This window comes from Magnolia sinica, chromosome 16 (assembly GCF_029962835.1).
Source record: "Magnolia sinica isolate HGM2019 chromosome 16, MsV1, whole genome shotgun sequence".
Classification (NCBI taxonomy): Eukaryota; Viridiplantae; Streptophyta; class Magnoliopsida; order Magnoliales; family Magnoliaceae; genus Magnolia; species Magnolia sinica.
The window spans coordinates 19,675,839-19,747,927 of NC_080588.1; the positions used below are offsets into that span (position 1 = coordinate 19,675,839).

General features: G+C 39.4%; 1 protein-coding gene and 1 long non-coding RNA gene across 3 annotated transcripts in view; both read left to right on the forward strand.

The window, feature by feature from the left end:
- Positions 1 to 275, forward strand: part of LOC131229603 (uncharacterized) — a 1,720-nt gene extending 1,445 nt beyond the window's left edge. For both annotated transcript variants that reach the window (XR_009163471.1, XR_009163470.1), the window contains exon 3: positions 65 to 275. This is a non-coding gene — a long non-coding RNA (uncharacterized LOC131229603). The remainder of the gene's footprint in view (positions 1 to 64) is intronic.
- A 10,950-nt stretch (positions 276 to 11,225) lies between these two features.
- On the forward strand, positions 11,226 to 28,601 carry LOC131228613 (uncharacterized). The gene is made up of 2 exons (XM_058224388.1): positions 11,226 to 11,803; positions 28,150 to 28,601. Exons 1-2 carry the CDS (start codon positions 11,241 to 11,243, stop codon positions 28,382 to 28,384), a joined length of 798 nt encoding a protein of 265 aa, XP_058080371.1. The 5' UTR covers positions 11,226 to 11,240; the 3' UTR covers positions 28,385 to 28,601.
- The last annotated feature ends 43,488 nt before the right edge of the window (positions 28,602 to 72,089 follow it).

The following is a 72,089-nucleotide window of genomic DNA, read 5'->3' on the forward strand; positions in this document are numbered from 1 at the left end:
ATTCAATCTTTATATCATTCCATTTGCATGCGCTTGTTGATGTCATTGTCAAATGTATTTGTAGGCGACATATGTTGTTGTAATGCAGACCGTCACAACATCAAACAGATCTGCATATGAATCTCTTCTAAAAGTTTATAGAGAGACTGATCTAAGCCAAGAGAAAGTGCTATTCTAAGTATGTCAAGACCTATATGAATTTTAAGGAAATTGATTCGGTCCATTTTACTTCTGGGCAATAATCTCTCTTATCATTCTTTGTAGGTTCACTGGCATCTTGTCCCGATCCAGATATCGTCCTCGAAGCTCTGAACTTTTTGTCGTCCTCTGAGGTATGTCAGTTTATTTTCTCATTGAGCCATAGCCCATAAGCATTCTCCCAGTATATAGCCTTATTCTAAGAGTACAATAATTGCTAGTTATTTGTTTGGCATCCTTGCAACTCATTCATTACTTTGTGTTTTAGGATGCATTGCTCAACAAACTTCTTGATGATGACTACTTATCAGAAGAAGAAAGGTTAGTATTAGATTGGTACCCTTCCAAATGTTATTTAAAGTGGCCTTTATAAAGCATTTTTAGAAGCTTTGGTTTTAGATTTGTATTATGTCCCTATATATTATATTATATTTTAGGTTTTTCATGGTAGTTTGAAATATTGGGTTTTCCAATTTCCTTGGACCAAACTGGAGTTTTCCAATCCTAATTTATTTGAGTGGAGGTCGCGGCAAAAAAACAAAAAACCAAGGAGTGGAGGTCGCGGAAAAAAATCAAAAAACCAAGAAGCTCTCTCTCTCTCTCTCTCTCTCTCTCTCTCTCTACTTGGACCAAACTGGAGTTTTCCAATCCTAATTTATTTGAGTGGAGGTCGCGGCAAAAAAACAAAAAACCAAGGAGTGGAGGTCGCAGCAAAAAAACAAAAAACCAAGAAGCTCTCTCTCTCTCTCTCTCTCTCTCTCTCTCTCTCTCTCTCTAATATTTCCGTAATAACTGCTACTGACTGCAAACGTAACTGTTGGAGATGTCATTACATTTGGTAGTTTGGAAGTACCCCAGTCTACATTTGGTGGAATATGCCAGTGGGTGATTTTTCATTGTGGACTAATTTGCATATGGGGCAGTGGCAAAGAAGGAAACCTGAGTGGGCAGGTTACTGGGGTTAATGCTTTTCTGCCTACTGAACAAAACTTCGTTCGTTCCAAGTAAACAAACAAACATTATTTCGGCAGAAAAGCACTCATTTTCCATGACCCGTAAAGTTACAATGAGAAGATGACAGTCTGAAAGTAACCATCTGATTGTTCCTTAGAATTTGGACCACTTGATATCTTACACTAACCATCCATTTGATTGCCATCTAAAGCGGACTCTTCTGCTAAAGCTGCTGAAATGGTATGGTACTGAATGCTGGCCATTTCATTGCTTGGTTCCATGAAAGTCCCGTGAATACTATGATGCACAGAGAGGCATGTACTATGTACCTCATTATGAAACTACCAGCTGGTTTTTTAGTAGTTTGCACAGCTTTTTGGCTTGTTATTTTGTACTTTTTCTTCCTTTTTTGGGTTCTGTGACCAGTAATTTGATTATATCAGTACATCTGGTTTCTAAATCAGAATAAATGCTAATTCATCAATGCTATGTTGTTTTGTGGCAGATATGAAGCTAAACTACTCAGATCAATACCAATCTTCACGCCAACAAATACTACAAGTATCATTGCCCGAATTACTTTCTAATACTGAAATCTAAACAAGCAAAGTATCTTTGTTGACTAGAAAGAAAAAGAACTTTTTAATACTTTAATCTCTTAAATACAAAGATTCAGTGAATCGATTGACGGAACATTCAAATAAACATTTCCATTTCATATTTTATGTTTTCATTTCTTTTCTTACATTGAAATTTTATTAATATCTTCGATAAAATTCACATTAATTTTCGATTAAAATGATAAGAATGAAGTAGCTAAAAATACAAATTAGAGAAATTAAACAAATATAAAAAGGCATTAACATACAAATATATCAAACAATGAGGTTGAAATTATAGATGTTATTTGGAATCATTAAATTTTCAGCATGAATACAAAATGAAGCAATGAATGTAACTAAATAGAGTATTGGAATACGAAATTTAAGAATTTTTTATCCAAAAATTATGAATGAATGATTAGAGAGGATTTTGAAATGGAGCAAAGACATGGAAATGAGACGAGAGCCTTCTCATTCAGTCAATCACATGAGGCATGACTACAACTAACCAAACACCACCTAAGGGAGAACGTGCATGAGATCCATGCCATCCATCAGGTGCATTGCCTTATGTTAAGCATGCAAACCAAAAATAAGGTTGGTACATAAGTCAGGTAGGCCATACCATAAGTTGGTATGGTACTGAATGCTGGCCATTTCATTGCTTGGTTCCATGAAAGTCCCGTGAATACTATGATGCACAGAGAGGCATGTACCATGTACCTCATTATGAAACTAACAGCTGGTTTTTAAGTAGTATGCACAGCTTTTAGGCTCACTATTTTGTACTTTTTCCTACTTTTTTTGGGTTCTATGACCAGTATTGGAATTTCGAAACTGTTTTTGAGGCAGCCTAGTGTTACTTGAGTTAATCTGATTTTTAACATGGATGATTTCTCACACAAGAATGTTTCATGCATTAATTCGAATGGCTAGGAGCACCATACAAACCAATGGAGTTGTTGAAGTCCAACTGGGCAACAATTAGAAAGTATCCACCATGGGCGATTGATTCTTGGTATGATGGGATCGAGGCATGTACCATGTTCCGTTAACCATTTGTGTGTTGACCATAGTGGAGGTGAGACATCGACAACCAAACTCTCTTTGTAATTCCATGTTTCACGTTACTTGAAACTATGGGAATTGCTGTTTGGGTTAGCCCCACTTGGGCCATTTTCTCTTTATTAGATTGAGTTGTTACCAATTTTGTGAATATGATCCTATTAAACAATCGTGTGAATTATTTTTGAATGACTATTGTAAGATTCGAAAAAATAAAAAGTGAAAAATAAAAAATTTGATGATATATATTTTTTTTATTTACAGATATTTTAATGACGGACCAAATCCGTCACTAATTTTTGAACAAGTTGAAAATCATTGACGGATTTGGTCCGTCGCTCTACTCATATTAGCGACGGACCTTATCCATCGCTAATATTTTTAATGACGACTACGAGTGGTTTTTTTCAAATTTAAGTGACGGATTATTTATTTTTTGTGATGGATCTTATCCATCGCTACTATGCGACGGACCTTATCCATCATGGATTAAACGATGGATTTTATCTGTCGGAAAAAAAAGGACCCAGTAAACAGCCACGGATGAAATCCGTCGTTTATTTGGTTTTACAACGGATTTGGTCTATTGTAAATTCGCGATTTTGATGGAGTGATACCCAAAAGGCACCACGCCAATGGACTGTCGTATGATCCAACAATTAGCCACATGGTTACTATTAATGGTGGCATCTTATACAAACGATCCTTCAACCAGGTTTTATTACGATGTGTGGATGAGGCAGAAGCTACAAAAATCACTGTCCAAGATCCATGACGAGATTTGTGGCCCACATATGATGGCTAAGAAAATCCTACGATGAGGATACTATTGGCTAACTCTGGAGATCGACTGTTGCCAACACGTTAGGACATGTTTTAAATGCCAAGAACATGTGAATTGAATCAATGCGCCTGCTTCTAAGCTATATAACTTGACCACGCCCTGGCCATTTTCAATATGGGGCATCAACATCATCAGAAAAATCAGCCCCAAAGCATCGAACAGCCACGAGTATATCCGGGTAGCAGTCGACTATTTTACCAAATGGGTGGAAGCAGTGTCTTTTACCACCATCATTGCCTCTCACGTGGTACGGTTTTTAAATAACAACATCATCAGCCGATATGGAATCCCACACGCCATTATTACAGACAACGGGATGTCTTTTGTAAATCGAAAGGTAGATAACTTCCTCAAGCAATTTAAAGTCAAAAGGCATCGATCCAGCCCCTATCGCCTGCAAATGAACGAAGGGGTGGAAGTAGCTAACAAAACACTCATTCCTATCCTCGAAAAAAATGGTGAAAACATATCATAACTGGTCATAAATACTCCCATTTGCGGTTTGGGCTTATTAAACATCCATACGCACCACAACGGGCGCCACTCCATACGAACTCACATATATAATGGAGGCGGTTCTCCCGGTTGAAGTTAAAATTCCCTCGTTACGCATTCTGTTATAAAGTGAAGTGGAAGAGGGAAAGTGGTTACAAGATCGCTACGATCAACTGCATTTGATAGACGTAAAGCGCATGCAAGCTTTATGTCATTCTCAAGCCTATCAAAGAAGGATTGCACGAGCTTACTACAAGCTGGTCCATATAAGAACATTTAGAATAGGAGGCATAGTAATGAAGAAGCTTCTACCTCCTCATCTACTTGACCCAAGGGAAAAATTCAAACCCACCTGGGAAGGCCCGTTCGTTGTACGAGAAGTAGTCCCTGGAGGTGCACTCCGCCTCACTAACATGGGGGGAGAAGATATAGCCGAGCCCATCAACGCCGGTCACGTCAAAATACACTACGGATAATGAGTAAGCCAAGGAAATGTTTCATAAGATCGAATCTTACAATTCCCTACCTGATTACCCTTAGCAACAAAGTAGGACTAAAAAAAAAAAGACGTATGTACATATGACGATTCACATTTTTCAAAATCTAAAAGAGAGAGAGAGAGAGAGAGAGAGAGAGAGAGAGAGAGAGAGAGAGAGAGAAGAAAACACAAAAAGAAAAAAGAAAAAGAAGAAGAGAGGAATGAAGAACCAAATAAAAAATCTAGGGTACACACCCATCAACCTTACCCCCTGCTTTCAAGAAAAAAATTGATCTTGGAAAGCATTCCGAAGCCTCTCGTTGCCCTAGAAATCATTATCAGCCAACATCAAGAAAGTTTTTAGACAAAAAAAAAGGAAAAGAAAAAGAAAAAGAAAAAAGTGTGTCTAAGCAAAATGGACGAGGTGAAAATCTGCAAGGGCACCTCGGGTTAAAACAACAAATACACAGTGGACCTGGTGAAAACCTGCAAGGGCACCAGGGACAAAAAGGCACAACTATCAAGGGGTAGGCAAGAGCAAATACCCGGGACGTGGGGAAAACTTGAAAGGGCACCACGGGCAAAAATGACGGACTAAGCCAGACGTAATGAAAACTCGCAAGAGCGTTATGGGTAAGAACGACAAGAAAAGAAAATAAAATAAAAGAAAAAAACAACAACAAGGTACTTCAGTCACGACAACAAATTCGTATCTGAAGTCAAAGATGTGAAGACCGCAATGTTTGAAGAATTATCAAGCGTAGCCCAAGCCAAGAGACATTGATTCCCACTGCATACTCTCGAGGATAATTTCAAAAATCTTCAAAAATCAATTCAAAAGTCTTATAAGATGAACAATGGAAAAGTCAAGTGTTTGATCCCTGCCGTCCGAAACACTAAAACATAAACCATGCTCATAAGACAAGTCTGGCCACAAAAAAAAAAAGAAAAAAAGAGAGAGAATTTTCATTTTATTCATTTTCTTTATTTACATGCATTGATAATTTAAAAAAATGGAAAAAAAAAACTCTTACAGGTTGCATCATCAAGTTATGGTTGCTTCTTCAAAACATCTGGTCCGACAACAACCTTTGCTCCCTTAGCACTAAACTCTTCGATCATTATATTAAGCTCTCTTTTTTGTTTACAGGAAACGAAGCTTCCTCAACAATTACTTTACCCTGAGTTATAAGGTTGTGGTGTTAAATGCAAGCACACTTGAAGTTGGACATCGAACAAAGAACGTGGTTCAATAAAAGCCGACTTCGATTAGGACTGTTGAAACCCCCAGTGCAAATGACCGTTGGACTTATTCATGAAGAGAAAAAAAGAAGAAGAGGATGCCAAAATAAAAAGCACTTGACGACGCCTCCCCGCAAGATCAAGCGGATCTTTTCAAAATAAATGGCCCGAAAAAAAAATTAATTTTTTTCTTTAAAAAACATGCAGTGCGTGATATCTGAGGCTCTGGAAAGTCCTCTATACTTTTCAGTGGGTACCAACGCAATAACAATAATTGATTTTAGTTTTATTTGAATCTTCAGTTTTCTCTGAAATCAAAGTGGAACATAGGACGGCTGGTCTGAACTTTTAGTGTCACTCTGATTGTCTCGGGATGCGAATTGAATATATCTAAATTAGCGTAACTATACTTTAAGTCGTGGGAAAAGGCTATTACAATCATAATGTCAGACTCGAAAAATCGAATGACGAGGAAATAACTCGAGGTGACTCTAGTCCGGGACACTTGTCAGCCTAGTATATCGTAATGCGGGAGATCCGTAAAGCGGAAAAAAGCACGGGCAACTGCCCATTATAATAACTATTCTTACAGGCGGTCCTAGGGGATTGCATGACATCGAGAACTACTCTTCAAAATCAAACATGTTGGGCGGATCCCCGTAAGGCCACGAAAAGCGCAGGGGCACTAACCACTCAAAAATTGATACTTACAAACAACTATCAATGCAAACTGTCAATCAAGCGTGAAAAGGTTGTGATTTGATGCCTTGTAAAGCTGCAAAATGCGCAGGGACAAATTACAATATTTTCCTCAACCCTTGAGAGACACTTGAATTACTCCTTAACCAGACAAGTCTTTCGATAATGACACTTCGGTGGGAATAAACTGTACCACGTTTAATCTTATCTGGAAGGAGAGGTGTCCACTTGGTTTGACATTCGATTGCCCACAACATCTGCCAAAGAGGGGCATCTGTAAACACCCTGCCTAAAACAAGGACACGCCACTCTTTAAGCTTCCACTTGACTTCGATGAATTGTCTCCCATTGACTTGGAAATCATTGAAAATCCAAATGGATCAAACTGGGTGCATACTCGGCACATGCCGGAGATAACTAACAGATCCGATAGTTAACACCAAATCAAGTAGCGATTCGGTCACGATCGAGCAAATAAACTCCAAAACCCCTGAAACTCTCTTTATGACACAACCAACATGCAAAAATGGATAAAACGAATACTCTCTACCTATGGATCACTCTTTGCATCATTTAGTCCTTCCAAATAACATTGTGTCAAGGTGTGAGAGGTCGTATCTTCAAAATTAGGGAAAAGTACAGTCGTCCTGATATATAAAATGACCATAGTATTATTGGAGACAAATCTTGACCGATTGGGATGATTTATGATTAATTAAAAAGGTGGTCAAATGATCTTCCTAACAAACTTAAGTTTCCACCAATTCGAATCATAGTGAGGAAGATCCGGCCCATTTATCAAAATCATGCATTATCGATTGACTAGAATCGAAAAAACATTGGTTGCGCTTTAAACTAGTCAAACGGGATCCGATTGAGATGATTTCAGTTACGATGAAAAGCTTATCAGACGACGTTTCCAATAATCCTAAAATCATCAAAGGCAGACCATCGGTCAAATTGTAAACAAACAATTTCATATATTATACAGACGTATTTTTGTCACAACAAACGAGGTTCAATCGAAGTGGTTCTATTCTTGTTAGAAAGCTTACCTCATTATCTTTCCAATAAGATAAAGATTACAGAAAACAGATATGTAACAAAGAAGATACGAGCGTTTGAATATTTGGAAGAAAAAGACAAAAACTAATAATCACTTTATATATATATATAGGGAAAAGGTACTATGCGCTCGACTCACGAGTCCGTCCCATGAGGTTGAGTTGTGTGGGCCCCACCGTGATGCGTTTGGAACATCTACCCCATCAGTCAGATGCACCATTCCATCATGGGCCTAGGTCTCAAAAATCAAGTCAATCCGTGACTTGTGTGGGCCACACCACATACAGAGGGGGGGGGGGGGCGTGCACAATTAAAACATTCATAATCATTTTTTGGGCCCACCGAGATGTGGTTTGCAAATCCAGCCCATCCATTATGTGTGTCCCACTTGGATGAGGGTTCAAACCAAGTTTTAGCAGCATTCAAAACTCAAGTGGGCCCCACCAAGTGCTTTTCTATGTTTTAATGGTGTCTTCACATGATTTTAGATGGTATGGCCCACCTGAGTTCCATATATGGCTGATTTTTGGGATATCCCATAATTTAGAGGGGACTCGTTAAATGCACGGTGTTGATGGTCGACACGCATCATGGTGGGGCCCACATAGCTTGACCTCATGGGAGCTTATCGTGAGGTCGAGCGCATAGTACCTTTTCCCATATATATATATAGATAATATTATATTATATATATTTATAATCATTACTTTTATATAATATATAATACATTACATTTTAAACGTCCGAAGGTGGGCACCCACAATTCAGCGCGGGCGCCCACAGGATGACCTAATATAGTGGGTCGTCAGCAATGGATGCCAATGCTATATAAGGCACCCCGGGTCACACAGACATAAGAGAAGGTAGAGAGAAGCTAAGACAGAAATTTTAAGCAGACAGAGAAACAGAAAGTGAGAGAGAAAATATAGAGTAAAAAGAGAGATAGAAAAATATAGAGAGGGTCTGAGGGTTGGAGTTTGCCTGGAGGTATTACTCAAAGTACCTTAAAGATTTGCAACGTGCCGACATGCTGCCTAATACAGGAGAAAAAAATAGATATCAAAGGAGTAAAAAAAGCTAAGAATTTGTCCATTTCTATTTAGTTTGCATTCCACTCCACACATTTCAATTACCTTAATTACTTCCATATTTTATTTTTCATTATTCTCCATATTCATTGTTTACTTTATTTGCCTGCGAGGATTTTAAATCATGTGAAGTAAGGCTAGTTAGCATTTTATCTTATTTACTGCTTTTACTTTATTTGCCTACCCAGGGCCACTTGACTTTGTGATGTAAAGCTAGATAACTTTTTTATTTTTCTTATCTCTGCCTGGCCGGGCCATCAGGGTTATGCGAAGTATACCCAAGTATGAAATACCGAAATTTCATTAAATCCTTAGAAATTACAAATCTTGTGAGGTAGAGGCCGCATATTGTGTAAGCAGAAAATAATGCTTAAATCATTCCTTTTCTGTCACCGATGCCCTTATTCAGAATCTATGGCCGCAAACCAAACATGGGAGTCACTTGAGTTGGGAAATTGTGAGATTCCCCAACTCCTAAACGATTGTACGGTCTCTAACCGGCCGTATATTTTATGCTTTATTTGGCTAGTGATGACTCTAAATCAAATGTATTTTTCCATATGAGTCAATAGCAAATATTGCCCACGGTAACAAAAATCTATATGAAAGCTAGCAAAGCGAGGGTACCGGCACGCTCGTGCATGCATGTGGGGGAAGGATTTCACAATGGCACATGTATACTTAAAGATGTACTTTGGCACACGAGGCATATGTGGGCATTTCTAGGTTGAATTTGGTGCATCACGTATACTTGGTTATGGATTATGGTCCATACCACGCCCCATGACGTACATTAAAAAAATAATAAATAGATAAAAACTATCGGCATACTCTATCTGGTACATACAGAAAACATGTCCCCCGTGCAGAACAGCTTAGTCAGCCAACGGTTATTTCTTAGAAACGGTGTTTTAGTGCTTCGTCCGTCTATAGTGGTCTTTTTCTGGACGAGGATGCCAAACGTGTAACTTGGCTGGCCAAGCAGTCCTCTAACAGGCATTAAATACGAATGGCCTCTGCGTCGGAAGCAGATTGCGTGCTGCCCCGTATGGACGGAAATCCGTACAGCTCTTGAGGCCCACCATGATGCATGAGTTTTATCTACGCGGTTCATCCATTTTTTGATACCATTTTAGGTTTTGTATCAAAAAAATGACAAGATCCAAGGCTCAGGTGGACAACGCCATAGGAAGGAGTGGCGATAATCACACCCACTGTTGAAACCTTCTTAGGTTTAACAGTGTTGTTTATTTTCCATCCAAACTGTTCCCAGGGCCACACAGACCTAGGTGAAGGGTTAAAACAAATATAGTCTTGATCCAAAACTCGTCTCATGAAGTTTTTAATGGTGAGCGTTGAATTCCCACTATGTGATTCACATGTGCATGAATTTGTCTATTATTTAGATTATAGTTTAAAATAATCTGAAAAAATTGATGACCAGCATGGATAAAATTTGTTCGTAACTTAGGGCCCTTTCGGTGTATTTGGAAATGTAATCGGAGTATCAAATGCCTTCAGGAGTAAGGGAATGGAAGCTAATTCTTCTCCACCACACTACCGACCTGACCGGTGTGCTGAGGTTAACAAGTACTGTGATCCCACCGTAAGGTATGTGTTATTTTCTAACATGCATGTCTATTTGACGAACACGGTGTAAAACTTAGGCCTGAAAATAAGACATGTCTAAAGATCAACTGAACCATACGCAAAAAAGCAACGGGAGATTGGGTTTCATAAGTGTTGGATTAATATGACATTCTTTTACCTCATCATCCTGATCTATGTAACCATATGAATAAGTTGGATCGAAAACAAATGTTATGGTAAACGTTAGGAATGTTTTATTAGTGTGAATCATTGTTCTATTGCTATTTGTGGTGTGGTCTACTTAACCTTTGAATATGAGTCATTTTTGAGTTAATGCTTTAAAATGTTATCGCCAAATTGACAGACAGTTTAGATATAATAAATAAATCATTGTGGGTAAGTTTGATCTCCTTTGAACCGTTCATGAAGCCCAAGAGCCGGAGTAGCGTACCGCTTGCTTTCGCATGACATGACAGGTACACAGACACAGTCGGTGATGTATGCTACACCAGCCAAGATGCGGCTTCAGAGGATCTCCAACGGTGGATCCCACTGTAACGTATGTGTTATACATCCATGCCGTCCATCCCATTCTTCCTGGATGGTTTGAAGGTATGAGCCCAAAAATAGGGCAGGTCTATATCTTAAGCGGATCACACTGAAAAAAAGAGTGGTGATTGAACGCTCACCGTTAAAAACTTCCTGGGGCCATCTGAATATTTATTTGCCATCCAACCCGTTGATGAGGTAACAAAGATCTAGATGAAAAGGACCACACAAATGTCAGCCTGATCCAATACTTTTGTATCCGAGAGAAATTTTTAATGGCCAATCACCACGGTTTCCTGTGGTGTGGTCCCCATGGGATTTGAATCTGCTGCATTTTTGAGATCATATATTGAAATGATCTGGTGGAACGGATGGACGGCGTGGATTTAAGAAGCATGCATCATGGTGCGCTCCACTGTCAGGGATACACCGACCTCGGTGGATCCGGGGATCTATCAAGGGGGATCGCGATTTCCACATTTTCTCCGCTCTTCCGAAGCAGCGGGAAGAAAAAAACCCAACGCTCTCTCCTTCTCAGAGAATCCATGGCTCTCCTCCCGAGGACAGCACGCCTCGCCCTACTCTCTTCCCAAAGGGCTGCATCCATCCATACCACCATCCCATCATCATCATTATCATCATCATCTCCAGCTCCATATGCTCGGGCCGCACCGCCATCTACCACGACCGGGCTCTCCAAGGCGGCCGAGTTCGTGATCTCGAAGGTGGATGATCTGATGAACTGGGCCAGGCGCGGGTCCCTCTGGCCCATGACCTTCGGCCTCGCCTGCTGTGCCGTCGAGATGATGCACACCGGCGCCGCCCGCTACGACTTCGACCGTTTTGGCGTCATCTTTCGCCCCAGCCCCCGTCAGTCCGATTGCATGATCGTTGCTGGCACCCTCACCAACAAGATGGCCCCCGCCCTCCGCAAGTATGCCCCTATTCCCCGCCCAATCTGCTCTTTTATCAATGGTTGGATAGAGATTAGGGTTTGTATTTGCTTGAATTGGGGATAAGATGGATGGATTCAGGATTATTTTTTTTTTCAGTTACACTTCTTTTAATTGATGAATTGGAACATGGTTAATGCAAACCCTGGAAGGAGAAGCAAATAGATCAAAGAAAAGAATAAAGAGATTGTGGGAAAGGACCCAACAATACACTAGCAGAATGCTAGAGATCACGAATACAGGACTGTGAGCAAGCTCAACAGTCCTCTAGTTTTGAACTAGAGATCAATTTCCCCTCCTTTAACAGCTACCGTAGAGAAAATAAGAGAATTTCATAAAAGAGAATGTCATCCAACTTGTCTTATTCCATAGGCTATAAGCCTTATTTATAAGCAGTCATTACAATCTGCAATAAAACTATGAAATCTTAAAGATAGAATTCCTAGCTAGCCAATACCTGAGAAAAGAGGAAACTACCTAAATAAGAAAGCATTGTAATTAAGAAAGTCCCTAAATAAGAAAAATATAAAATTACTCCTTGCCTAATATAAAATATGAAAGAAAGAAAATTTCCTAATGTAGAGATTTGAAAGAAAAAAGGAAATTAGAAATGAACTAAAAAGGGATAGTGGGCATTTTCTTGTGCACACATGTGGAGTGTGCATTCTTTTCTTCAAATCTTAATCAATTGGCTTGTGTGGCTATTTGGTTGCATCAATTCCACCTGGCTTTGAAAAAAGCTCGTCCTTGAGAGAAGTCATAATTTCCTACAAAGATCCTCATTTGTAGCGTGTCTTCTTCGGCTTTGCTGGCAGTTGATGGTGGAGACCCACACGCCCGATGGGTAGCTTGTGCATAAAACAGTGTTGAAACACATACCATCTTTTCTTTTGCTTCTTGTTGGTCCTCCACGTTCTAGACGTTGATTATGGCCCCTTGGTCACAGTTAGCTTCTGATTTGCATACCTTGATTGACACAGAGATGGTACTAATGAGTTGACCTCTATAGAGTTTGCTACTATGATTGTAGCACTATCCATCTCTTTAACTATCGAATTGTCCATATTTGTTAAACCTTCAGTCTCTTCAATTGGATCATTTGTCAGTTGATCTTTGGATTTTACTTGAATTTCCTCCGATCTAACAATTGATCTATCAACCAATCCAGAGGAGGATTCCTTTTGGGTCATCACATTATCTATAATCACGTCATTCCTTGGAATGCCATATAAAACATATTGAAGCCCATAAAGCTTTTCCTGTTCAATCAAGGACTCAACGCAAGCTCTCACAAACTCCTTGAGTTCCTTGAATTTATTTTCAATATCTTTCTTGAATGCTGTAATCTCCTTCTTGACTTCTTGCAAATTCTCTTCCCATGTCTCTTGAATGCAACTTTCCTTCCCATGTCTCTTGAACATTCTTGGCCATCACTGATATTTCCATGCAATGGGATGCTTTTGAGTAGCCGACATGTGGTTGTCGTTGCTCATAACATCTGGATGTCCATTGAAAGGAATCTCTAAAAGACCCATATGAAGATGGGAGAGACTTGAGACGATAGGGGTAGTGATTGTGATAGTCAGAATTAGCCAGATAAGAATAACGCGATAGTATGGATGGGTAGGAAAGTCTGGATGGGGATAATTGTTCTAGGTGTATGAACATCTTCCTATTCATAACATCTCCAAACAAGAACATAGGCTGAACTGGCTGGGATTCTATATCTAAGGTTGTGGTCTGTGATGGTTTTTTTTTTTTTTTATAATTTTTTTTTAATTTCGTGAGGAAAAGAGAAAGGGCAAGGAATTGATGGGTTGGAACGGGATTAGGATATAATAGGGTTGGAAGAGAATATAAATAAATTTTTTTAAAGGTACGGTTATGGTTTAAAGGATTTGAGGGAAAAAAGGAAAAGGAATGTTTTAGGGTTTGGTGATTTTGCGATGAGAAAAGGAAAAGAAAAGAAAATGAAAGATGAAGGATTGAGGAAGGAGAAAGACAAAATGGTAGGATTGAGATGAGAAAATTACCTTCTTTAAGTTTACCAAGAGCAGAACCTAGCTTTAATACTAATTTAATGCAAACCCTGAAAGGAGAAGTAAATATATCAAAGAAAAGAATAAAGAGATTGTGGGAAAGGACCCAACAATCCTCTAGCTGAATGCTAGAGATCACGAATGCAAGGCTATGAGCAAGCTCAACAGTTCTTAAGTCTTGAAGTAGAGATTATTTTCCCCCATTTAACAATTACCGTAGAGAAAATAAGAAAATTTCATAAAAGAGAATGTCATCCAACTTGCCTTATTACATAGGCTATAGGCCTTATTTATAATCAATCCTTACAATCTATAATAAAACGATGGAATCTTAAAAATATAATTCATAGCTAGCCAATATATGAGAAAATAGGAAACTGCCTAAATAAAAAATCATTGTAATTAAAAAAGTAAGAAAAATACTTAAATAAGAAAAATGTAAAATTACTCCATGCCTAATATAAAGATATAAAAGAACGAGAAAATTTCTTAATATAGAGATTTGAAATAAAAAAAACAAAATGTAGAAATGAGGTAAAAAGGGAAAGTGGTTATTTTCTTGTGCACACGTGCAGAGTGTGCACGCGTGAGATGTGGGCCTTTCTTCAAATCTTGATCAATTGGCTTGTGTGCCCATTTAGTTGCATCAATGGTTTACCTTTACAGTCGGTGAGTGTGGAACGTTCATTTGGTGGCCATTTGGTTGCATCATGTCCAATGTATAATTCTCAAATGGATGGTGTAAAAAAATACAACAAGAGCTGTTGATCCACACAGTAAAGTGGAAGAGCCCTTGATCGGAAGAATAGGGTTATTCCTGGTTTTTGTATGATTGGTCATCAATTTTTTTTAACCATCAATAGGAAGCATAAATATTGGTGGGTGAAAAAAGAAGAAGAATAAACATTGGCCATTCGTGAGGTGGCTTGACATATAAGTGGTCTAAATTCATATATATTCACCTGTTTAGGGGTCGTTTGGATGCCTGTAAAGTTTTTAAGTTGTAAGCAGTTTGCACTTGAAAAGAGTTTTAGGTGTAAATTGTTTATATGCTATTGTGTTTGGCTTTTAAGTGGTAATCTGTTTACAAGTAAACCAATTGTATGTTTGGCTAACTTGTGAAGTGTTTACAATGTATAAAGTAGGTATTCACACCTCATAGAGCTTGAGGTAGTAAATCTTGCCAAAATCTGCAATCACATATAAAGGACTTGATTTATTTATTTTTTTTGGGGCCCTAGGAAAGCTTCAAAACATGCATTTATTGGATGGATTGGATGTCCTCCACTGATTGCAATCGGCCCTAGATGCAATCTGGAAGTTTTTGATGATGGGCATCCCATCCTTCCCTCTCATGTGGTCCATTTGATGATCAATTGGGCTTTTTCTTTAAGCCATAGGAGAGCATCAAGGGAAGCACATGATGGATAGATTGGATCTACCATACACATCACGGTGGCCCCACACGTCACAAGTGTATATCAACCATGGTGTTATTGGTGTTCCACTATGTATAATGTCCTTTTAGCTGTAAAGACTTTACCCGTAATATGAAACATGGCTTTTTGCTAGGTTTCAGACTACAATTAAAAGCGGTAATGTGTTTATAGCCTGCAAAGCCTTTACAGGCAAATGCAGGGTTTCCAAACAGCCCCTGCAATTCGATTACCTGTAATCCTTTTACAACTTGAGGTTTTTACAAACATCCAAATGACCCCTTAGTGGTCCAAATGAACCGGATAGTTTGTAGCCTATTTGTCTCAATGGTAGTGGATGGTTGAACCATGGAAATTCAACATGCCATACAAAAGAAAAGGTCAATTAGAGATTCTTATTAATTCGTTTATTATCAGAATGTCGCTACTAATTGCCATTCAAAAAAGAAGAAAATATTTTTTAAAAAAGTAATTTAGTTTCTCTAGTGTTGATTTGAATTGCGGAATTGGGTCTACAAGATTTTGAGAGTTACAGTAAAAAGGTGCTTCTTTTTTTTTTTTCTCTCCATGATTTGGTTGCTTGAGGCTTAGGGGGTTCAATCTAGCAAAGTGACAATTTTTTTAATGATCTTCTCCATGAGATTTTCACTTGGAAATGGGTAGTATTTTTAGGGCATTTTTGGTTACATGATCCAAGGCAAAATAAAGCAAAAAGCAATAATTATCTAATGATATTTTAAAAAAGTTGACAATAACTTTTGAAAATGAAAACAATACCCACAAGCACATCCCATTCAATTACAAGAAAAATTGCCCTACTCCTAATTGCCTATTACTTTCACTTCAGAAGCACCTTCTGTTTCTTTCCCAAATCACCCATAAGCCGTCGATAAGCAAAGTCTCCATAAAACCTTTACTTATGAAAAGCCAGACCATGCCCTGCTATTAAAAGATCTATGATAGCAAAGGGTCATAGACCAAGTTCAATTGAATCTTCTTAGAATTACGATCCACACTTGGTTTGTGGGAGGGCAGTGAATGAATGGATGATCGATTGATTCGTCATTAGACGTGCACATAAGGCAAACACTAGGGATGGTCATTGATCATTTTTGAAGATTATCAATAGTCAATATTCTTTTTTCTACCACAAGCCACTCAAAGGCTGCAATCTTCGGAGGAGCGCCGTAATGCCAGACATGAAGATTATCGATGGAATGATAACAATGAATGATGCTGCTCACTTTTTTGTTTCTTGGTTATGAAAAGAATAGTGTTTTTATCACCCTCTTTAAGCCAATTGGCTCGCGATGGCTACCTCCACTTAATCTCCTCCTTTTAGCCAACCAGCATAGTCTAGGCTAGCTTAGACCTCAAAAGTTTTTATTGTTCCAACCACTCGGCCCCTTCCATCTTCATGTTGAAAACTTGATGTTGCTTAAAATGGAGTTCGTCTCGGCTTGCCACTTTCCCTTCACTTCCTATTTCCAAACTAGATCTTCCTTTTTAAGAGCTTCAATTTTTGACATAATATAAAACTAGTATAGCCATGAACCTTAAAAGATTCCCACCACTCTTTGACTAACAAAGGAAAACCTTTGACCTCTAACCACATTAACTGAAACCTTAAAGGTTTGGGCCCCAATCCTCGCCCTCTACCACCAACAAAATTGGGCAATGGTCTGAAATAGGCTTTGTAATGCACATTGAAACACTAAGGGAAACTTCTCCATCCATTAAGGGGATGCAAGTAACCCATCGAGTCTAGACATGGCGACCCAATTCTGACCATTTGACAAAGTGAAATGATGTAGGACAATTAACCACTTGCTCTAAAAGCTCGAACTGTTAGAGTATGGCGAATTAATCCCTTTATCTCATAGCCTAGGCCCCACATCTCATGGGTTAGGACCTCGGCCAAACCCCCTTCGTGAGCCTCAAATCACATGGGCCACCCACCTCAAGTGTGTCCCCGCATCCCACGGGCTACCCCATTCGAGCCTGGTGTGAAATGCGCATTAATCACCTTTGGTAAGGAGTTTCAAACACGAGATCTTCCTCGTGGGCCCCAAATCGCATGGGTCACCCACCCCGTGTGCTCATATATCCAACAGACGACCCCACTCGAGCCCAGTGTGAAAATGCCCCTGCATTAATCACCCCCGGTGAGGAGTCTCGAACACGAGACCTCCCGCTCTAATACCAATTTGATGCAGGACAATTAACCACTTGCTCTAAAAGCTCGAACTGTTAAAGTATGGCGAATTAATCCCTTTATCTCATAGCCCAGGCCCCACATCTCATGGGTTAGGACCTTGGCCGAACCCCATTCGTGGGCCCAAAATCACATGGGCCACCCACCTCAAGTGTGTCCCCTCATCCCACGGGCTCCCCATTCGAGCCCGGTGTGAAATGCGCATTAATCACCCCTGGTAAGGAGTCTCAAACACGAGACCTCCCTCGTGGGCCCCAAATCGCATGGGTCACCCACCTCGTGTGTGCCCTTGCATCCAACAGGCGACCCCACTCAAGCCCAGTGTGAAAATGCCCCTGCATTATGAAACTACCACTCCCAATTGGAAGGTCCACCAAATTGTGCTCTTTTACCTAGCCTAAAAAAGCTATCATGCTGCTTATAATGCACCCCTCGTTGGATTTTACGTACACAAATATGGTGATGTTGAAGATGCCTCCCACGCATCACGGCCCACTAAATAGCTTACAAACCTCACTTAACTCCACCCACATCCTTGCCATTCTAGTTGGCATATTCAGACCATAGATTGCTATAAACAACCATCGAAACTCATCAGAATTTTTTAAAAGTAAAACTGACGCACTGAAATTACCTCCCTACTCTATCTCCTTCGCCTAAATAGGCATATCTCAAGTAACTAGGTTGGCGCCCCCCCCCCCCAAAAAAAAAAAAAGAAGAAAAAAAGAAGAAGAAGAAGAAGAAGAAGAAGAAGACATGCTTCGGGCTACGTGACAGCTTCTTTGTCTCAATCTTGGCATGCGGAGCGAGGCCATAAATGCATTCTAATGTTGATGGCTTGAGATTGATGGTCAAAGCAACATGTGTCCTCCTAACCATAGGCTTAGACGTTCGAGCCTTGCCTCTGAAGCTCGCAATTGCTCCTACCTACCCCCCAAACTTACACGTATGTTGCTTCTCGAAAAGACCAATGCTGACGTAGCAACTTTTTACATCAATCACATTAGAGCTGACATCATATTCAACTCGCCACGTGTCGCTCAGAGATTAAAACCCTCGTCTCCTGGCCACAAATGATCAGTATTGGCATGCCATGTGTCCTCACTACAATTCAGTGCTCTAACGAAGCACATGATCTGTTCCAATGCCCTCTCGAGTTGCTGACAGCTACCTTAGGTGGTCTGCCATTGTCGACCCCATAGCTCCATCTCCTTTCTTCCCTTTTGGCCTCAAGCTCAAATTTCGACTACTTCATTGTTACCCTAACCTCCTCGACCGCAATTACGACTAGCTCTAGGCAACGACGCAACTTTTTTCCTTTGAGCACAAACCCTAGCCAAACAAGCCTCCACTCCATCTACCATTGGCGGTTCAAGGTTGATCACACTTACCTTTCCGAAGAATGACCCCACCATAATGAAGGCTTCCATGAACTAGATTTCCATCAATATACTGTGCACTATGTACCATACTTCTTTCCATCCGAATGATGTCCAATTTGCCCATCTGCACAAGCTCTTCACAATTCTCCCCTTGAACAGAGCCTTGGACATGAGGAGTTTGTTCATCCTCTACCTTTGGGCTTAGTGCCACCGACACCCCCTTCTCTGAGAGAAACTTGAGGACATGTTGGTCTTTCACCACATCATGATTTCATTGAGCCATTTTCACACCTTTTTAATGGAGACTCCTTCCTCCGCCTACACCATCGAGCTCCACCGAAGAGAATCTCAGCATGTTCGAACATATTTTGATGAACTTGAACCACTGGCTTGTCTTCATCATTCTCCCTCCACAATTGTTGCTCTTTCCCCTCACTCCCAACCAAGGTGTTGCGTATTCGTTACATTACGGCCATAAAGGCCGAAACGTATAGGTAACGACCATGATTGTTATGCGATACGAGGGCGAAGAAGTGCAATTGGTTTTCTGAGATCGTATCAGCCGTTACGAGGGCCGTATAGGCTGTTACGGGGCATAACACCATTATCCCCATCACGGTTGAAAAACGTCCATATTTTTTTCTATTTAAATTCATTTCTCTTCTCCTATTTTTATTATTATTATTTTTTTTATTTTTATTTTTCTTATTTCAAAAAATTTCTTAAATTATTCTACAATATATTTTGACCATTTTAAATATATTTTTTAAGATTAAAACCGTAGATTGAAGTGATTTGGGTGAATAGAAACTTCGATGACCATTTTTTTCAAAAAATATAAAAATAGTATTTATGCCTTTTTTATGATTTTTAGTTCTAATGCTCGATTATGATGTGTAAATATTAGAGACACAACCATGTTCACAAATTCACCAGATAACCAGATACAACACTCTCACCATAGAGTGGACCGTTACATTATCATAAATATGTTCAAAACAAAAAATCAATACATATTTGGAATATTTACATTATTCTGGATTTTCTAAATATTTTTCAAAACTTTTCGGGTAAATTTTTTTTTTTTTTTCAATTGTTACAGGGGTCGTAAGTTCGTAATAGTCGTTACACCATTGTATCAGCCAATATGGCCGATACCCATATTAGTAATGGTGGTGACCGTTACGACCACCGTTACTGATACGAAATACCTTGCTCCTAGCCTCCTTCTGGCTCTTTTGAACTTTGGGACTTTGCCCTCTTTTCCTCAGAGAGTCGTTGCCGTAGTGTACCTATATGATACCTCATTTCTCACTCCACCCCCTCCTTTCTAATCCTTCCCCTACACCTTTAAGCCCCATAACCCCCCCCCCCCCCCCACTTCTCCTACTTTGACCCTACCCGTTGGCTCACTGAATCTGGGATGCAAGGAGCTCTTTTTGCAGAGTATTTCATACTGTTGAAGCTTCTCCCATCGAGAGGCTTCATAGCTTTTGTAACCTCCTCCCTCTCCAACTTGTCGAAACTCAACCCTTTGACCCCTTGAGCATCAACACCACCACTTCCGATACTGTCGCCGCCCTTCTGAAGACCCATATGAAGTTTGCTTCCGACCATCCTTCTGAGAAGCTTTCCCCAAAAATAGTAGGAAGGATCGACAAAAGGCTAAGAAGAACCCCCGTTCTTCCCAGTCTGCTTTGATCTCTCACTGACTTGAATCCAATCTTGACCTTGCTTTTTCTCCTTTGGGTCCTTCCCTTTCCCATTATCTTTCCCCCAATCTCCCAATCCTCAATTTGCTCATTTCCATTATCTCTCTCAGTCCTTCTCCGATGGTTCTCCAATGTATATGTCTTGCGTACTTTCTAAACCAGTCAATCGACCTCTAGAAGGACCACGAGTGTCGCCCCTCCGTCCAGCAGCGCTAATGTAGATCTTCTTGTGAACTTCTCTTCTTCCATATCAACCTCTGAAACTAACCCCTCGAGCCAGAAAAGCAAATCCTAATTGGGCTCGAGATCTAAGGCACTCCCTCAATGGCAATCTTCCTTGTGTCCTTGTTCTACTTCAATTTCTTGGTATCGATCTCTCTTGATCTCTTGGAGCCAATGTTTCTGTAGTCCTCTCTTCTCTCATCTTTGATTTCTGGGTTTTGATCTCTCTCTCTCTCTCTCGCTCACTCAAGTTCCATGAGAATTATTAAAACATGGATTCCAATTTTGTGTTCTTGTTTGGATAGCAAGTGAAATCTCATATCCCTCTCACAATGCTCACGTAATTTCTTGTGCCAAGAATCTAAATTATGGAAGATGTAATTGTTGCTTGGTGGAATCTACCCTTTCCTTTGCCATCCAAACTGCACAAATTGTCGCATCAAAGGAAAATCCTTTTTCCTTTTCCATTGTTTGGCATGAAATCTATGTTCTCCAAACATGACCTTAGGCAAGGGGGTTGTTGGGTGATGGAGCCATTTACCCACGTTTGTAGCGGTTGCAACCGCCTCCGGACGTGGGTCATGTCGCCCAACGTTTGGTCGCATAGGGCTGGTTGCGCTACCAAATTTTGTTCATTAAGACCGGCTTCGGTCCTACAACATTTTGTGGTCAAAGCTAGGGTGTTAAGACTTTTGGATGGTTTGTTTGTGCTTCTGGAGGTTGGGCATGACACCTAGAAGCCGATGATGGTCCTCCAGAATGTGATTTGGCGGCCTGGAGATGGTTTAGTCTCTCGTGAATCGTGATGTGTATATGCTTCCGGAGGCTTGACTCATTGCCTGTGGGGAGATCCACTGCTGGAATCTTCATGTGGCTTGTGTGCTAGCAATGGCATTGTCCTTGGTGTACTACGAACCATTAGATTGACTGTTGGAGTGGTGCGAAGTTCGGAGTGGCTGATCCTGGTCCAGGCTTCGTCTTCAGTTTCTGGCTTGCTAGATGATGATCTGTGATGATCTGAACACTTTGAATGATCTCGCTTTTCCATTGACAAACATGATTGCCATGTGAGATCACTAGAAAAGCTTTTTGTACCATGCACGAAGAGAATGATTGATATTTGAATTTGTCGCAGGGCCACCCTGTGATCTGGACCAGCTCTTGTGACTTCTTCATCAGCAACAAACCACACCAGATAATGCTGTAGCAGCAACAAACTTTAACCCAAAAACATCAAGAACCCCATGCTAAAACACTCCTACCCTCTATCAAGAACGAGAAGAGAGTCCCTAGCTGCCCTCTATTTAGCGAGGCAATCTGCTTCAGAATTTGCTTGAGGATGCACATGAGAGAAGGATACAAGCATGCCATAGCAATTATCCAAGGTGTTCTCGATCATAATGGTGAGCTTCCATGAAATCAGTCCACCAGCCCCCTACAAGATCTTCAATAGAACCATGAATTACCCAATCAATAAAAACTTTAGCAAAAATAAAAATCCAGTCTAACCGGTACAATGCAACAACAAAGACACTCTTCTGCAACACACCACATGGTGCATCTATTTGGAAGGGAGATGCAACTCCTTATGATATGATCAAGAGTCAAAATCTTGACTATTTCCCCATGTTCGGAGATGGAAAGTATTTATAGGCAATTTGGTGGGGTTGTTTGCATGAGGAGTGGAGGAGTCATATGAATCATATCCCCATGTTTGGAGTGGTTACAACTGTCTCCGGTGGTAGCCTGAAGTTTGGTTGCACAGGGCTGGTTGCAACCATAGTTTGGTGGATGGACAATGGTTGTGCGACCAAGGTTTGCTCGCCAAGATTTGCTTTGGTCCATGGCCTTTTTAGCCAGATTTCGGGTTTTATGATCTTTCTAGATAATGATCTGAGATGACCCAAATTCTTCGAATGGTTTGGATGAGACGTTTCCACACATGAGATTGCTAGGTGAGATCACCAGAAAAAAGCTTGTCGTCCCATGTGTGAAGAAAAAAATGATATTTGAATTTGTCGCATGGGCCACCTCATGATCTGGACCATCGTTTGTGACTTTTTCACCGCTAACAAACCATGCCGGATAACAGCTCTGGCAACAGGCAACTTTTAACCCAAAAACATCAAGAACCCCATGCTACAAGAGTACTATATCCTATCAAGAACAAGAAAAGAGTCCCTAGCTATTGAGGATGCACATGGGAGAGGTATACAACCATGTCATCATACATATCGAAGCCCTGCTCGATCAAATTAGTGATCCTCCATGCCAATCTTATCTGTTTTAGCCCATTTAACTGTATTACTCAAGTTGCCGTAGATGATATTTGGGGAAGGTTAAACTCAACTGCTACTTAATTCCCTGAAGTAGAGCTGCTGCTTAAGTGTAGTTAAGAGCCATGAACTACAATAGGGCCTAGGAACTCAATCAGTGAGGCATCCGATCGCCCCCTACGAGTGCTGCATTTGGTGAGGGTGGTTGTCCGTGGGAGTGGAGCCATTTCCCCATGTTTGGAGCATTTACAACCGATAGCCATATAGTAAAATAAGTGTAAAATCTGGTTCATGCTACATTTACACTGGGATCCATAATTTGGACATTTTAATTTGACTTATGTATATGCCACGCATGCAATTTCTAAGTAATTTCCAATTTCATGGGGGGTGGTAGAGCTATTTCCCTAGGTTTGGAATGGATGCAACTGATAGCCAGACAATCAAATAAGCGTAAAATCCTGTTCATGATACATCTAAACTAGGATCCATAACCTGGGCAGTTTAATTTGACTTATATGCCATGTATGCAATATTTCTAAGTAATTTCTATGTACCTGCGTATCATCCATTACACACTACTAGAGAATATCAAAGTTTTTATATTTGGAAAACCTTCAAAAGAGGGTTTCTACAATACATCCAGATGTATTGTAATCAAGGTATTCCGTATCGGTAACGGTGGCCGTAATGGTCACCACCATTACCGATACGGGTATCGGCCGTAACGGTTGAAAATTTAGACTTGTCCGAATTTTTTTGAAAAAATATCTAGAAAATTTAAAATAATGTAAATATTCCAAATATGTATTCATTTTTTATTTTTATTTTGAACATGTTTATGGTAGTGTAACAGTCCACTCATTGGTGAGAGTGTTGTATCAGGCTGTCTGGTGAATTTGTGAACATGATTATAAGTCTCTAATGTTTATACATTACAATCAAACACTAGAACTAGAAATTAGAAAAAGGCACAAATACTACTTTTTCAATTAAAAAAAATGGCCCTTATATGTTCTATTCGCTCAAATCACTTCAATTTACGGCTTTAATATTCAAAACTATAGTAAGAGTGGTCGAAATTAGTTGTAAAATGACCTAGGAGAGTTTTTGGAATGAGAAAAGCGAAAAAATGAGAATTTTTTTATTTAAATAGAAAAAAAAGTGGTCGTTTTTTGACCTTTACGGGAGGTATGCCCCGTAACGGCCTTTACGATTACCGTAACGGCTGATTCGGTCTTAAAAAACCAACTGTCCCATTTCACCCCTGTATCGTGTAACGGTCATGACCGTTACCTATACGTATTAGCCTTTACGGGCGTATCGTAACGGATATGGAACACCTTGATTGAAACATGACAAAGCATGACTTTGTCCTTTGAATTTGGTGTCATCTTTCAATGATCCAAACTGTTTATATGGGGGGCCATGCTTTATATGGGGGATAGAAAATAAAAATTCTTAGAATAGAATATTTCAACTCTTTGATCATTGATTCTTTTTATTTGAATATGAACTCTCTCCTTAACATTTTAATAATCAAAGGATTGAAATATCCACTGCTGCCCCTCTATTATGTGTCACTATATACATCCGGTCAAATTTCCCGTGCGTGTGCATTTGTGTGCGTGGGTGCATGTGAGCGCGTATGTATATTATATGCATGCATGTCATCAGCATCACCATCATCGCCACCTTTTCCTAATTAATTGGGGTTGGCTACATGAATCAGCTTCAGCCATTCCATGTGGCAGTTTATGTCACGATGCATACGCTGCGTATGTGTGTGCATTTTTGTTGATGTAGTGCTTTACCAAGAAATAAGAACTTGAAACTTAAATTATAGAAAAGGACAAAAGACTTAAAATGATATTGAGAAGTTCTAATGGGTAATCCTAATTGGATTATTTGTTCCATTACATGAATATTTCAGAAGCATACAAATTGCTGTTTAGAGATTGTTCAACTGTATTAGGATATGTTTTCCAATGTTAACTGTCCTGTTTTTTTTTGCGTTTTAGTGAAGAGTTTTTCATCTGCATGCAATTTGTGTAACCTATGGATGGACATTAGAAGTACACGTTGATTTGGTTGTTGAGATCAGCTGCTCCATTGTCATGATGAAGGGGTCAGGATCACGGTTTAAAAACTCGGCAACATGGGCTGACTTGTTCAGTCCTCAGTCGAGTAGGGACTTGCCTGAATCAGGGCAGAATCGGTCTGACTTGACTGCATCAGGGGGTGACTTGTGTATCGAACTGGATCGGGTCCTACCGAGTCCGAGTCTGCTTGGAGGAGTGGCATCGTACTTGTATATGTCAAAACCATGGTCATGATGCTCCAATATCTGTATAGCCTTACAAGTTACGTGACATTTAGGTTCACTCATGGCATGGTTTTGCAAGCCATGGAAGAATTCTTAGACAACATTGCAGCGCACGGTATGGGTTTGCTGACTGAATGATCCACTTTGAAAAGTTGAGATGTTAACAAAAAAAAAAAGTGTACGTAATAGGCTTTTTTTTTTGGTAGGGGGTCTTAATCTATGCGTTGTGTAACTGAATTGATGCAATTATATTCAAAGTCTATTCATATAATTTATAAATGTAAGAAGACGTGTGGAAACACAAGCAATACATTCAAAAGCAAAATAAGAATCACTAGATTAGGTTTTGATTTTTTTTTTTTTTTTTTTTCAATTTTCCGCAACTCAGTCCTTCTCCTCCAAATCTCGAAATTGAAGTTCCCAATCCATGATTTTCATGCCATGTAAAACATGAAAAATATGGATTGGTAAAAATTTGACACTGATTTAACATGATTTATAGGAAAAAAGGATTGAAAATAAAAAAAAATGCTCACCGGATTGAACATGTGGGATATAAAAAAATGCTCACTGGATCACAAGCATAAACTATTATAAAATCCCATGCGTTTAGAGGTTTAAGTACAAAACAAATTTCACATTGCCTAAACTCTCAATTCTCAAATTTCACATGCCATGCACATACCATAGTGGACCCCACACATGTGGGCCATGGCATAAAACACCACAAAAGACCCCACGCATGTGGGCCATGGTGCAAAACACCATAGTAAACCCCATGCATGTTGCCCACGTGATGGTTGGATGGCTCAAATACATGCCATACACACCACAGTAGGCCCCACACATCTTTGTTTTAGAAAAAATAAATATCCATAAGAATCAGCCTCTAAAAAAGAAAAAATAATCACAGATTTTCAGCAGAAATAAAAAGAAAACTCATTAAGAAAGATTAAAGGGCCAAAACATACCTTAAATAGAGATTTAATCAACCGGAAACTGATTTTTTTGAGCTATGTAGCGGTGCAGCTGCGAAATGGGGGGAACGTGATTTCTTCGTTGTTTGGGCTTCAATGCTCTTGAAAATACAACAATAAGATGCTCCTATGAGGCCAATTCAATGCCCCAAATTTCGTCTTCAAGGGACCTTTGGATCGAGAGAATCGAAGTTCTCCAAGGAAGCTTGCTACGGCAAGTGCGGCATTGAGATAGGGCTTTCGAAAGAAAGCCCTCAAAACCTTATAAGTTAAAAAGGTTTTTATTAAAATATAGGTCTCCCACCATCTACTAAGAGAAAAAAAGTCTCATCCGTACATTTGGAGTGCCATTTTTGAATGGTTTAGATTGTAGAAAAGGTTAAATGAGTACATATTTATAACCTACGCAGTGCCGGGTGTGTGAAGGATGGTCTGGATAGATCTACATGACGCCACGTTTGAGAAATATGAGCCACCACCATTTTAAAACACTTTACAAACTCACAGAATAAAATACATCTTTTAGGTGTATGCTATTCACGTTACACGCTACATGTGTAGCGTACGCTATAGGGGAAATACGCTATTTCAATGCGCTACGTAGTGTACGCTACACGCTATGCTACAACGCTATTCACAACACTGGGTTAAACTTCCCACTCCTTGGGCGTGACTTCATGTTTCTAATTAGGTATTTGTATTGTCCTATTACTGTCCCACAATAGTAGCTGGGAGCTGGCATAGTTAGGGCAGATCTTCGTGGTTGTGATTGAAGTCCTGAACCACTAGCTTGTATATGTGACACTTTAAGGAGTCAGAGATGGCCAATGTCCATTGCTTCTAGATTGTAGATCTTATGAATACTTCTTTGAAGATGTAAGCCAGAAATGGGGAAGGAAAGAGAGGTTAATGCCTTTGAAAATACAATGGGGAAGGGAAGAGAGGTTCATTGCGTGTCGTCTTCGTCGCCATCATCATCATCATCGTCTTGGCATCTCTCCCAGCAATTTGGCTGCGCTTCCGAATGGTAGATTGACACACGTTTTATGATGTGTGCCCACTGGACAACAACCTTCATGTTTTAGTCTGGATCTGGAACTCCATGGCAAAGGTTCACTAGGAATGAGAAGAGATAAGGTTGATCAAATAAAATTGCCACTCAGCATTTTAGTAAAGTACATTTGTAATAAAGTGAACAATTGGAAAAAAAAGTCACGAAGGGAAATAAAAAGTTGTGATTTCTGTCAGCAGCATAGATTTTTCATGTTCAAGATCAAATTGCATGTTCGGTTAAAAGGGGCTGTAAACCTAAGGGCCTGTTTGGTAGATGCCTAAAAAGGAGTTCATCTTATTTTAATTAATGGTAATTATGTATTAGAGATCTTGGACTCTATTGCATAATTGTTGTTAGGATGAATTCATCGTGTATTAGAGATCAAGATCTGTAATAAGTTATTATGATGAACTAAAATGAGATGAACTCACTCTTCAAAAAAAAAAAAAAACAAGAAGAAAGAGACAAACTCATTTTTAGGAGTCTACCAAACACAGACTAAGTACACACACACACACAGATATATATAAGAAACTATCTCTCAACAGCCGAAATGAAAGCCAGCTTTGGAAGACTTTTCCCCGTATAGCTTCCACTGAATGCAAGCATCCCCATTTCTTTCACTGAATCTTTCTAGAAACAACAGGATATGGAATCATGTTAACTCATGTTTAAAATGTTTTTTCAGGGTTTATGACCAGATGCCCGAGCCTCGCTGGGTCATCTCCATGGGCAGCTGTGCAAACGGTGGTGGTTACTATCACTACTCGTACTCTGTTGTTCGGGGATGCGACAGGATTGTTCCTGTCGACATTTATGTGCCTGGGTGCCCCCCAACAGCCGAGGCTTTACTCTACGGAGTTCTTCAGCTGCAGAAGAAGATTAACCGGCGAAAAGATTTCCTCGTTTGGTGGACCAAGTGAAGAACCCCTTCAATCAGCCTTGGGCCTCCAAATGATGGTGTTCCGAATATCTGTTTCTCCTATGAATGAATAAAGGTAGCCGTGGAAGGACTCAATAGTTTGTGCTATGTTTTCTATTACTGATATTTTGTTAAACCTTGTGGTTATTTTGTTTAAATCTTCAACATGGTGGAAGTGCAGACTGGTGTAGTTTGTTTTTATGAAATCATTTTATGTTGTGATATGTGTATGACGATACAATCTTTCAAGTTCTATTGCCTTAGTGACCATGTCATGAATTAAGGAGTATGCCTTCCAAGTTCTATTGCATTAGAAGTTTGGAAGTGATTTTAATCTGACCACATTGTTTTGGTCAATATCCATACAGTAGCTTGCTTGGTAGTTGTTGATTTCACTCTGGTTGTGCGTTGATCGTGCATGCATACGTGTCTGGTGGTATTGTATTCCGTGTGTGCGTGCATGTGTCATGGTGCAAAACTTGTTTTCTGTACTTTATATACATTCTGTATTATCTACTTGTATGTATTTGTATTTTTGATACATGTATGTGTGTTTTTTGTTTTTCATGGTATAAAATGTTATTTATTTATTTAATGTATTTATACATATATTCTATCGGTTTACTCAATAGGATATCTTGGATTTAGTATGCTTACTCAATGGGATATCCTCTTTTGATATCTTGGATGTAGTATGTTTACTCAATAGGATATCCTCTTTCCAATTCTTAGTTACTTTTTCCCCTTTGAGGAAGATAAGGCTTGAAAGAAGAGAAGTAGACATGAAAAATAGTAACAAAATTTTCTAACACAGTTGTTCTATTTTGCAATTTGGACCATCTTCAGCAGTTAAATCTCTAATGCATATTTGTTCTGTTTTTCAATTTGGACCATCTTCATCAGTTAAATCCTTCATTTATCTAACTTGTGATTAATACAAATTCCATCAACTAATATGTAGTTCACTTGGTTGCTAGCATACACTGGATTGAGTCCTTGCAACTTTTTGTAAAAAAATTGCATCGTGTTGGTTGCCTTCAATAAATGAACCAATGGGCTACATATAATGCTGAAAATGTCTCCTGAGATCTATTGACGTGTAGTATGAGCTCTGAGGTATCTGTCGGCTCAACATCATAAATCAAGAAACAATTGTTTGGCATAAAGGCCCAAGAAACTGTGAATGCTTAGAATCCTTTTATTTAGTGTCTTGTTTGATTGTCCTCTCCAAGCCTCTTGAATTTCTGGTTCGTTTTTTTTTTCCAGTGGCTGTTGCAGTGATAAATCTTCTATTTGTTATTCCTTAAAAATTCTGGTGTTAAGTTGAGGTCCTATGTCTTTAATCTTTGCTATTTTGTCTTTTATATTTAACCTCTTACACCTATTTATTTTTCTCTTTTTGAGCATATAATGAATGATCTATTATTATTAATTTGTTTTCTGTTACTATTATGAATTTCTTTTAGCTGTTTATAAATTATAATGGATTTTTTTAATTGGCTGCTTGCTTGTTTCTTTTGAACTCTATGGGGCGTCCTTTTCTCTAGCATTTGTATATATATTTTTCGGTGCTAATATATGATTTGTATATTAAACCTTCCATACTCGCCTCTGTATTTCTCACTGCTACTGGACATGATTTGTGTGGCTGATTTTAGTACAATTCATTTGTTCTCTTTAAATGTTAGGCTTTAAGTGCTATTGTTACTTCGATTTCCTTATTCTAATTTATTTTATTTTAAATTCATTTCTTATGTTTTACTTGGCTGAGTGTTTTATGTCAGGCATGTTATCCTTGGAAAAGCTAGTCATATACTTTGTACTACTAAATTTTTATTAATTTGTTAACTGATTATGCACCTTTTTTTAAAAAAATATATATTTTTAAAATTTTTTTTTTTTGGGGTTAGCTTGTTAGTACACACCCATGTCATTACACACACTCCATGTTAGCCACCCTCGCTAGGGATCGATACCAAGACCTCGTGTGTTGAAACGAGGTGTCTCCCTTCAGTCTGCCAGTTGAGCTATGGATCTGGGTGTAAACTGATTATGCACCTGTTATTTCATATGAACCTCTGGGTTTCCTCGTGCAAAATCTACGAGCAGTTCTATGTACTTATTTTTTGACTGCTGCTGCAGTACATTCTTGTACTGTTCCTCCTATCGGAAATATGTACGTCTATTTTTCTTTGAAAAAAGAGAAAAACAAAAGCGAAAAGTATGCAAGGTATATGTTGAAATTATTTATGTACAGATAAACTTCTTAGACAGCTGTACTTAGTAATCCCGATTTACTTCCCTGGGATTTAGCCTGTTTGATTTTCCGGTGAACTGGAAAATAGTATAAAAAAGTAATAATTATTTCCTCATACATTTACAACATACCTGATTTGACTGCTTACATTTTGACACGAAAACCAAGAATATTTGAAAATATCTATGGGTCCCACTGTGATGCATTTAACTTATCCACACCGTTCATCCATTATTCCAATTGAATTTATAGCATAGGTAAAAAAAAATGAGGCATATCCAATACTCAAGTGGACCACGTCATACGAAACAGGGAAACGAATACTTACCGTTAAAAACTTTGTGTGGCCACTGTTTCTTTTGGCGTGGGCCACTTGAGTATTGGATCTGCTTCATTTTTTGTCTCATGCCTCAAAGTATTGTAGTAAAACAGATGGACGGAATGGATATATCATATGCATTACCTTGCAGTTCAAAAATTAAAATTACCTCTTTTAAACCAATTTCAAAGGCACAAATTCCTATAAATTTTCAAACACGATGACTATTTACAATGTATTTCCCATTGCTTTGAAAAAACAAACAGGCCTAAGTGCTGGTGCTTGTTTCTGCATCTCCATTTCATTGGGTGGTTATTCTGATTTCCTGCTTGGTATTGATTGTTTCCAAGTTTGTGCTAGTATTTTTGTTCCTTTTTTTAGTGTGTGTTTGGTTTTCCAATTTCACCCCTATCTTTAAGTTTGGAGAGTGAGGGCATGTTAAGGTGGTGACTCAGCAATTGGCCACATGAATGGTTCATGCTGCTATATTTCTGTTCTCAAAATGCAGATCCATCCAATTTTTTTTTGGGTTGGTTGTTTAGTGTCAAGCAGTTGCAGTTGTACTCATGTTTGGCTGTGGGAAACTGCTGGCTGAGAGAGGGCCCCTTTTGTTAAATCTGAAGCCTGAATCTAAAGTCTGAATCTGAAGTTAGAAAATATTGAGTCTAGAACAACCTGTTTGTTAACTAACGTCGGAAATGTTTGAAATATTTTTATTTGATACATTTGCCCGTCTCCTCATGAAACAGTCGTGATTGAATCCCTACCATTAAAAGCTTCATGGATTCCACCAAAATTTTATTTGCCATCCAAATTATTGATAAGGTCAAAAAGACCTAAATGAAGAGACCACACAAATATCATCTTAATCCAAAGCTTTTGTGGCTCACAAGAAATTTTTAATTGTCATTTACCACAGTTTTGTGGACTGTGGTCCATCTGAGATTTGGATCTGCTTCATTTTTTGGATCATGCCTAAGAATGAGCTTTCTATATGAATGGACTGGATAACATGGATGTAGTCACAAACAGTGGGCCTTAGGAGGATTTTAATTTTGGATATCTAATCATCATTGTTTTCCTGTGGTGTGGTTCACCTGAGATTTATATCCCTCTCAGTTTTGGGATCAAGCCCTAAAATGATCTATAAAAATGGCTGAAAAACATATATCATGGTGGGGCCCACAGAGAGTAGCCAATCCATTTTCCACGGATGGGGAGGCAGATTGGCTAGTGATGGCCGTGGGTTTCCTGCGGAAGCCTTCGGCATCAAGATCCTGAGCAAGGATTCTGTGTGGGGTCACTGCAATGTTTGTGAGAAAGCCAGCCGTTTTTTTAAAAGATCATTTTAGGACGTGCGACCAAAAATAAGGTGTATCCAAAACTTAAATGGGCGACACTAAAGGAAACAGTGGGGATTTCGTGACCACCGTTGGATCACCTCATTTTTTGTATAATGTCCTAAAATGATATCTAAAAATGGATGGACGGGTTGAATTTCACACAAACATCAGGGACCCACACAGAATCCTTGCGTAGGAACTTACTGTGAAAGGCTTTTGCAGGAAATCCGCGTCCGATAGTGATCCCGCAACTGGCCAATGGTTACACGTCGGTGTTCTCTGGGCTTCACCATGATGTATTCATTTAATCCACTCCGACCATCTATATTTTCAGGTTATTTTATGACATGATCCCAAAATTGAGGTACATCCAAATCTCAATTGGATCACACCATAGGAAACAGTGTTGATTCAACGCCCACCATTAAAAACCTACTGGGCCCACAAAAGTATTGGATCATGTTGATATTTGTTTTTCCCTATTATTTTCCTGTGGTGTAGTCCACCTGAGATTTATATATACCTCATTTTTTGTATCAATCAATAAATTGATCTGGACAAATGGATGGACGGTGTAGATGAAACACAGACATCACGGTGGCCCAAAGAGCACCGACCACTAGCCACCTTGCTAATGGCAGCCTCACTGGCCAAACAGCGTCCCCTGGGAGGCCGATTCCACTGGAAAGTCTTCCGCATGAAGTGGGACGTTGGAAATCTAGGTGGGGCCCACCGTAATGTTTGTGTGAAATCCATCCGTTTTGTGAGATCATTTTAAGTCATGGGACCTAAAATAAACTAGATCCAGTACTCAAATGGGCGGAAAACGTGAGGATTGGATGTCCATAATTGAAATATTCATTGGCCAAAAAACTTTTCAATCACGATAGTATTTATGGTTTGAGTTCATCTCACTGGCAATGATGTTACGAACGGTATTGATGGCACGTAAACATCATTGTCGACCATGGGGAGGTTTCAACGGTAGGAATTTTCCTACCCACCTTTTCCTTTAGTGCGGCCCACTTGAGTCTTGTATCATGCTCATTTTTGGTTTGGAGTCCTGAAATGATCTCAAAACACAGATGGACAGGTTAGATTTATCACAAACATAACAGTGGGCCCCACCTAAGTTTCAAGCCCCGGAGTTTTCTACTAAAGGCTTTTGCACAAAATCTGCACCCAAATCTGGTTGGAGATGGCCGACTACCCCCATCAAGATCTAGCTAGAGACGGATATTGAAGGGATCTCAGGGGCCTATAATGATATATATGTTTTATTCATACCGGCCATTCATTTTTTCATATTATTTTAGAAATTTAAGACAAAAAACAAGAGAGATCTAAGGCTTAATTGAGCCACACTACAAGAAATTATGGGAATTGGGTGCCTATCCTTGAAAACTTCTCGAGGTCACGGAAGGCTCTGATCAAGCTGGTTTTTGTGTTTTTCCTTCATCCAGGTCGTGTGACTTTATAAAGAGGTTTGATGACAAATAAGCTTCACGGTGGACATTAGGAAGGTTTTAACAATAGTCATTCCAGTCGCACTACTTTCTATGGTGTGGTCGATTTGAGCTTTGGATGTGCACCTTTTTTTGGATCATATTTTATAATGATATAGAAAAGTTGATGGATAGTGTAGATCTAACACATAAATCATGGTGGGCCCAGAGAAGTGTCACACATTAAAAGTTGGATTGTGTATTACGTAAGGGAGAAAATCTACGTAGCAAAGGGTAATTTTGGATTAAAAAATAATAATCATGGAGCGCATTCTTGATTCACCATTAAGCTAGACCTCTTTTGCCGAAAAATTTCGACATAAAATGAGGGAGCGCTTTCCTTGTTCCGAGTTAAGAAACACTATTAAACTTAAAACGCTTTCCAAATTCCCCATTAAGTGTTAACAAACAAGCCCAAAGACTAGGTATTGCTAAGCCTCTACTCACAAGAGTTTCAACACGAGGTCATGGGTTCGAGTACCCATTGTGGTGAAATCCTACTGTGTGGTGTGAGTGCGTGGGTGTGTGAATACATGTGTAAATAAAAAGAAAAAAAAAAGAAGAAAAAGTAGACACCCATTAGGAAGGAGAATTCGACTATCAGAAAGTGCTTGTTTCTTTGAGTCTTGAACCTGCTCATTCCTATTCTAATCTTTCTCCACAGTGTACATGTTATGCCCTAACTATTAAATCTCTCTTATAGGTAAATTTGTGATATACATTTTAGATTATGAACATGCTAAAGTGTTAGGTGTTCACTCCCCAAGTATAGGGTTGTGATGTAGTAATAAACTCGGTAAGACCGAGGTCGAATCCACAGGGACTGAAACTTGTACGTTTCCGGAAACTGACTAGATATAGAACTAGCAAAAAGATGTAATATAAATCCAATGTAAATTGATGAATGATGGTGAGAGATTAATGTAAAAACTTTAAGGAATTCAGAGGAAGGAAACTAGGGTTTCAGAGGATCCACTTGTAGAGATCAGGGAGATCTTATGCCTGCTTCAAAAATCATAAAAATTAAACTGAATTTACTTGATCTGGTTTTCAAGAGATGAAAGGTATATGAATTAGAATGGATTCCATCATCTAACCATGCCCAGGAGACAAAGCAAACAATAGGATTAAACTAATTACCAACCAATCAACAATGTATGAGGCTCATGAAGGGTATGTCATCCTACCATGCCCATGAAGCAATGATGAACAACAGGGCTCCCTGACTTCATAAACATAAAAATAGAGAAAAAGAAATATTCAAAGCCATTGCAAACCCATTATAATTTCAGTCACAACAGACCATTAAAGACTGAGAAAAGATTCCTTTAATAATCAACTTAAAACCAAGTTCAATTCATAAAAAAATAGGAAATAGTGTCTCCCATCTCGCTACAGGCTTCACCTCTTAGCCCTAGCTAAGAGGTTTAGCCACACATGACTGGGCTAAACAAAACAAGTAATAATAGAGAAAAGAAAGAAAAGAACGAGAGGGAAAAAAAACCAGCTTAAAAACTTCACGTCCTCCTTTCCTTTCTTCTCTATTTCTTCTCTACACGTGCAGCAGCAACCCACCTTCCACGTTCCTCTCCTCACGGCTGCACTCCTGACGTCCAGCCAAAAAAACCTCCACGGCAGCTCTATATCCCCAAGTCCCTGCCAAGCTCTCCCTTTTTAATCCTCCCTTTCACGTTTCAGCCACCCCCTCTTCTTCCAGCCCTCCTTCCCCTTTTTTGTTTTTCTTTCTTCAGCTCCTTTTATAAACAATAGAGATGGCGGTGGGTGGATGTTTGAGTCAGTGCGTAAGTCGGTTAGAAGAGAACAAGGAGTCACGCACTCCTCTTTCGCAGCAACAGCGAAAGAGGATCCGGTTTCCACATGCCTTGTTTACGGAACAAAACGCAAACGACCTGCGTTTGGATGGATTTTGGGACAGCTGGTCATCCTCACCGTCTGTTTGGCCTTCATGGATGGGGATAGTCCCGCCTTTTAGAGCTTATGGACGGTTCAGATCGCAGGTCCGATCACCGCCATGATCGCACAACCCGCCGCGAAAGTCGGACGACGTCCGGCGCTAAAACAGAGCCTGCAAAGCTCGCTGTCGAAGTTGGTGGGGCTCACATAGCTTCTGTTTTGGGAAATCCACTTCGTCCACTGTGTTCTGCTCAAAAAACCAGGCGGAAATCACTGTTTTTGGATCCAAATCGGTGTGGTCCATGGATGCTTTCATTCAGCCGTCCGTCCTGCATTTAAACCGAGACCTACGCATATATACGTGCATGGGTTTGGAGAAACTCCTTTTGTACGGTCGGTTCGATCTTCTGGAGTGACTGGATGGTCCGGATTGACCGTGTGATCGAAGATAGTGGCCCACTAGATGTCAGCCGCGACTATCTGTTGGCGTTCACAGTGGCAGAAAAACCAGAATTCGATTCCTGTGTTGCCATGCAAGTTTAGTGCAAAAAGTATACTATGTACACTGTATGATGATTATGAGAAATCCACACCATCCATCTTGTTCCCCATTTCATTTGAGCCGTGGGGGCCGAAGTTAAAGCGTATCTGGACAGCAGGTGGGCCCCAAATCAGGGTTTTATGGACTGATCTATTAGTTCCGCCACTTTCACGAGGATCCAATGGCTGAAATTTGACGTGTACGGTTAGTTTTTGGTCCTCGAGCCATATATAAAGTTTCGAGCCAAACAGATGATGGAAACCCAGTGATCTTGCATTCTGGTTGACTTTCAGGCCGCTTGAGCTTCAGTTTCTCAATTTTCGCGGATCCCTGGCGTGTAATTCCATCGATCTTGGTCCCCTGGAGTCCGTCCCTTGCCTTGGTGCATTCTGAACGTTAAATCCGTGCTTTTAGCATCCCGATCCAGTCTCAGCTCGCAATTCCACCTTGCAACACAAACATGATTAAAATGGGCTATTCAACGGTACCATGTTCATAAATCCAGGCAATAACTGGGTCTGATATGCAATATTTGACCCTCAACACAACCCCCAACCAGCATTTTGCTAGTCTCGAGCAAAATATGCGAAAAGTAAGTTAAGAATTACAGAACAATTTCCATAAACTCGAGTGATTTTTGCAGAATAATCCAGATATGAGAATTCTCAGATTCATGAATGTTGGCATTACTTTATCCTGAAATCAAGGTCAAATATTAATCCATTAATTAGAACGATTCTAAATATTGCGTTCCATGAGTGTATAGTGTAATCTTAGCTTAACACTATTAAAATTCACTTCTCTATTTTAGGATATCATTGGTAACCACAATAGAATTTATGATAACCAACATCTAAACCAAAACTTGATTCATTCTTCCAGCTTTTGATGATTTTCATACTATGTTAACTTTTTTTTTCTTTTTTTAAAAGAAAATCCAAGGAGGAGAATCGAATCTACACCTATAGGGAGCAAACCTATGGTAAAGACCGGTCGCCAAAAAGTTTATGAATGTCAACCTTGGGGAATCAAACCTTCACCTGTAGGGAGCAAACCTATGGTGAAAACCATTCGCCCAATCTTTTCAATTTCTCAGGTTGGTTCCTTTCAAGCTTAGTGATCACCAAATTAATCCTTCAATAACGAATGAAACCTTAATGTGTAAGTGAGATGTGACATGTGAAATTATAATTCAATCAATGTTTAAAACTTCTAATCATGGATTAATAATTCAAACTTAGCTGTGAAATTTAATAGATAACTGAATCCAAGAGTCATAAAGTACCAACATCCCGCATCTTGAAATTCTAAGTGCCCTAGATGGCCGTCAAAATCACTTCGAATTCATCAGAAAGCCTGAAAAATTAAAAATTTTCACAACTTTGCTCAAGACCAAGAAACACTGATTAGGAAACCTAATCTCCCACCCCCAACCAAAAATCTACATTGTCCTCAATGTAAAAGAAATAAACATGCAATGCACATGGGACAAAATAAGTAAATGAGAAGTGATAGGAAGATAATACCTGAAAGAATCAAGAGGCTTTCCATAGCTATTTACGTAAAAGGGGGTCAGTACAAGAGAGAAACCAACAAAAGTAAAGACAAAATCCTACCTATACCACTTTCGCAGGTGCTCTCGATTGCATTTAGCATATGCAACAAGCCTTTAAACCCCTAGGTTGCCCCTAGTGGACGAGTTGTAGTCTCGTGAGGGTTTGCAGTAATGTTACCCACAAACATTGAACTAACTAATGATAAAAACAAAATGAAATGAATAGCTAGGTTGCCTCCCAGGAGCGCTAAGTTTACCGTCTTCAGCCAGACAAATAAAGCAACTACCCTAGTCCTAAGAAAGCAAGGAAAAACTACTGAATCAAGCCGCAAGGTTCCTCTTTTGGCCAGTATCTTGATAAGTTTCTCAGTAAGTTCCTCAACAGGATCATCCAAAAGCCCTTTTTGCAATAGGCTTGGACGCCTTAGAGCATGACCTTCCATAGAAACCTATGTACCTCATAAGAAATTTTCCGTTGAAGTGCTTGAGGTATCCATAGTATATACGATTCACCTGTGACAGAAGAAGTTTTAACGTTAGTATCCCATAGTGAATCAGAAACTACAGGTAGATAAAGTTTAGAAAACTTCACAAGAAGTAATGTAGTCTCAACACATTCCGAAGTGTCAAACTTCGGTTCAATTTTCAGCTCCTCCTCCCTTAATGGTAAACATTTAGGATCTGTGGAAGAATGGCCTTCAAAGTAAGGGTTCTCTCGGTCAGTGATGACTACCGAGATATTGTCTTGCAAGGCATTCACTATGTCTCTTATCATGGGATCATTTGAATCTGCAAAGTGTGCTAAACAATCATCAAAAGAGTTGGGACATTCAGCTGAGGGTGACTCATTTTCCATATTAAAACTTGTGATGATCTGCCCAAGGAATCTATTGTTTTTAAAGGTAAACGGAGGTGTGCTCTCTTGCTCCAGCCCTACACAGATAGATTGAAAATCAATAGGGGAAGCATTGATGTGATCACTTTGTTCATTGAAACTACTCAATCGAGGTGTTGAATTGTCAAACGTGTACAGCTTAGATGGTGGCCTCAACTTAGTGGTTTCAATTTCCAAGGTCGTAGCGAGCAACTCGTCCTTCTCCCGAATCACATCATCATTTAATTCAGAGGAGTGGTCCAAACATGTTTCACAAGAGTTAGAAGGGTCGATTGTAAGGGGCTCATCCTCCACCTTAAAATCAGACATGTCAGGTGAGGGGAGTGGCTCATTATGACCGACCACTTCATGTACATCTTGATCATTGACCTGGACCAAACTTGAGATTGATTCTAGGGGACTTTGGGCTGTATATTCATGATCATCATCCCAATAAGCATCATTGTCTAATTCCGTGCAGTACACACTTGGGATGGGGTCGCTCTCCTCACATTCTACACCTAAGTTCGGTTGAGGTTTGAAAAAACTAACCTCTACGTCATCATTGAGATCTTGCGTGTCATGTAAGGAAAGTGTGTCATCATCACTGTATTTGAAAGATACCCACGCATCTTGACCATTCCTTTGAACAGTCATTGAGATCAACTCATCGGGAAATTGAACCATATGCTCATTGATAGAATCCAACTCCTCATTTGTAATTCCAGAGTTCTTCCAAAGCGAGTTAGGATCACTTTTCTCGCATTGTATTTCTGGAATGAATTGTGGTTGAGATAACCGAGCCTCCTCTATCTTATCAAGGCGCGAATTAAGCGCTTCCAACGATTTTCTCATTTCCGTGAGATAAGCCAGGCTACGCTGAGCTGAATCCTCTTGGATTGTTTCTGGTTGAATATTAATGGTAGGGTATTCAAGAGGATAATCATTATAACATATAGTTGGTTCATCTTCCAAATTTTGATGTTTCCCCTGGTAATAGTCACACTGATCATACATGGGAGAATATGATGGTTGATAATAATCCTCGTTTCCATAATTACGATCATATACGGCCCTATTAATAGATGGAGGATAACGTTTTAGTCGGTTCTCAATGTCTGTTCTTGATGAAGAAAAATCTTGAGGTATACGTTGAATTCCACAACCCTCAGGCATTCCCCAATATCTCTTATCCATCTCGGCATATGCACGTACCCACGCTTCCATGGTAGAACCCTAACTCTGAGTCTAATCCTAGAAGAAAGAAAAAAAATCCTACAGCAATACATAAAGTAAGAGGAGAAGTTAGAAAGATGTTACCAGACTAGAGATTCTTATATTAAGATCCTGCAAAAGAAAACAACAGAAATTAGTTTCTAAATCTAAGAATTCTAAAGTAATGTTGTTTTTAAACAAAAAGTTTATAAGTAGAAAATTTCTAAAAATAAATTAGGAAACAAAGTTAGATTCTAAAAGAGTTAGAACTAGAAAACTAATAAAAATAGAAAGTTAGTTTCTAAAAAGGAAAGTTCCAGAATTAGAAAATTTCTAAAAATAAAGGAAAGATGAGTTAGTTTCTAAAATTAGAAAGAAAGGAAATAACTAACCAAGTTTCTAAAAACAAAAGAGGAAAGTTTCTAAAAATAAACTATTTCTAAAAATAATAATAATAATAAATAAATAAATAAAATAAAATAAAATAGGAAAATACTAGAATTAGAAAATTTCTAAAATTCAAACCCTAATTCTAAAAATAGAAAAAGTAGAGGAATTAGAAAAGGATTACCAATTTAGAAGTTTATGTCAGGATCCTACAAAACAGGAAACAAGTTAGTTCTAAAAATCAAATAGAAAAAAATCTAAAACTAAAGTTAGTAAAATCCTAATCTCAAACTAATTCTAAAACTAATTAATTTCAAAGAAACGTAACCGTCAGTCCCCGGCAACGGCGCCAAAAACTTGTTCACTCCCCAAGTATAGGGTTGTGATGTAGTAATAAACTCGGTAAGACCGAGGTCGAATCCACAGGGACTGAAACTTGTACGTTTCCGGAAACTGACTAGATATAGAACTAGCAAAAAGATGTAATATAAATCCATTGTAAATTGATGAATGATGGTGAGAGATTAATGTAAAAACTTTAAGGAATTCAGAGGAAGGAAACTAGGGTTTCAGAGGATCCACTTGTAGAGATCAGGGAGATCTTATGCCTGCTTCAAAAATCATAAAAATTAAACTGAATTTACTTGATCTGGTTTTCAAGAGATGAAAGGTATATGAATTAGAATGGATTCCATCATCTAACCATGCCCAGGAGACAAAGCAAACAATAGGATTAAACTAATTACCAACCAATCAACAATGTATGAGGCTCATGAAGGGTACTGTCATCCTACCATGCCCATGAAGCAATGATGAACAACAGGGCTTCCTGACTTCATAAACATAAAAATAGAGAAAAAGAAATATTCAAAGCCATTGCAAACCCATTATAATTTCAGTCACAACAGACCATTAAAGACTGAGAAAAGATTCCTTTAATAATCAACTTAAAACCAAGTTCAGTTCAGAAATTTAAATTAAATGCATGAAATAGTGTCTCCCATCTCGCTACAGGCTTCACCTCTTAGCCCTAGCTAAGAGGTTTAGCCACACATGACTGGGCTAAACAAAACAAGTAATAATAGAGAAAAGAAAGAAAAGAACGAGAGGGAAAAAAAACCAGCTTAAAAACTTCACGTCCTCCTTTCCTGTCTTCTCTATTTCTTCTCTACACGTGCAGCAGCATCCCACTTTCCACGTTCCTCTCCTCACGGCTGCACTCCTGACGTCCAGCCAAAAAGCCTCCACGGCAGCTCTGAATCCCCAAGTCCCTGCCAAGCTCTCCCTTTTTAATCCTCCCTTTCACGTTTCAGCCACGCTGCCAGCAGCCAAGCCACGTCCAGCCCTCCTTCCCCTTTTTCATTTTTCTTTCTTCAGCTCCTTTTATAAACAATAGAGATGGCGGTGGGTGGATGTTTGAGTTAGTGCGTAAGTCGGTTAGAAGAGAACAAGGAGTCACGCACTCCTCTTTCGCAGCAACAGCGAAAGAGGATCCGGTTTCCACATGCCTTGTTTACGGAACAAAACGCAAACGACCTGCGTTTGGATGGATTTTGGGACAGCTGGTCGTCCTCACCGTCTGTTTGGCCTTCATGGATGGGGATAGTCCCGCCTTTTAGAGCTTATGGACGGTTCAGATCGCAGGTCCGATCACCGCCATGATCGCACAACCCGCCGCGAAAGTCGGACGACGTCCGGCGCTAAAACAGAGCCTGCGAAAGGCTTTCGCTGTGACTTGGTGGGGCTCACATAGCTTCTGTTTTGGGAAATCCACTTCGTCCACTGTGTTCTGCTCGAAAAACCAGGCGAAAATCACTGTTTTTGGATCCAAATCGGTGTGGTCCATGGATGCTTTCATTCAGCCGTCCGTCCTGCATTTAAACCGAGACCTACGCATATATACGTGCATGGGTTTGGAGAAACTCCTTTTGTACGGTCGGTTCGATCTTCTGGAGTGACTGGACGGTCCGGATTGACCGTGTGATCGAAGGTAGTGGCCCACTAGATGTCAGCCGCGACTATCTGTTCGCGTTCACAGTGGCAGAAAAACCGGAATTCGATTCCTGTGTTGCCATGCAAGTTTAGTGCAAAAAGTGTACTATGTACACTGTATGATGATTATGAGAAATCCACACCATCCATCTTGTTCCCCATTTCATTTGAGCCGTGGGGGCCGAAGTTAAAGCGTATCTGGACAGCGGGTGGGCCCCAAATCAGGGTTTTATGGACTGATCTATTAGTTCTGCCACTTTCACGAGGATCCAATGGCTGAAATTTGACGTGTACGGTTAGTTTTTGGTCCTCGAGCCATATATAAAGTTTCGAGCCAAACAGATGATGGAAACCCAGTGATCTTGCATTCTGGTTGACTTTCAGGCCGCTTGAGCTTCAGTTTCTCAATTTTCGCGGATCCCTGGCATGTAATTCCATCGATCTTGGTCCCCTGGAGTCCGTCCCTTGCCTTGGTGTATTCTGAACGTTAAATCCGTGCTTTTAGCATCCCGATCCAGTCTCAGCTCGCAATTCCACCTTGCAACACAAACATGATTAAAATGGGCTATTCAACGGTACCATGTTCATAAATCCAGGCAATAACTGGGTCTGATATGCAATATTTGACCCTCAACATTAGGATTCCTTTCTTGTATGAACTGCAGTTAGCAGTTGAATTACTTATTTTGTGGATCATGAAGAAAATGGTTTGAGATTCATGAGAACAGGTTAGCTTATCCTTAAGTGGTATTTGTTGCACCCAATTTCTGTCCAATCCTACGAGAACCAATTAGAGAAGAAACACGTGTAATTCTATGAGACTTGTGTGGTATATTTAAGATATACAAAGATATCCAAAGAAGATTTTGCAGTAATATAGCTGGTGTCTATCGAGCGATGCCACATCATCTACAAAGTAAGGGTGGTCGAGTGGAACGTGGTCAAGTTGATAAGGAAACTTGGAGCAGTTATAGGACAGATGACATACTTAGAAGGGCTCCAGGAGGTTAGTAATGTTGAAATGGTTATAGCAACCGTCAGAACGTGGGAAGCATCCAAATGATTAGTTAAGGCTATAAATAGCAAGCGAATGCAATAGAAGAAAATTTCTCATACCAATCAAACCAAATTAAATCTATCTTTCAATTATCTTATGCTCCTTAGCATTATCTGTCATTTATATTCCTTAGTGTAATCCGTAACAGTAACTAAGTAGTTGCTAACTTTAACTGTAATTCGAGTCTTCACTCATATCCTGGATTCAGTTTGAGTATCAGACAAAGTTATCTATTTAGAAAGGTGCTCTGTAGTTGTTCTTTGTAAGAATTCCCTTTTGGTTTTATTTGTATTAAAAAAATCCTTTCGTACGAAAGGTAAGACAGATGTGTAACCAATTTTCGGAGGATGAATCCCACCCTTTGATAATCGCCTGATCATCTTAAGCAACACCGTGCAAGTGACTAAATAGGCAATTTATCTTATTCAATCTCAGTCAAATATGGTCAATTTTCGATTTATCTGCCTATCTTGGTGCTTAGGGTTGTAGTTATTCGGTTTGAATTGAGCCGCACATTCAATTCTAGCATGCCCACACAAATCACGTGACCGAAATTGAAACTGAAAAAAAGGGACAACATAATTCTAGTACGCCTAGTGGGACCCTTTCTCTAGTTTACTTATCAGCATGATGTTGCCAATCGATCAATAAAAAATGTGAATAGAAGAAGCAATTGAATTACTGGGGCTGAACCTTCGACACCAACCACACCACCTCCCACCGAGGACAGGTAGGTTCAAGCGACCCTTGAATAATTGAATTTAAACACTAGTCTGAGACTTAGTCCCGTTAACCAGGAGGGAGCATCGACCTCTCAGACCGCTTCTCTTAAAGAGATAACGATTGAACTTCGGGATGTGTAACTGAGTATTCAATATGTTCAGGAATATGGGAGAGCTCATGCAGAGTTAATATACGCCCAAGTCAAGCAATTCTGTGTTCAGACTGAGAATGCTAACAGATGGATGACTAATAAGATTGAAGCCATGCATTGATTGATGACCATCATCACCGAAAGAGCACTTACAACAACGCATTATATTGCCAAAGAAATTTTCATTGGTAACATGGTTTAGATGCCATCGATACCTCCCTTGTGATGATACACCCCTATTGTTCTGATCTAAGATGGTGGAATGCTTTGCCACCCACTAAGTTTAACCAACCAGAGTGGGAGGTTATGAATTTTATCTTTGAAGTTGGAAATCAAGGTATGCCAGGAGGAATACCTTTCCAGCAATTTTTCAAAAATTCATTGTTCTCTGAGGGACATAATCGGGTAGGTTCTAATCTGCCATTGATGGTTGAACCTCAACGGATGGAACGTGACCATATTATGCAAATGGTATAGGAGGTAGCAGGCTAAGTCCTTGACTGCAATACTATCCCGGTTTACCATAAGCACACTTCAAATGGATTGACCGACAACAACCATTACTGAGCAACTATCGACCAGATTTTTCCTTATTCTCGGGTGATCCTGGTCAATAGACTATCGAACACGTTGGTCGATTCACTATGCAATGTAGTGAATTGGCTAACAATAAATATCATAAGTTGCAATTATTCGGTCCTTCACTAACGACAACTGCTTCACCTGGTACTCTAACTTATTGCCAAATTCAATCCATACTTGGCATGAGATGGAGGAAAGATTCCATGCTCAGTTCTTTTCTAAGGACAGAGAGATGAATATGGCTGACATCGCATGCTTCCGATAGTTTCCAGGAGAATCTTGTGAGAGTTACATTACCCAGTTCAAAAGAGCAAAAAGCCAGTGTAAAGTCATTATGACCGAGGCCGAATTTGTGCAACTTGTGTAAGACGGCCTGTAATACAAACTCTAAAAGAAATTCATCAGAACAGAATTTATGGACTTGTATGATCTAACCAGAAAAGTTTCCAAGTATGATGAGCTTCTTCAAGAAGGAGCCAGGCAAAAGAACTTGACAATCAGAATATATTATCATAACACTAATTATGAGGTTGTGATTGTTGAGGTAGTGGCGAAAAAGTCACTCACAAGTTCAGCGCTTGTCAAGGCGGAAACAACTATGCCGAACACGCAAAAGGCTTAAAAGATATATACATTTGAAATCACCTAGGCTAATGAGATATTTGAGATATTACTAACATGAAAGTTTATTAAAGTTCCCAGTAATCACAAAATACCCACGGTTGAGGAATTGAAAAATGTTATGTATTGTAAATGACGTGGGACACGTTCTCATTCCACTAACAAGTGTGTTGTTTTCAATAACATTGTACATGATAACATTGATCGTGAAATGTTAAAATTCTCTTAGAAGGGCGAAGAAGCAATGTTGATCGATAGTGATTCATTTGTCTGGAAGCCAACATAGCCACACTGAATATACGAAAATTGGATCGACCAAGGCAAAAGGTTAATCTTGGTCTTAATAATTACTATGGGGCGTCACGACGATCCAGGTCAGGGCATATCAGTCCTATGCATTTCACAGAGTGATACAGCGTAGTGGTCGAGACTCATAACTATGCAGCCAATGTCCTAGAATGACTCAAGACGTAAAAGCTCTGCATCGGCCAACGAGGCAAGTCGAACATGTAATTCTAGAAGGGACCAATAAGAGAGAGCCTTATTGACCGAGAAAACATTCTTGCCTTATGATCACCAGCTTTAGCAGAGGACTCTTGAGTTAAAAAATGGTTAAGCCTCCACCAAATCAAAAGGAAGTCTGGAAAAAGGGTCATGCAACCCAAATTTCCTACCGCCTCTTAAGCAATGACTCAAACCCAGAAACGTCGTTTGTAGCGGCATCAAGTAGTTAGAAGAAGAAAATTGGTAGAGACCGAGAATGCATCTTGGTGAGGAGCCATACGACCATGTTAATTTTGAAGAATTCCTCAACCAAAGGAATAGTTGACTATTAACACGGCCAAAGCAATTCTAAAACCTATCGTACATAATCAAGTCATGGAATATGGTACCCAGCCTAACAATACAACTTAACTGGGCAACATTGATAATCACGATGACTTGTCCGATTATCTTAGCGATGGGTGGTTCTCAGGTGACCATCTGTTGATTAAAGGACTAATGGCAACGATGGAAGCATCAGAAGTGTCTTCACCTGCTTTCAAGCAGATAAGGGTGACTTTGATGGCCGATAAGAATGCCGAATATTTCGGTGTAAGTTCATATGAGTAACATAGTTTGGAAACACTGAGGGGGCAATGTTTGGGTTCAGAGATTATTTTTGGATCATTGCCACTTGTGATGTTTGATTGCAACATGGTACTTACTCTCCCATCCAGTTTTCAAGTTAAGCCATCTTGAGCCGGTAAGATGGTAGGTGATGTAGAGGAACTAGACCCTCCTATAGTGATACAACATACTTCTTTTCCTTCTGAAAATGCAAGTGAAGGAACACTGAGAGCGAGCAAGAAATAATAGGTAAATACTGTTACCTTGGAGTTGGAGGCATCATCTAAAAGAGTAGTCATAGAAAGGCTCACTTATTATATGACTCACAATCTTAAACCATTGTACATATCCGTCCATCTCGAGGGTTGCCTAGTCACCAGAATCTTAGCCGATAATGGGGTTGTCATTAATCTTCTCCCAGCAAGAATGATACCAAAATTGGAAAGAACTCTAGCTGATTTGATCCCATCTGAGGTAACAATTAGTAACTTTGTTGGGCATGTCATGAATACACATGGTGTGTTACCGGTTGACTTGACCATAGGTATTAAAAGAGTATTGGCTCATTTTTTTTATGGTCGATACTTCATCTACTTACAACACTTTGCTCGAGAGAGAGTGGATTCTTTTTTGCGTGCATCTGATTGTCCTTACATCAATTTATAATATTTTAGAATCAGGATAAAGTTAAATTGGAATTTGCCGAGCCATTCCTTGCTACATCAAATGTAAATGAATCCTACTACTATGGGGATGAAGTAGGACCGATTTGTTTTACTAGAAGGAACAAGCATGGTCGTCCAATTATGATATCTGTAAAAAAGAATCCAAACAGTATTGTGTGAAATGTTACTGTTGTAATTCGTCCAGTCAATAACCTACCAAGGGACATTGTACATTCTCTGCGAGTTCTACACTACACCATTAAACAAATCCCATGACTAGTACATCGATAGATGAGAAGCGAATGTCCAACTTCACGGCTAGAATAAAGAGGCTCAAAGAGAGCTTAAAAGAGGTTAACAATGGTTGTTTCATGAATTTGGCCAATACGGTTGAACCAACCGATGAAATAAATAGAGATGAAATAGACATGAACTTAAAAGAAGCCCATGATAAGTTGAAAGATTCCTAGGCTCAAGTTCAGGATCCCTTGGTCGAGGTGAACTTAGGAACCGAGTAGGACCTTAAGCCAACCTCTATTAGTGGATTGCTGAAGCCACAAGATAAAGCTTAACTCATTGGTTTGCTCAGAGAGTTTGCTGATTGCTTTGTGTGGGACTACCATGAGATGTTGGGATTAGATTGGAGCCTAGTTGAGCATAGGTTGCCAATAAAAGAAGGGTATCGACCGTATAAGAAGCCACCTATGCAAATGACAACAAAAGTCACTTAGAAAATAAAGAAAGAGATCGAACGATTGCTAAAGGCCGGTTTCATCAGGCCTATTAAGTGTGTCAAATGGATCTCCAATGTCGTCCCAGTAATAAAAAAGAATAGTAAGTTACGGGTATGCATCAATTTTAGAAATTTAAAATTTGCCACACCCAAGGATGAATATCCGAAGCTCATGACCAATCAGTTGATTGACCGAGCAGCCTGACACTAGATGGTTTCCTTCATGGACGGCCATTATGGGTACAACTAGATATACATTACACTCGATGATGTGTCGAAAATGGCATTTAGGTGCCCTGGGCCTTTGAGAACATATTGTCGGGTTGTTATGCCGTTTGAGCTTAAGAATGTAAGGGCTACATATTAAAGGGCGATGAATGCTATATTCCACAATATAATTGGCCAATTCATGGAAGTTTACGTCAATGACGTATTAGTTAAGTCAACTGACGTAAGGGACCATTTCACTCATTTACATATGTCATTTGAGCGAATGAGGCTTCACTAGTTAAAGATGAACCTCCTTAAATGTGTTTTTGGGATGTCAGTCGATAATTTTCTGGGAATCCTTGTACACCAATGAGGGATCAAACTGGACCAAAATAAGGCTCGAGTAATCATAAATGCTCACCCGCTAATGAATATATCAGAATTACAACATTCCCTCAGATACGTTAATTTTATAAGAAAATTCATCTCACGTGTTCTATCCATTGATAAAATTGAAGCAGGGAGTCGAGTTCAAATGGGAGGTAGAACATTAGTTGGCTTTCGAAAATATTAAATAATATTTGATGAAGTTACCAGTGTTAATGCCACTATTCAAAGGTCGACCGTTAAAGTTGTATGTCATGGCATTGACAAAGTCGGTCGGAGCACTACTTGCCTAAGATGACAATGATCGGAAAGAGCAAGCAGTCTATTGTCTGAGTCAGACACTCCTCGATATTGAGAGACGATACTCGGTGATAGAGAACTTATGCTTATCTTTATACTTTTCGACCACCAAACTAATACATTATTTGTTAGTCGAAAGAGTTAATGTCATAGCATTGACTGATTTAGTGAAATATATGCTGAATCAACTGATTTTGAGTGGCTGAATCAGTAAATGGGCTTTTGGCTCTATTTGAGTTTAATCTTAAGTGCTTATCCTAAAAAGCAGTAAAGGGTTAGGCTATAGCTAATTTCTTGGCCGACCATCTGTCAGACCTAGAGGGCCAACTTTCCTTAGAGGTTTCAGACTTGCATTATGTGTATTTGACTAATTGGAAGTTGATTTTTGATGGCTCAAAGACCCATAAAGCTTCAAGGGCTATGATTATCCCAATTGCATTGAACGAAAATAGGCAAGAATTCACGTTCCAGTTTGAATTCAAATGCATCAACAATCAGGCCAAGTATGAGGCTATGATAATTGGTTTAGAATTACTGATGGAGCTAGGCACATAAAACGTGGCAGTAGTGGGTGATTCATCGTTAGTGATAAATCAGATGGTAGGATTATTCAAGTGCACTAACCCCACACTGCTACCATACTATGCCTTGGCATCCCAGATGTTGGATAACTTCGATGAGGTAGAATTAATGCATATAACTCGAGATCACAAAATGGACGCCAATGAAATGACGTTGATGGTTGCAGGATTGGACATCTTTAAAGGGTCGACCGAAAGGATAGTCACGACGCAAATGTGATCTTTACCCTTAGTCTTTGAGAGGGAAATAATTGTAGAAATATGTCAGGTCGAGATAGATGACGATGATTGGAGGGCTCCTCTTATAATTATCTTCAAAGCCCACATATTAAGGCTGATAGAGATATGAGAAGAGCGACTGTCAATTATGTCATGATTGATAATAAATCATCGAACTTCAGGTTAGATGCCATTAATACATTGCTTTTGGATTCGATCTGCTTCCCAACATTAGCTCTGATACTACTTGTTGGGGAACCGCGGACGTACACAGAGATAAATTAAGCAAAGTACAACTAATTGTACAACCAAGTCCAAACACAAACAATTCAAATTTTATGTAGAAAACCCATTTCGGGAAAAAACCATGGCACAAAGAGATGAGTAATGCACCATGAAAGCAGAAATTTTAAGAGGTAGAGATTACTGATTCGAACAAGCTTCGAATCTACTCCACAAGCCCAAGTTGTGCCCTTGAAACCCTTAGGAACAAATTTAGAAAGCCTAAAACACCTCTCTTCCTTCCTAAATCCTAATTATACCCAATATATATAGTATCACATAATATCATAATCGTAATAGGAAACAAATTCCACACTTACACAATTTTGTGCGTGCGCTTGATAGCACCTTCGATGGCACTTCAGTGGCATCGATGATCTGTCAATGGCATGGAACAGCTTCGATGTCATCGAGTAAAACACCAAAACATTCCAATGACAAAACATGGATTTTTTAAATTTTTTCGATGACATCTAACATTTGTCGATGACATCGACATCTACTCGATCACATCAAGAAGTCTGTCGATGGCATCAACAGACCCTGTTGCTTACAGATTTAAGGCATCAACAACACCATCAACTTCTCTGGTGTATGGGCACCGTCAATAACTTCTACGACCCTAAAAATGAGTGTTTTTTTTATTACTTCGACGACTACATTTTTAAGAGATGGAAGCCACTGATCCATGGAAGACATTTTTAATGAATTTTTTATTTTATTTTTTGCAGAATAATATTTTCTTAGAGATGGAAGCCATTTTTGGTTTTGAATAGAGAAGGATGGTCATGATTGTTATTGTAGGGAGAAGTTATTGTCGGAAGGGATTTAAGGTGGAGAGGCATGGTTGTAGTTGTCATGTGGAAGACAATGAATAAGATAAAATTTAGATTTTGTAATGTATTGCCTTGGTTGAACAGTTATGTCAACCTTGACTTGTAACACATGTCAACTAGGGTTGAGGTTGTCATGTGCTAAGGGTTTGGGTTGTCATGTGTTAAGGGTCTAGCTTTTCATGTGTTAAGGATTTAGGTTGTCATGTGTTAAGAGTTTGAGTTGTGGTTGTCATGTGTTAAGGGTCTAGGTTGTCATGCGTTAAAGGTCGAGGTTGTCATGTGTTAAGGGTTTGGATTGTGGTTGTCATGTGTTAAGGGTCAAGGTTGACACACGACAACCTCAACCCCTAAAACATGAGAACTAAAATTGTGTGGTGGGATACTACGACTATACACGGAAGCTTATAAAAGCTATGTAATGAATGATTGTCCTAGGGGGATTATGACCAAATAAAATTTGCCAATTAAATCCAATTGCCCACTAACCAATTGAAACTAAGTAAAACAAGTAACACTAAGGCTTCTAAGCCAATAAGGGTTACAATTACTTAAACTACGATAGATATGCTAATGAAGCGACTAGTTTATAAGAGATAGTGAGCTTGTGTGTGTATTACAAGCATACAATTCAATACAAGCATTCATAAGATTTAACAAATCAATCAGATAAGAATGAATAAGAATGTACGTAATTTACAATCAGAAACACAAGCATATATAGCGGTTCAGTTTTTCTACCCCACTCCTAGTGGATGCATTCCTTAAATGTATTAGTATTCACTATCAGATATTTTAAATCAAGTTCAATTCTAACTTTTACAACCTTTTACGAGGACCTCAGTCATACACAAGAATCTAGCATATACTCCCGTAATACACTTTAGTTAGTTTTCTATTTGCTAACCAGCAACCTCGGTCCTAGTCCAAGGACTACATTACACCTGCCGAAGGCTCCCATGGAGATTAACATGTACAAAGCCGTGTCTGGTGAATTCGATCCTACACAAGAGCCTAGGTCCTCCACAAGAACTTATTGAGTTTGGGTTACAAATTCATACCCTCAATCTTACACAAGGAAAGATAATATGGACTCAATAAATGATATTTACTTGTCGAATTGAGCTCATTTGATGCGCTATGCTTGAGTTGCTTCTTCAAAGCTCTCTGTGCTTAAATCCGCTCCTCAATTGCTTAGTCGATTGTTAATGCCAATGCTTGCTAGTGCTTCAGCTCCAAGATCAAGCACCTTGCATACGAAGCTTCATTTGGTGTGACTAATGCATCGGTCGATCGCTATAAATCTATCATTTTTCCAAAAGCTTGCTAGATGATTTACGCCATGTTCGATTGCTCGAGACCGATAAATAGGAGATCGATTGATGACACCTATGAGTCTGCTGTTTATGGGCAGTTTGGTTTAACAACAACTTAGGACCTCTATAGCATATTTAAGTATGTTCAATTGGAGCTCCTAAGACTAATGGATGATCAATCAAAGGTTTACCTATTAGGCTATGAACATCTAGATGTTCAAGGGTTGTTTTAGGTCATTGTCAAGGTTACTAAGACATCTCATTTACTTGTTCTTCACTTCCTTGATGCTCTAGTTTTCATGTGTCTCCAGTCTTCAACTTCTAATGTTTTCACTGATTCTTTAACATGCAAATGCACGTGATTGACAAACAAGATGCACAAATAATTGCATTAATAACAACCACGACCCAGATCCTTAACACATGATAGGGTAAATCCTTAACACATGACAACCATGATCCAAACCCTTAACACATGAGAACCTAGACCCTTAACACATGACAGTCAAGACCCTTAACAGATGACAACCTAGAACTTTTTTTTTAATTTTCAAAAAAAGAGATTGTATTGCATAACAACGAACGCCCAAGGCTATACAGATCTAGAACTAATTTGGGCCAGGCCATCAACAAAAGGAGAAGGCCCGCCTATGCTGTGAGCAAACAAAAAGAAAAGACAACAACCTAAGAGGATTAGACCTCCCTTAGGTAGCCCAAACCTACTCTATCCAGGAACATGTTACTCTTGATGGAAGGGACAGAGACTCCTTGGATCTAAAAATCATCTTTAATTGGGCCTCACTCCGCAATCTGGTTAGACCATCCGCCGCCACATTAGCTTCCATAGGTGTGTTGGAGATACGAACCTCCAATGTGCGTCTTAGTGCATCAATCCTTTTCCTCCAGTACCACAAAGCCTAGGACCTGCTCGCCTCCTTGGCAAGGGCTGCAACCTTGGAAACCTCAACTCTCGAGTACCCGAAAAAGGCACACTGTTCGATGCTATCCAGAATTGCCATAAACTCCACTGTTGTGTTAGAAGTTGAACCTTTCCCATACCCAAATGCGAATGCAAATAGAAAATCTCCATTGCAGTTTCTACCCACTCCACCTCCCCCAGGAGGCCTCAAGTTTCCCCTCGCCGACCTATCAACATTCACTTTGACCCAGCCTCAAGGCAGCCTCAACCACTTGACAATAGAAGGCACTGGCTGCTTGGGCAAAGGGATGCTGATCCCTAGAATCTCAAGCGAAACACGTATAGGGTGAAACATGGATTTAGGCAGCGGGAGGCCATCTGCCGAAAGCCTGATCCAATGTAAGACGTTCCCGATGATCTTAGACAACCTAGACCCTTAACACATGTCAACTAGGGTTAGGGTTGTCATATGTTAAGGTTCTAGGTTGTACTGTTTTAAGGTTTTGGGCATGGGTTTTTAAGTGTTAAGGGTTTGGGTCTAGGTTGTTATGTGTTAAGGCTTTAGGTGGTGGTTGTCATGTATTAAGGGCCTTAGTTGTCATATGGTAAGGATCGTAGGACTCACTATAGGATATGTGTCAAATCCACTCCATCCATTAGATTCAGAATTTAATTTAATGCCATGGGCCAAAGAATGAGTTGCATCCACATATAAAGTGGACCCTTTTACATGGAAATAATACTTGGAGTGAATGACCACCATTATTGATTGTTGTGGGCCATCATGATGTATATAATTTATCTATGCCATCTATCTATTTTGACGGAACAATTTAAAGCATGAGCCTCAAAAGGAAGTAAATCAAAGGCTTAAGTGGACCACACTGCCAGAAACTTATTAGGGCCTACTGTGATATCTATTTGCCATCTTACTCGTTCTTAAGGTGATGTATACCAATATGAAGGGAAATCATAAATATCAGCTTGATTTAAAAATTCTCACTGCTTTCTATGCTCTGATCCACTTGAGCCTTTGATATGCCTCAGTTTTTGGCTCACGCCCTGAAATGATCTTTTAAAATGGATGGATGACGGGGATATATATATATATATCATAGTAGCCCATAGATCACCTGACAGGTCCTGCTGTGGTGGTACCCAATCTGGGTCACATCCCATCGCATGTAGCAAATTTCCAGCGAATGCCTTTTGCAGGATGTTCTTGCCATCCGAAGCTACATTGGGCCACTGTGATGTTCGTGAGATATCCACTCTCTCCATCTATTTTATCATATCATGTTTAAAACATGAAACAAAAAATTATTTAGATTCAAAACTCAAGCGGAAATCTAAGTGCGCCATACGATGGCAAATAGTGGAAAGGGGTTGCTTACCATTCAAACCTTTCTAGGCTCCGCCGTCATGTTTATATGCAATTCAAACCGTTCATAGTGTCACAAATGTTCATAACGTCATTACCACTGGGATAAACTGAAAGAACAAAAATATTAGCCTAATCCAAAGCTTATGCAGCCCCACGAATGTTTCAACCATAGGTGTACAATATGCATTGTTTTCTGTTGTGTGGCCCACTTGAGCTTTGGATTTGCCTCATTTTTGGGCTCATGCCATAAAATGATTTGGCAAAACATGTGGACAGGGTGGATTTCTCACAAATACCATAGTGGCCCCATAAAGTTTACCCAGTATGCGCAATCCGCTCAGTTCAATACCCTGATGAGCGCAACGGTCCATGCACAGGGGCAGTTTCGTTCCTTAGAAAAAAATAATCTAGTAAGAGACTTAGGGCCAAAGAAAGAATATATTTGAAAAGGTTATCTTTTCCGTTATTTGTCAATACCACTGGGCTATTCTGGTTAAAATCCCAAGTCTTATTGATATCTGATTCTTATTACATTCGAAGCTGCTCCATATATACTACAAGCCCTTAGTTACGTTCTAGGAAAAATACTCATGATTTCAAGACACAACATGCAAAGCATGGATAGTAAAACATAGACATGCACTTATCTTTATTTCGAAAATGTTCCGTGCATGCCTGGCCTTGAGGGGATGTTACCTTGGGCCGATGAAAGCAGTCTTACCTAATATTGTGTTACAAGAGCACAACTGCCGTGGGATGCACATTAAGGGATAGTTCCATCTGAGGTGTAGTGTGACCTTATCCTTTTGGAGGCACGAATTAGGCCAGTGGTTGAGGGACACTACGGTCTAGACCACCTAGTGCATGACCGGTGTGGCGTGATCCACCTGACAGTCAGCCTAATCTAACCATTCATTTCTATTATCAACACAATCATACTGTTCATCCTCAATATCAATCCAATTGAACCGTTGATCTTCAATTTTGAATTGATTGGAATGTTCATATTTTATATCGGTCAAATCAGACAATAAAATTTTAGTGTCATTCTAGTGTCATTCAAATCAAACCATTTAGCTTTGGCATTGATTTAATTGGGCTGTTGATTTTTAGTAATGGTCTAATTTAATTACACATATTCAATTTCAGCACAATTTGGACCATTGATCTTCATTATAAATCAATCGAACAATTAATGTTCAACTTTCGACGGACGAGACTACTCATCTTTAACATCTATTCAGTTGGACTTTTCATCTTTAGTTCCATTTAGATCGAGTTGGCTTTGATAGTCGGGTTGTTGATTTTCAATATGTGATCAATTGGACCATTCAATGATAAAGGACTAGATATTAGAATTATCTGATCAAGTGATTCTGAGTTTAGAGGCACCTAATCCATAATAGGACCTACATCAAAATCCCTACAAGGCATATTCAACCAAGAGTGAGGTCCACATGATGGATGGTCTAGATTGATGATTAGAACATTTTTATCTAATTATTTTAAACCATCCATTTTCATGGCAGTTGGCAAGATAATTAGAATGATTTACTCAAAGTGATTATTCTGTAATAAATGCAACTGAAAGTGTGGCCATAAAATGGAGTCGAGAGCCATGACCATACCCGTTTCCTTGCCATATTTTTATAGGAAAATGGTCTAATCCATTGTTTGAAATCTCAATGAGTCAACTACGAACTCAATCGAGTTAACTCAAATACACCAAAAACCAAGCCATTTTACACTATAGATCAATCCTATGCAAAACTCAACCTCATCTGAATTTTTAACATTTTGGCTGAGTTTTGCTTTAAATCGACTGATCCACCAAGTTGCAAAAACCCATTCTGAGTCAATCTTTGTAAAAAAATTGCTAACTAAAATCAATCCTTAGTGTAAATGAATGAGTTTTTATTCATTTTTAATGGTTAAGAACATTTTATATCTACTTTCAATTATTTATTTATTTATTATTATCCTTTTGTATATTAGGCTTTATTTATTTATTTAAAATCACAATTTTCTAATTTTCTCTTTCTTTGTAATTCATACTCTTCTTTTTCTTTATAAGCTCACAACCTTTTCTTACAAGATTAAAAATTATAATACTAGAGTTAGATGTAACTGTTTGTGAAGTCAGCCATTGGCATTTAGATTCCGGTGGCTTAAAAATCCTACACTATTAAACGATATTGGTCTTTCAATCAGTGGACATTTTTCTTTTGAACGTGAGTTGTTTTTCCTGTTCCTTCTCAGTTAACATTGGTAGGCTGCTGATTCACAAAGTCAGGATCGTGCAATTAGTGTGATTTTGGAGTCATGGCTGCTCCATGTTATATATTTTTCTTAACGCAGAATTGCCGAAAAGACCTTGCTGTGCAATCGATATGGAGATCATGGGAACAAGATAGCTTACCTATCTGTGATGCCATTGTAGAAGAATTTGAATGCCGGATAGTTGAATTTGGATGCCGGATAGTCGAATTCGGATGCCGAGATCTTCATTTCCTTTACACCTCTATGGAGAAGGATTGATGAAATTTCTGCTTCTATTGTGGTGTAGGATTGGGGACCCAGCCCTGTTATATAGATTAGAGGGCTGAAGAATTTGTAACCCATCAAAACTCTTTTCCCAAGGCTCCACACGCATCAAAATCCTAGTAGCGCTCAAATAGTTGTGTGCGTATTACAGTTATAGCATTCCACCCCTTATGCAGATGTTCTAGAAGTATCACAATGTAGTGGGGCCCAGTGGTTTTCCTAATCACATTATCCAACCTTTAGGACAATCTGGACCATTGATCAATAAGGCCCACCTTATAGAGATCTTATATTCTCCCACTTGGGCCATTTTGATCAATGTTAATGATTGATCTTTTAAAATATCTTTTGAAAATTTGTTTTGATTTTGAGAAAACATCCAAATGGTTAACCAATGCAATTGTTGGATAATACGGGTAATGTTATTCAATCTGGTCCATTAAGACTGCTAGTATCGGATCGCGGTAGTCATCAGGACATTTAATCTAAGCGAAGTGAGGTTAAGTGAGGTCACTAATACTATTAGTCTCAATGACATAGATTAGGAACTAGGAGGTGTTGTATAAAGATTACGCATGTAGTGTGATGATGTATGTCTATCCTCAAGAGGTCCTGAAGCTTTCAAATGTCTCCAATGAGACATGACTACTGTTCTACTTACTCAAATTACTTTGCGCGTACTTAGTGAGAAGTAGAAATAAACTTTATATTTAAATCATCAAAACTTTATCAAATGAGATCTCTAAAACGTCCATGAAAATCAAAGCACGCTCAACTCCCACTAACTGAAAACATTTGTGGGATTAATAACTCCCATGGATGTTACATACTCCTGGAATGGCTGATAGGAGCCCTTTAGTGAGCGGATCTGCAATTATCTGCTTAGTGCCGATGAATAGACACTTGACGATTCTAAACTCTTTCCTTTACAATAAAATACTTAATGTCGATATGCCTTGACCTTGATGAATGCTTGTTGTTGCTAGAAAAGAAAATTGTAGCTAAATTTTCACAAAATATTCTTAATGGTTTTGGGATATGCTCCTGTACCCACAAACTAAAGAAGAAACGTTGTAAACATAATGCCTGATTAGATGACTCATGACAAGCAATGAATTCTGCTTCTATGGTGGACGAGGCTGTGGTAGACTATTTCACGCTTTTTCAAGACACAACTCCTCCGACCATCCTGAATATATAACTTGAGGTGGACTTCTCAGTGTCAACGCAGCCTGTAAAATCTGCATCGAAGGATCCAATTAACTCCAGGTGATCAGATCTTCTGTATGTGAGTCCGAAGTCCTTTATTCTCTTTAGATACCGTAACATTTTCTTTGCAGCTATCCGATGTTGCATTCCTAGATTGAACAGGTATCTGCCCAACATTCCAACAACAAACGCGATTTTCGGTCGCATACAGACTTGAGCATACATAATGCTCCCTATTACTGAAGTGTACAGAAGTTCCTTTATTCAATTATTTTCCAAATCATTCTTGGGACAGTGGAATTGGCCGAATTTATCACTCTTTACAATGGGCGATTGTCTGACAACATAATTTTACATGCTATACCTTTCGAGTATCCTAGTAATATAGGCCCTCTGTGACAAGCTGAGCAATCCACGAGATTTATCACGACAAATCTCAATGCTAATGACATAAGAGGTCACAAAGGTCCTTCATTTCAAATATTTGAGATAAGAATTTCATGGTGTAGCTTAACATCTTGATGTCACTGCTAACTAACAAAATGTCATCAATAAATAAAATCATCATAATGAACTTACTCCCACTGATTTTAATGTAGATACATTCATCTGAAGTATTTTCTACAAAATCATATGAGGAAATTACTTTATGAAACTTTAGGTACTACTGTCGTGATGTCTGTTTTAGCCCATAAATGGATTTCTTTAGTTTACAAACCAAATGTTCTAAGCCATGGGTTACGAAACCTTCGAGTTATAATATATATATATATATATATATATATATATTCTCATTCAGATCCCCATTGAGAAATGCTGTCTTTACATCCATCTGATGTAACTCTAAATCCATATGAGCAACAAGAGCCATTATGATCCTGAATGAGTCATTCTTAGATATGGTGAGAAAGTCTCCTTAAAGTCAATGCCCTCACGCTGGTTAAAATCATTAGCAACAAGTTTAGCTTTATATCTTTCGACATTACCTTTGGAGTCCCGTTTGTCTTTAAATATCCATTTACAACCAATCGGCCTTATTTCAGAGAGTAACTCAATAAGATCCCATACTTTATTGTCCCTCATGGATTTCAACTCATCTTTCATGACATCAAACCAATGAGAAGGGTTAGCACTTTGTTTAACTTATGCAAAGGATTCATGATCCTTTTCCATCTCTATATCAAACTCGTACTCTTGTAAGTATACGATGTAATCGTCTCAATTTATAGGCATTCTCTCTCTTTCAGATCTTCTCAATGGTTCAACTTGTTGGGTGTGATTTTGATTATCCTCATCAGTGGGTTGTACACGAGGTTCAACGTGGTATTCTGCAGTGACTGTAGGGTCGAATGCAGCATTTATATCCACGTGATCTTGAGTGACTATGACCGGAGTCACAGTCATTTCTTCCTCAAATACAAAGTTTCTAATGTTCGTGCACCCACTTTTTTCAGTGTCCACAATAAATCTGGCATTCCCAGTCTCAACAATCCTGATAGAGTGGGAATGATAGTAGAATCTATAGCCTTTTGACCTTTTTGGGTATCCAATAAAGAAACAACTTATGGTTATAGAATCGAGCTTCCTTTCATGCAGGTTATAAATTTTGGCCTTAGCAGGACATCCCCAAACATGTTGATATCGGAGACTTGGTTTTCTCCCATTCCACAGCTCGAAAAGGGTTTTGCTTACTGCTTTGCTGGGGACCTTGTTAAGGATACGAACTGCGGTTTTGATCGCATCACCCCACAGAGATTCTGACAATGTTGAATTGCTAACCATGCTTCGCACCATATCTATAAGGGTACGACTACGCCTTTCAACCACACCATTATGCTTTGAAGTACCAAGCATAATGTACTGGGTGACAATGTCATGATCTTATAGGTATCTAGCAAATGGCCTTGGATCGTGACTTGATTCGTCATGTCTACCATAGTATTCACCACCATGGTCAGACCTAACAACTTTAAGTCATTTATCGAGTTGATTTTCAACTTCGCCCTTGTAGATTTTAAAGGAATCCACGGCATCTGATTTTTCACTGATAAGGTAGAGGTACCCGAAATGAGAGTAGTCATCTATGAATGTAATAAAATATTTATGTCCACTCTACGATGCCATAGGAAATTATCCACAAATGTCTGTATGTAACACCTCTAAGAGTCCTACAGTCCTTGTTGCACATTTCTTTCTAGTTCTGGTCTGTTTTCCTTTTATGTAATCAATGCATACTTTATAGTTGGAGAAGTCTAGAAAATGAAGAATCCCTTCTTGTAAAAGTCTATTCAATCTAACACGAGATATGTGACACAATCTCCTGTGCCACAACATGGAGGAATTCCCATAGTCTAGTTTACATTTGGATCTTATTTTATTTCCATACAAGACATTAACAGTATAGACGTATGAGGTAATCAGGTCTAACCGGTATAGGTTGTTCACCATAGAGTCGGTGCTAAGTTTAATCAAATTAAAGTAAATACTGAATCATTTATTCTTAAATTGAAATGAATATCTCAATTTATCCAAAAGAGAAACAAAAACTAGATTACGCCTTATAGAAGGCATACAAAATGTATTTACCAAGTCTAATAAATAACCAGACTCTAACCTAAGCCTATAGACTCCAATTGCCTCTACGTTGACTTTAACACCATTGCTTATGTATACTGAGCGCTTTGCATCAGTTGGTGGCCTGGTCTGTAGTAAGTTATGCATAGAAGTACATATGTGAATAGTAGTTTCAGAATTTATCTACTAAGAATTCACCGACACATCAGTTAGATTAAATTCAAAATAGACTAGAATAGAATTATTACCCTTCTTTACGAGCCATTGCTTATACTTTACGCAGTCTTTCTTTTGATGGCCCGACTTCTTGCAAAAGAAGTAATTATCACCTTTAGCCCACTTGCGGCTCGATCCATTCCCAGGTCAATTTTCCTGATTTCTTGTCAAAGGACCTGAGTTTTATTATTAGAACCTTGGTTCCTTTTTCTTTTCCCCTTATGCCTAGGTCAATGTCCTTGTCCTGAAGTTAACATATTTATATTTTGTACCTTGCCTATCTGCTTAATCTTATCCTCTTAGACACACTGAGAAATCAGTTCGTCCAATGTCCATTTGTCTTTTAAAATATTATACTTCACTAAGAACGTACTATATTGAGGAGGTAGGTTGTTCATAACCAAGTGAACCAGTTGGTCATCAGTAATTTCAAGGCCTAGAGAGCGAATTTTAGTTACAACTTTGATCTGCTCTATAATATATTCATGAATATTTCCTTTTTCGTCGTAGGATGAGCGGGTTAATTTATTCAGAAGAAAACCCACTTCAGCTTTATTCGATTTCTTGAATCGGTTCCCCATTTCGGTCAGGAAAACTTTGGCCTTATCTACATTAGGCATGACACCTCTCATGGACTCAGAATTTTGAATACTTTATAATTTTAAGGCACATTTCATTAGATCTAGACCAAGCCTCATAACGGTCAACCTCTGATTCAAAGGCATCATCAGATGGCCTTGAAGGTTTTGGTTTTACTAAGGCAAGGTCTAATTGTAGGCAACTCGGGACAATTTCAATTGATTCCTTCCAATGAGCATAGTTAGACCTGGTTAGGACAGGGACATGGTGCGTTTGAGTTGGAATAGAGACTGAAATAAAAGAGATATATACTCACATCAATGCATTATTTCATAAAACAATTCATGAATAGAAACAAATATTAGGCAAAACTTATCAATTCAGTTGTTAAGATGGGCATCAACTGAATTATCTAGGATGAAGATGGGCCCAACCATCCAACCTTGGCGAGAATGAGTTAAATTATCATCATTCCTCCTGGGGGAGGTAATGATAGTATGTAAGTGACCCTCCTGAACATGAAGCTAAGCGATGTCAATTATGTAAATTTGAGACACTCAACACCTGTGGATAGGATGAGTCTTTCAACTTTACATTACTAGCACCATTTACTCCACCCATTCATGTCCTTGCCAATGGTGATCGTCTATGTTTTCATCACCATCTGCATGAAACACGAACGCAACTATACGTAATCCTTTTAATCCTAATGTCGCAAGTCTGTACTCAATTTTTTTTCATCGATTGAGGCCACTATGGTGACTAATACAATCGAATCCAATTCTACAAATACGGACTTAGGATCGCGATTATAATCTACCCTCAGCTGATTATATCTAAATTAGTCTTATGCGGCCCACAAGGTGGTCGATATTGATAATTGGAAAATAAAGGAACCTTAGAGAGAAACAAATGGATATGTTTCGCTCTCCATGTTCTAGTGGTCAATATCAACTACTAAAGGATGAGTAATGGGCCATAACTGAGCCGAATCAAGACTTAGAATGATCTAGACATCATTAATGAGTAGTATGGTCCAGTTCTTATCATTTACATCATGCACATTCAGTACCGGATGATCTAGATGAATGGTTAGATCTATTTACTTGAAGTCCTTAAGACTAAAGGTCCATGATCTATATTGTACATCCTGTGAATGAGACAATATATGTTCATAATTAAATAGAAGTGAATGCACGGCCAGGTTAAGAATTGGCCCTAAGAAGACTTCTGAACAAGGCCCACTAAAGCGGCATCCAAAAGCATGATCAATATGACATAACGGCCCAAAGTCCAAATCAATGGGCCCATGATCAGACGGATGTAAAAGTGGATCCTGCAGACCCAAATCATGCAAATGGATCTGCAGACCTGAATCAGATTCAGATGATTAAAGTGGACCCCAGACCTGAATCATACCCATAATCGGGTCTATATGCCCATTTAAATGAAAGGGAGGTAGGATAAGTCCCAATCGCAAAAGGGTAGAAAGCCCTAGCCTCATATGTGGTTGCCGACCTAGGTCTTCCCTCAAGACCAGCGATTGAATGCCGGAATGGAGGAGAGGATCTAAGTCCTACCCATAACAACCTCTCCATAGTTTCCGGTGACACACAATCTTCAAGATTGGCCAGATAGGGTGTCGACACTAGCCATAGAGTTGTCAGCTAACCCACCAAAATCAGTGGAGAAAAACCATCGGAACGAGGATGGAAGAGAGGGAAGGCTAAGTGTAGACGAGTTCACAAATTCCAGTGACTGTGCCACTCCATCAAAGCCAACACAAGCAGTGGTAGAGACAATAAGGTTAGTGGCTAATCTCAGATTTAAGGATTCAAAAATTCCTAATAGCTAATTTGGTCATGGGGTTAGAAATCTGAAGTCCCCAATCCAGATTTTGGGTTTTGAAGTTCCAAATCTGAATTTATGGATTTCAAATTCCTAATCCTAGTATAGAAATCCCTAAATAAGGAATAAGAAACTCCTAATTATCTGTGCTCACGATTTGGGCACTGAAATCCCCAATATCTAATTTCAATTTCGAAAGCCCAAATAGCCATCTAGATTTAGGGTTATAAATATGAAATCCCTAATATGGCATTTGGGATTCAAAACCTGTAAGACCCAACCCGAGTTCCTATGTGTGTATCTGTGTGTGTAGGTATGCATTTCATTTCTTTTGGTCCCGCGGTCTTACCAGTTGAATCCTGACGACCCGGGACCCTCAGATAGTGTTTACAGTCATCCTTGAGTCCAGTCACGTTGAATCGACTCGGATTAGCTCGAGACCTATTCCATCTTGTTCGCATCGTTGTTGCGGTTCCAACGACGCATCTTGTTAGTTCATCCAATATATAGATTAAAAGTTATGAATATTTCATTGTATGACCCTTAATCATGTGGCCCACTTAGGTGTGATGCATGTGGATCCCCATTCTTGGCACAAGTTCCAAAGCACACTACACACACCAAATTTCTATAGCTAACACTACCCACCCTACACACACTACATAAAACCTACCATACCCTATAACTTTGTTTTCTCCTCCCATAGGCAATCATTGCCTTTTCTTACAAAACGATCATTACCCCACTCTCGCTCTTTATCTCTCCCTCCTCATTTTCTCTCCATGCTAGCAAACCTCTCTCTCCCAACATCCCATAATCCCCAATTTCTCTAGCTCTCAAAGCTCCAAAATCCCTCCAATCTCACCATTAAATACTCATCTCAACCACCAAAACCTCTTTATTGGTCCAAGATCTACATGGTGTGGAAGTTTGAGAGCTTGGTTTGCATGTGGGTGACTATTAACCTGCTGATTTCTTTCTACCTCTTAATCTTATTATTTCTTCATGAGTGGAACATGTTGCACCCACCAATCCATGGTGGGGACCCCATATGATCCCATGGATGTGGCCCTTGGCCCATCCTACATGCATGTCATGTTCTATGATGGGGCCATCCTCCATGGACCCCATCATGATGTATCTCATGATTTACAATATCCTAAGGTCATCTATACCTTAGCATCATGTTGGGATAGCATCCCAACCATCCATTTTAATTATAGACCATGCATGTGTTAGTTGTATGTTGTAAGTACAAATCAATGTAGATCTATGGGTGTGATTGTTCTTGGGAGGGCCCATTAGTGGCGGGGCCCTACCCCATGGCCAGATTATTTCTCTCTTTTCTCTTATGATAGATGATGATATGTGTGGCCCACTTGGTGGGCCTGGGATGTCCAGAAATTTCAGCAATGGTGCGATGTCCCTACCACCCATTTCATGGTGTTGGGTGTCCCATTTACCACCTTATTTGATGCATGCAAGTGTCTTGGCTTGAGGCCTTGATCTGGACATGTGTGGGGCCCACTAAGGAAGGCCACACCCCTCTTTAATGGCTGTATTTATTTAGTTATGGGCTGGTATGTCCAGCCATATATAGCTGTCCAGAAATCTAGACTGTTTGCATGGACTGTTGTAGCTGATGTTTGACATGGATTTGGTCTATAATTTCCACTATTTTTCTTCATGTTGTGGGATGTAATTTGAAAGAGTGGACCCCACCTTGAAGTGTGATGGATCACACCTCAGATTACCCATGCAATGGCACCCAAAAGGAGGCCCATAAAGGGGGTGGGCGGTCCACCTTGTTGGACCGTCCAGCCCTATGGAATGAGGGGAAAACACAAATTCCAGCTTGATTTCCTGAGGGGTGAGCCACTTGTGTGGACCCCATCTTACTGTATTTTATAGGAAAAATATTAAACATTCATCCCTCCCCTCCTAGGTGAAGTTTGGACCCACTTTTGGGGTGTACATTGTATGGGCAGCAACATTTGTACGACAAACTTTTTAATTTCCTACCTTATTGTCCATGAAATTTCTCCATGATTTTCTTGGGCTTATGGCTCTCCAAATAACCCATCTTGTGGCCCATTATGTTGGGACCCATCTTGGGGGTGTGGGCCACCACTTTCACCTCAAAAGAATGATGTATGGCTGCTGGAATGGCAGCCCATAGCTAGACGTTCCAGCAGGGCTGGCGTCCAGCCATGGGCTGACCGTCCACCCTCCTAAGGCCCACTATGATGTATGTTTTATCCAGGCCACCCTCCATATTGTGGACCCCATGTGTGTGGCCCATCTCCCATGTGGGATGTCCACATGTGGCACCCACTTTGATGTGTTTAAAGGGGGGACGTCCCAGCCCCATGGACTGCCCACCATGGGATGCCCAGGCTCATTGGGCTGTTGCTGGACGTACAGTCCAACAGTATGGCCCACCTGATTTATGTGTTTTATCTACTCCTTTCATCTGGTGGGACCCTCTGTGACATGTGTGGGTCACTAGGGATTAAAATAAATATATATATTAATTATTATTGAATTTTCAGTAAGCCCAGATAGTAGGTGGGCTGGAATTTCAGCATTAGGCCCAAAGTTGCTGCCGATAAATGCATGTTTTGGGGCAGCATGGCTCACTAGATTTGAGGATATTATTACACATATCTTGCCCTATTTTAATTAAGTTTTGGGCTTAATTAGTGCATAGTTAAGGCCCACTTTAAATGGGTTTTTATTAGACCAATATTCATAGTTATTATTGGGCTTCCTAGGCCCATTGTCTTAGAACTTTCTTGATAGGCCCTTGATCTTTGGGCCTATATTTAATACACTATTGTGATGGGTTTTATGGGCCAAAATACTTAGGTAGCTGGGCCCTTGGTTGCCCATTAAATTAATCCCATGCTTAGGCCAAGATGTAAGGCCTAACTCACTTATTTCAAACATAAGAATTGCCCATATGGTCAAAATAATAGGCTGCCTATTAGGCCCACCACAATGAGTGGGCTCATGATCTTTATGGTTGGGCCCAAACCTTGCTTGAGGGCCCACCATGTTGCTTATGTGTTGGACTTGGTGTATAGCCCACTAGGCCATGGCTTGCTTAGGCCTTAGGCCTTGCTTTATATGCGTATAGGTAGTGGGCTACCTTTTGGGACCCAGTTAAGATTGGATTCCTCCTTGGTGGCCCTAAGGTAGGCCCATAGGGTTCTTATAGGTGGTTGAAGGCCCACCTTAGACCCATGATTAGGACCGCTTCTTCCTTATGCCCTTATGACATTCTTAGATTGTGGGCTGCCGCAAGTATTGGGCCCCCACTAGAGGACTTCTCTTTAGAGTACATGTCTATTTATCTAGACGTTATCCCTCCCTGGGAAGGAGGAGTATGATTCCCATCATCATCACCAAGTAACGCACTTATACCATTATGACCCATATGCATCATCTGCGTGAATGGATTACATTGTGTGTGCTCATTGGGTTGATATGATAGAGGGATGGAGTTTCTCCCCTTGTGCACATCGAGTGCTTGAAGCTAGTGCATGATCTGTATGCGTGACTCATGCATTGCCATCACATTTCATGATGATACCGCCCCTTGCTTCATCAGGGCCTTGCCTCCACAGGTACATTCGTGGATGACCATATGTGTGGACACTAGAAATGTTACTTGAGCATATAGGGTGCATAGGATGCCCATGGGTGAAATTCTCAAAACTTCCATGGTATTAAGGATCTACCCCAATGCCGTGACCAAGTGAAAACTATGAGCGCACGAGGGCCTTATACCGTTAGGCCGCAACTCCTACTGTCGTGTAGTCGGTTGGGTAGGGGTGTGGCCTTACCTGCCTGATGTAAGAAGGCATTGCTAGGCTGAGTCTGACCAGCTCGTAAATGGGTCCATTACCGTCGAGCCTTGTTAGCGATTGGTTGTCCACAGGCGGGTAGTGAGGTCTCTTACGCTCGTTTGACTGTGTGGGTCTAGAGAGTAGCAGTCATCCAGTAGTGTACTGGACCCCAGTGATTTCCTTATGATTGGAAATGTACTTAATAGGTGGGTTTGGATATAAGCACTGGCATCACTTTGCATTGCATTCGCATTGACTATATAAGCCCCTTTATGCACCGCCTTGGTAAGGCGCCCAATACTCATTGCATTGTATTCATGATAAGCCTCGGTAAGGCTAGTGATATGTCATTGATCATGTTTCCCTTCCTGTATCTCCTGTTATTCTTCTGTGCACCATTATCACATACTTTCACTACCCTCTAAGCTTCTATAAGCTTATGCATAATTGATGTGTGCAGGTGATACTAAATCAGCATCGTAGTGGCAGAGCTTGGATTAAAGTTGAGCTGAGGACCCCCATGTGTTGCAGATCTTCTTCCTTCTTCTTTTGCTATTAGATGTATTTCCTTCCTGCTATGTACTTGTAAAGGTTCAAGTTTATAGTGAATTTTGTGATGTGTCCCTTTGTTTATTTTGAGATTTACTTGCTATGATCTTGGGTATGCTCGTATTGGAAATGGTTATACGGTTATGAAAATTCTCCTTGTGGGATCCCAGGATCGGAACCTGCCTCAGAAGCCGAGAATGGGGTACTACGGAGGCTGTTGCGGCCAGAACCTACTATCGGGTTTCTTGTGGGTCCGGTTACCGAGTCTGGGGTATGACAAAATCCCTAATTGACCGATATGGGTTTTGAAATCCCAATTCTCAGATTTAGGGATTCAAAATCTAAGATCCCAACCTCTGGATGCAGAGATTCGAAAATCCCTGATGCCTGAATAGAAGGGCTTTAAATCCCTAATGGCTAGATGCGATTTTTCATACCTATTGCACAGTGGCTCTGACACCAACTGTTTTATATTTTTCTTAATGCAGAACAGCCGAAAAGACCTTGTTATGCAATCGATATAGAGATCACGGGAGCAAGATAGCTTACCTATCTGTGATGCCATTGCAGAAGAATTCGAATGACGGATAGTTGAATTCGGATGCCGGATAGTCGAATTCGGATGCCGGATACTCGAATTCGGATGCTGGGATCTTCCTTTCCTTTACACCTCCATAGAGAAGGATCGATGAGATTTCTTCTTCTATTGTCATGTAGGAATGGGGACCCATCCCTGTTATATAGATTAGAGGGGTGAAGAGTTTGTAACCCATCAAAACTCTCTTCCTAAGGCTCCACACGCATCAAAATCGTAGTAGCGCTCACATAGCTATGTGTGTATTACAACTATAACATTCCACCCTTATGCAGATGTTCTGGAAGCATCACAATGGAGTGGGGCTCACCGGTTTACCCGATCACATTATCCAACCTTTAGGACAACCCAGACCGTTGATTAATAAGGCCGACCTTATAGATATCTTACACTCCACGGTAGTGCGCACTTGGTGGATCATTCATATTATCTAACACATACATGTGGTTTGTATTGTTTGGATCTATTGATGTTCAATCTCGACATGTGGCTACTTGTGTAATGAATTGTCTAAATTTAGTCAAACGTATGCAATTAGGAATACTGTGATTGAACGCTTGTGACCTCAGGCGCCAAATTAGCTTGATTAGGACCAAACTTATGAAGGTTGGTCTAACTGTTCAACCACCAAAGTTACAATGATTAGTCAATCTTAGAAGAGGATGGTTAGTTCATTAAAATGAAATTCTTTTGCATTGAGCTAAGAATTTTTCTTTAATCAATGATAACATATCGAGTTTTTCAGTGAATTAATAATATATGAGTAATATTAAAAATGAGGCTGATTGTTAATTTTATTCATTTGAATATTAAAGCTATATAATTAGTGAGAAGAAAACTGAAAGAACACTAAGTAGAGAAGAAATAAATACCTATGATAGTTTGTGCTGGAAAAATGACAGTATAAAATACCAAATAGTCGTGAAATGGTCGTGGTATGAAGTCAACGGGAAATGACTGGTGATTTATTAAGGACTCGATAATCATAATCCAATGACGGTGGTTGTGGATATTTAATATACTCGTAGGGCATATTGTAACAATAGGGTTGGACAATAGAAAATTTAAGCCAATGTAATGGCTCTAGACTTGATGCAGTATGCCTAGACAGAAGTGGAGAGACTAAAGCTAAAAAGCTAAACTAAGAAGTATTGCTCTGTAGAGAGATTGAATGATTGTGGCGATGGCCTGAAGTTTTTCTTTAAGTGATGCTTTTATAGACTTCTAGAAGGTAGTTGGTTGCGTTATATTTTCCATGTGAATCTTTGATTGTGCAGTGCTTGTGTCCTATTAGGATTTGAAATCCTTGATGTATGGTGCCATCATGATTTAATTTACTTTTAATTCTGAATGGACTTTCCATTACTTGCTCCTAATTCCTTTTTACCTCTGAGAAAATATTAAGTGTCCTTAGAAAATTTCCTTTTTTGGAGTTGATTTGGGGATGGTCATGCCGTATATAATTTGGATTATGAAGAATCCACTGTCGACAAGAATTTAGAAAGTTCCTGCATACGATAGGGTCATACGTGTTGAGTGTGTGTTAATCACATGTCCTATAAATGATGTTTGCCTTCTTTTTTGGTAAATGTGATATAACTCTAAGCGAGGTTATTTTTGGCAGGCTACATGTCGCTGGAAGTCTTCCTTGGTGTGAGTACATTTTCCTCTCACCATTCATACATGTGTGCCGACATGTGACGACTTCTCACTAGGCAATGTGGACTGCATTAGTTCGGGTGTAAACAATACCCCCTACGTCACTTTACATTCGAAGAATGTGAATGGATGTTGCGACATCTAGTTTTTGATAGACATTCAACTAGCAACATGTGGTGGCATAGGATTTATGCTCAATCGTCGTGCTCATCCTTCTGGTGTCAGAAGTTGTTCACTATTAATTGGTTGGTGATGGCTTTGACGGTCATGACAAAATCGAGCTTCACTAGTGTCATTAGAGTTCATCTTGCTCTCTATGCTCCTCTTCCTTCCTTCCTCTTTTCGTTTACCGTTAATGGTTTATTGTTCCAACTGTTGTGTGTGGAATGTTAAGGTTTTGGAGTTGCAACGCTCTTTATAACCTGTGGCGAAAGTGTAACACCCTAAAAAATTAATTCTCGTGTACATCACATAAGTTCCGAGTTCTGTGATGTTAGATAATGTAATCTATGTATAATCTCTTATACTTGTCACACATCACATGTATTCACATTCATGAAGGTATCTAGTTATAAGAATAAAACTTACTATACTATAATTCTTATTCCATTTAACTATAAAAGTTCAACAAATCATTTGATGCTCACACGAGTTGAAACTTATTACAATAATCTAAATTCGCAGTATGAAACATAAATAAAACTAAACTAAAATGGGAGCATTGGTGATGTAATCCCACACTCGTAATAGTCTTCCTTAGGGAGATCATTGCCCATATCTTTAACCTTAACATCACTTGCATCATCTATATGATTGGAGAGGGTCAACCCCCTATTCATAGTGATGGTTATCCTTTAAGATTAACAACAATTCAAGTAGTTCACCATAGTTACACAATATAAGGGTTCTGATACATCTCCTATTCTACCACTACGAGTGGTATCAGTATGCACAACAAATTCACATGAATACATGACTAGCACAGTGTGTGCGACTCATCATACATACTAACCACTGCATTGTGGAATATAATTGATAAAATTTTGGCTCGTTTCGCATCCCATAACTATGGAGATTTGTTGTTGTGTTTGACACTGCTATTGATTTAGATGAACACCTTAGGATGGTATAACTCATGTAATGGAAGAAATTACAGGCATGATTTGTTCATGGAGCGACTAATTGTGATATCCAATCTCGAAAATTGATGTACCAAGCTTAGAGAAATTATGTACATCTACATGTGCAATAGTAAATAAATTTAAGGATTTGTGTGTCGTTCAAGAGGGTCACTACTCAGAGTGCATTATATCCATGATATATATACAAGTCACTAGTTATGAGTGTTTCAAAACATCACTTGTATCAATAGAGAATTAAATCAAACTATGAGAGTTTTGGAACTTTAAAACACATGCCTAAGATATAAAATAAGGAAAGTAGGACAAGGGTTACCTAATAAAGGGAAAAAGGAGTAGCAATTGTTAGTGCATTGATTTTGTCAATGACGTGAGATATGATGTCTTGAGTCGCTCGAGCCTCTATATGAAGATATTGAAGACCAAAGACTTGAAGATTTGAAGCATCAAGGCCAAAGCAACATGCAAATCATGAGGTGCCTTGGTAAACTTAGCCATAGACCCTTTAGATTCCAAAACAACACGCTTTTAGATGATTCATCCCATAAGTAAACATTGGACTCATCTAAACCAAGCCTTAGATCCTTAATGAACATAAGAAGTTAGGATTTTAAGAGGTGCAAAGCTGTTGTATAACAGTGTCCAAAACAATAGTTTTTTTTAGTGGAGTTCGATACCATTGATGGACTATCAATGTGTCTCGAGGGAAGCTCAGGGCTCGATCGATCGAAGGTCGCCAGAAACATCCATAAACTATTTGCCTAAAATATGAAGTTTCTCGATCCCATCGAAGGGGAGTTCGATCAATCGAAGCATCCCACGATCGATCGACAAAGCTTTTTTTTTGCCCATTTTTTACCAGTGGAACTTGATTCCTTAATATAGGGCACTTGGTTCTTAGGAAAATTAATGGTTTTTGAGTGAAATAGAAGCCCTAGTGTACCCCAATTCTTTCCAACACTTTTAGG

What these genes read in the sequence shown, in the direction of transcription:
- LOC131228613 (XM_058224388.1), top strand. Translation starts at nt 11,241, where the DNA reads ATGGACGGCGTGGATTTAAGAAGCATGCATCATGGTGCGCTCCACTGT. An exon ending in ATGGCCCCCGCCCTCCGCAA is followed by an intron (nt 11,804 to 28,149) that starts GTATGCCCCTAT and finishes ATGTTTTTTCAG; the next exon opens with GGTTTATGACCAGATGCCCG.